This window comes from Siniperca chuatsi, linkage group LG16 (assembly GCF_020085105.1).
Source record: "Siniperca chuatsi isolate FFG_IHB_CAS linkage group LG16, ASM2008510v1, whole genome shotgun sequence".
Classification (NCBI taxonomy): Eukaryota; Metazoa; Chordata; class Actinopteri; order Centrarchiformes; family Sinipercidae; genus Siniperca; species Siniperca chuatsi.
In genome coordinates, this window is record NC_058057.1 from 9,229,633 (window position 1) to 9,301,721 (window position 72,089).

The 72,089-nt window shown below is 41.1% G+C and overlaps 1 protein-coding gene and 1 long non-coding RNA gene across 3 annotated transcripts; one reads left to right on the top strand and one right to left on the bottom strand.

Moving 5' to 3' along the window:
* Positions 1-1,460: 1,460 nt before the first annotated feature.
* LOC122862907 lies at positions 1,461-3,011 on the bottom strand. Of its 2 annotated transcripts, none has more exons than XM_044168778.1 (4): positions 2,940-3,011; positions 2,805-2,860; positions 2,448-2,726; positions 1,461-2,262 (listed from the first exon to the last, which is right to left on the bottom strand). In XM_044168778.1, exons 1-4 carry the CDS (start codon positions 2,963-2,965, stop codon positions 1,718-1,720), a joined length of 906 nt encoding a protein of 301 aa, XP_044024713.1. In that variant the 5' UTR covers positions 2,966-3,011; the 3' UTR covers positions 1,461-1,717. The 2 variants fall into 2 exon arrangements, with proteins under 2 accessions (XP_044024713.1, XP_044024714.1); XM_044168779.1 differs by having other exon boundaries at positions 2,448-2,600; positions 2,940-2,994.
* Positions 3,012-22,472: 19,461 nt separating this feature from the next.
* LOC122863531 lies at positions 22,473-34,477 on the top strand. Its single transcript, XR_006375029.1, has 3 exons — positions 22,473-23,720; positions 24,132-24,179; positions 34,069-34,477. It is a non-coding gene; the product is annotated as an uncharacterized LOC122863531 (long non-coding RNA).
* The last annotated feature ends 37,612 nt before the right edge of the window (positions 34,478-72,089 follow it).

Sequence of the window (72,089 nt, forward strand, 5' to 3'; positions counted from 1 at the left end):
TATTTATAGAGCACTTATCAAAACAAAGTACAAAGTGCTTCACAACAAGATAAATAAAATACCACAGTGAATGACGAGATATAAAGAAATAAAATACATAAAATACACAAAAGCAATAAAATAAACAGTCAAATAAACAGCCAATTGAGGTAAAATCAGGATATGCTTTCAGATAAAAATGTGTTTTGAGACGAGACTTAAACGAAGACACTGACTCACACAACCTAATTTCTTCGGGCAAGTTCTTCCAGAGCCTCGGTCCCCCTTAGTTTTCATCCTGGACTCAGGAACAGACAGGAGACCCCTCCCCGAAGATCTCAAACTACGTGAAGGTTCATAAGGGATTACAAGGTCTAAAATATAGTCTGGGGCCAGGCCATGAAGAGCCTTAAAAGTAATCAACAAGATCTTAAAATCAATCCTAAAACCAACAGATAGCCAATGTGAAGAGGCTAAAACAGGTGTTATGTGGTCGTACTTCTTGGTCCTGGTTAACAGCCTAGCAGCTGAGTTTTGTACAGTCTGTCAAAGTTTTTTGATTAAGATAAGTGAACAGGCTGTTACAATAATCAAGGTGTTAGGAGATAAAAGCATGTACAACAGTTTCTGCATCACTAAGATTTAAAAAGTATGGTAAACAGGCAGACATCCCTTAATAGCACCCACCTCTCGACCCATCAAACTGATCAGAAGATGGATAAGTGGCATATGTCTAATACTGGAGCTGAGGTAGATGAGTCAAAAACCTTAAGTGCAATGCTCCCACATCTTGATTCAATAATCAGACACCATTATAGATCAGCAATGCATCATGGGATCAGAGAACCTTGTCAGAACCAAGTTGTAGAATTGAGATCACAACCATTATTCAAAACACCTATTGGAATTTTATGTAGTTTACATGTTTAAGGTTTTGAGTTAGTTAAACTCAAGACCTCATGCTGGAGATATTGATTTGTCATAGCAGCCTAAGCACAGGTATCATTCCTTTTTTGCACCAGAATGTACACTACCAGAGTAATGGAGCTGGCACACCTGATGGAATGTAGCCATGTATTACAATATACTTTAAGTCAGTGTATCTGCTATTTTGAATTGATTAGGTGGCACTGCAACAGGTACTTTTGTTTCATGCTTAGGTAGGGTGTAACATTTGCAACAATCCAGGGTCAGTTCTTGACACTAGGCAGTTACAATGCAGTGCACAAACCAACTTTGGAGGCAGGACTTTTAGTTTCTGTACACTAAAGAGCACCCCATTTCAGTCACCTGCAAATGTTCAAGCACAACTTGATGACTCATGCTGAAGCCTTTGCAGCTGCCTGTATCAAAATAGTGGTTACACTGTCAGTTTGACCAATATTCACTTTAGCATCAAGTATTGTATTTAATATTTTGTAAGTTGCCATCAGCTTGTGGGTGCCTCTTTGCCAACTACCTTGTACAAACACCAAACCAGATAGCATTTAAAGTGATCTTTATTGACATCAGAACACAAGGTCTGCAGGGATTCATTTAGTAGCCAACATGAATGATAGGAAACATTAAGAGCAAGTTCATCTCAGGCTGTGACAAAATTCTGGTTGCTTTCAAGCAGAAGACAGTATCTTGCTCAGGCTGCATCCACCTGCCCTGATGTTTATACTGACGTGGCTGCATGTAACCTTATAGACCAACTCCTTCGTATGGCTGGTTTTGTCCATTTCCTTCACCATAGCTAATTCTGCCAATACTGTGCAGGGTAGCTGGGCTGCTTGACGCTCTGAGGGACTTGAGAGTCAGCAGGGAGGGTCAAGACCTGCTGAGTACTGGGGTAGGCAGGATAGTAGTCTCTTTTGTAGTGAGTGTCTTGCCAGTGGTCCCGCCCCTGCTCAAAGCTACTGCTGAAGTGAGAAACTGTGCCTGGAGGATATTGACCAGTCAGGAACATGTAGTCATAAGGATATTCAACCCAAATTGCGCCGAGGCCTGACGGCTGAAGTTGGCTTGTGGAGGCATATCCAGCAGCCACTTGGACACCAGGAGGTGGTGGCTGGAAGCCTAGCTCTTCCGTCTCAGACTCGTAGTTGCCATGCTCATAGTTCTTTTCCAGATGGGACATTTCACCTGCCTGGTACTCTGGACGAAACAGGCCAAGTGGACTCACATTGCTATAGTCAGGTGGTTGAGGGGCAGAATTACTGGGGGCAAACTGGCCAGTACTAGGTCTTGCGGGAGGGCCCTCACCAGAAAGGCTGGGAGGTGCAACTGCCCAGGCGATGTCTAGGGAGCAGAAGTTACAGGGATTTTAAGCATCAAGATATTACAATTTCAGAGCCAAGGGCTCTTCACCAAAAGTATTAGTATAAAGTGGCCATTGCACTACCCACGGGAGTGCACATTACAAGGCCCTCAAAACTCAAGCAAATCTGGTTTTTAATAATTACAGTCACATTAGCACTAGTTACCTTGTGTAGAGGAGGGCCGGAGAGAACTTCGGCCTGCAGAAGAGCTGCTAACGTATCCTGACTGTACAGGTGCGGCAAAAGAGTTAGAGCTGTAAGAAGCTGCTGCTTCTCTCTGAACACTGGGTTGAGGGTAACTAGGTTCTGTACGTGGAGCTGCAACAATTTTAGAGTCAGAACCAGAAACTGCAGGGGCAAATCCACCAGAAGGCGGCACGCCTTTCCAGTTATGGCCAGCAGAAGCAGAGTTTGCACCATAACTGGAGGAGCTAGGATCAAAGCCTAGATATTAAGACAGATATTAGGACAAGTTTTTAAAATCATCATTAAACAACTTAAATGTTAACAGTGATACTTTACCTTGCTTTACTGGGTAGCTGTAATTCACACCCACCAGCATAACAAGGAGCAAGGCCCTATTGAAGAACACACAAAGCATAACTATGGCTACTTAACAGAAATTAGTCACAACATTACAAACAAATTGTTGCTTACCCTGACATAACACAAACAGCCATCATGTTGAACGAGCAGCTCTACAATCACAATGACCCTGTGAAAGGTTTATAAATGTTGCAAGTGACCTGCCCAGACCAATCAGAACGTAATGAATTAACGATACACAGCTGCTAGCAAATGAATCCTGATTAAGGTGGCTCCACCATGCTGAAACTTCAACAGCGAGTGTATCAAAGTTGGTCCAGTTGTCTCATTTTTTGCACATTGCTATCATAGGTGCGTTACATTACACAGTTTTGTACTTAGTACAGCATTTTATTTTCAGCATAACTAAGTTCTCCTTAGTTTATGTTTTTGTTTCGTTGTATTCATGTTATTCTGGTGATTTTTGTTTCTCTTTTCCACGAAGCAATCTCATTTCATATGCCTAAGCAAGATCCAAATGTACCTTTTGTCAGATAGTGTGACCTGCCCATACTGTTATGCAGTTGCTAGGGCAGATCATTTTAGTACATCTTTAATTTAATTGTTTAGCAGTTCTTCAAGTTTTAGTCTATTTAATAGAAAAATGAAATCACACCAAAGTATTTACAGGTTAAAACACAAGGAAAGATGTAATGTGCTGGCACAGCCAAGAAGCCAAGAGGCTTCCTATTTACTGCCCTAGAAGAGTAAACATTAGATCCCGGAAACAGTTTAAGTACAAACAAACATGATGAAATCATCTGTACAAACCTAAAACTACAGTACAGCAGTTTGTTGGTCTCATAATCATATTAAGAAGAAAACTTTGACCCAACCCGTGACCTGAAGAACATATCCTGAAGAAACTAATAAACTGCATATGAGGAAACTATATGAGAAATCTAAATGCGTTTGATAGTGGCACATCCCTTCATTAAGATCTTACTCCTCTATACCCAGCTTGAGACTGTGCCAAATGTGCCGTGGTTCTGCATTGTGACAATTTCCGGCACTTCAGATGTGTATTTCCTGGCTTTCTAATCAGAATGCTATTTTGTATCTCAAAAGGGGCTCCATTCAGCCCAACATTAACAGCCCTCGTCTGTGATAATGTGGATGCTTCGGGCCATAGGCCACCAGCTGCATCCACTTGTCAGTCTTTGGTACAGATGCCCTGTCTGTCTGCTGTGGCGAATGAAACTCATGGACTAAATTGGCACTTATTGTGCAGAATGATTTTATGTACGCATTTTAATGTGCCTCATCCAATTCCTTAACATGGTTTAATTATATCTGCTGACAGCCATCTCAAATTTTAAAATTATTTAAATGGAAAGCTCCTGTCCCTCTTGTAATTTATGTCGTTGAGTGGCCAGTGGAGATCAAATGGAAAGGCTATAGATCTTTGTACCTGAATATACTTTCAGCCAATTTATCCTAATCTGCTTGATTTTTTGTGCATCATAGTAGTTTCTCATACAAATCAAATGAAGAGAACTCAATTATGATGGATCAATAATTCAGCATTCTCAATTATGCTTTAATTGTAAGAAGCAATATCATCCAATCTTATTGTGTGGATAGGTGTTGTTGCTCTGCAGAGCTTTAGATGATTGTTTATATGAGATTAGAGCTGCGTATCAAGGAAAAGATCAGGCAATGTCACAGAGCCTTGGATAGCCAGGAAGAGACACATGCGTAGACACACTCCCGCACACACTCAGATACACTCCTGAATACACACACTCTTAATGACACAAACACATAACATAAAGCCAAATGCTGCCACTAAAATTTGCATGGTGCTCAGTAATGCATTAGTGAACATCACTTGGCAATCTGTTCATACGGGCTTAATTGGATTTTAATACCGCCTCTGATCTTGTTTTCTAATTAACGGCGGTGGCTGGCAACCAAGCAGAACCATGCACCCAGCAACACCTTTGATCCCGGCCATATGGAGTTCCTCCAAGCACGGCGGGGATGTAAAAATCCCTCACCTAGACGTGGGCGAACAACAGGCCCCCGAATCAAAATGGATGGGGTGAGGAGAATGAAGGAGGGTGGAGGATGGGGGTGTGTGGCAAGGGGTGGCGGTGGGGGGGAGGCAGTGGCATGTGTCATCCACACATCCCGGCGGCATTGTTATTGATTAATTTCTCTCACGATCAGTTGTGATCACAGATACATAAAACATGAGAGAGGGGACTGAATGCCTGTACACCTTATCATCCTTGCTGCCATTCGACACCCCTTCCTTGCAACGTGGAAATGTCAATAGCTTTTCTAATCTGTTTACTTCTCCCCTTGTGGCCACTGCGTTATGCTTTTGATGAAGGGCTGCCAAAAAAGTGTCCTTTTCTACCCTTACTTTTCCTGTTTTGGCAGACAGAGTATGGGTATTAAACTTTAATCTGCATAGTCACTCTGGCTCTCTTGCTGTTATTTAGTTATTTAATAGGATATCACTTGAAGACCCAGTGCAGTTTTTTAAATTCAGATTATTTAATAGATATTAAGACAGCTTTAGGGCTCATTTCTGAATACTCAGCCAGTTTTTGGAGGCTTGACGTGGCATCAGCATATCCACCAAAGCCACCCTGCAGCCTCAGCAACACAGCAACACAGGTTTTATGTTAGGCAACATATCATAAGTGGAAGCATCCAATTAGTCAATCTTCATGGTGCAATGAATGCTAGAGAAATTATTTCTGAAAAACACAAACATTGCAATATTGAATATGTTCAAATGTCATATCAAATTAAATATCTTTTTAGCTTTAACCTTCCTCCTACTGTAGATATGCATCTAGCTCATCTGCATGAATCAGTCAGATGAGGTTGTGTAAAAAGGAAAGTATAGGTCTTATCAATACCCCATTATTTCATTAAATGAATAGCTCGACATTTTGGAAAATAAGCATATTCTTTTTCATGCCGAGAGTTAGATAAGAAGATTGATACCGCTCTAATATGTGCATGATAAATATGAAGCTACCGCCTGCATCCAATTAGCTTAGCTCAGCACAAAGACTGGAAATAGGGGGAAACTGCTAGCCTGGCTCTGTCCGAAGGCAGCTAAATTTGCCTACCTGCACCTCTAAAGCTCACTAATAACACAATATATCTTGTTTGTTTAATCCGTATGAAAACCAAAGTGTAAAAACAAACGTTGTGGTTTTACTGGGGGTTATGTGGATGACTATTTTTTTTGGCCGGGAGCATTGACTTCCTGGAGTCTCTGCTGGTTGCCTGGCAACCTCATGGTGATGACAAGACTTCTGCGGAGTAAACAAATGAGATATGACGTGTTAATTAGTGAGCTTTAGAGGTGCTGGTAGGCAGATTTTGTTACCTTTGGACAGAGCCAGGCTAGCTGTTTCCCTCTGTTTCCAGTCTTTATGCTAAGCTAAGCTAACCAGCTGTTGGCAGTAGTTGCATATTTATCGTAGAGACACGAGAGTGGTATCAATCTTCTCATCTAACTCTCGTCAAGAAAGCGAAAGAAACTATTTATTTGAGACCCAGTCTGTGTGTTCTTTGGTTGGTCTGTTTCTGTGTATCACCTTTTGCACACTGGTTGAGAGAGCTACATTATGCACACGAGGCTGTGGAAATTCCAAGCACGAGGTAAAAATAGCGTGCAGTATATCTGTGGAGGATGTTGGTCATGTCAAGTCAAGGAAGCTGGACTTGCTCTGTAGTCTTAAAGACATTTCACAAGTCATCCTAGAGGCTTTAACAGTTCTACTGACTGTTGGGGAAGGTCACCAGTATTTAACGTCTATGGGTGGTTATAACCTTGACTTAAAGTGAGAGTAATGATAATACATAAGACAATATGGCAATCATCCATGCATGGTGATTTTGTTTAGTTCAGCAAGCTGTCATTTCACTGCTGTCTGACAGAAAGCAGCTCATTAACTATGCATATCAATTAAAAACCTGAGCAAATGTGACGAATTTCATATCTACAACAGTATGATTGACAACCAGGAGGATGGTGTTATTAAAGGATGTCAAATTTCCCCAATACTAACTGATACAGTGTTTTGGGTATATTTACATTAACACGCCCTGTACGAAACAATATCATTAGACTAGGGAATGTGATTCTTATAGTAATGTATCATTAAGTGTTGATCATGGCAGTAGCTCTGATTAAAGAGTGTTTAAGTCCCAGTGGTGGAAAAAGTACTCAGATCTATTACTTAAGTAAAAGTAGCAATATTACATTGTAGAATTACCGTTACAAGTAACAATCATGTATTAAAGTTAAAGTACAAAAGTACAAGTTAAAAAATATATACTTAAAGTACCAAGAGTAAAAGTACTCATTATGCAGAATGGCCCATTTCAGATAATATGTATTATATTATTGGATTATAATTATTGATGCATTAATATTGATGCATCACTTTAATGTTGCAGCTGGTAAAGGTGGGGCACATTTTAATTTCTTTATATACTGTTGGATAGCTTGTGAAATTCCCCCGGGGATCAATAAAGTCTTATCTTAACCTATAACAATACATAATAATTTTTTGTTGTTGATTATATTTTGTATTATTAATCGGAATCTGCAAAGTAACTAGTAACTAAAGTTATCAAATAAATGTAGTGCAGTAAAAAGTACAAAATTTGCTTCTGAAATAAAGTGGAGTAGAAGTATAATGTAGCAGAAAATGGAAAGTAAAGTACCTCAAAATTGTACCTAAGTAGAGTACTTGAGTAAATGTTCTTAGTTACTTTCCACCACTGTTGAGTCCACATTGACGCTCTCATGCTGCTGCAATGAAGAGGGGAGGCTTGACAATTCTCGCCTGTGATTGCATCTGAATAATGATGCCTTTTTTACATGCTGGTTGTTTGTCCTTCAGCAGGGCAATTATTTCAACAATGTGTATATACTCTTTTGAAGAGGATTGTGACTTATTGTGCCCTCGCTAATCACCAGAAATGCATCAAGACTAAAGTGGGGTGACTAATGAAGATGGGTGACAAGGCCTGAAGGCCTTCTCTTTATTTTATATGGAACTCTTTCTTTTGTATGAAAAGAGAAATCCTTGCCCTCCTTAAATTATGAAATTGTCCTTCGACCTTAGCATGTGACAAAGTTCCTCATCTTTCTGTGAAAGACACATTCAAGCCCATAAGTGCTATATTTGATTTTGGAGTCCTTTCTTTTAAAACTTAATGGATGACAGAAATGGAAAGTGGCCTTAGCTGATGTTTGAAACAATCACATGCTAATGACTAAATACATTTCTGCCATGCTAACGCTGTTGTATGCTTGCCATGTCTACATACAAAAGTCAATAGAAAATTACAATTACAAGCATGGTACCCTCTGAAAAGATTCAGCATCAGCCTAGTTTTTGGACAATGCTACCAGTCTCCAGTGAATCACATTTTAGCATCATATACATTACTGTGTCTTAACACCTTTCGTAGTACCAATATAGCTCAAATTGGTAAGTACACCAATGTACAATGATCTTTTCAGCTGTCACAATGCTGATTCTGCATTTCAAATCTTCCTCTGACATAAAAGAAAGCAGATCATTACATTATTGTCTGAAAAAGTATACCTCACTCATGCTGTCTTACAATGTGTTACAGTATGTTAGTCCATTGACACGTCAGATGGCCCCTGGCACAAAAGCTGTTCCACCAGTTTGTCTGACATGACACACAGGTCTGTTATTCAAACTGTTAGCACAGACAATAGGTGACCGTACATAACAACTCCTGCTATGACATTATTTTAACAGCAGCTAAAGAAGTTATTTTTAATTGCAAAAAGTTTTTGGAAGTGTTTAAGAATTTAAGAAGGGAAAGTGCTGATTCACTTTACCAAAAGCACACCATTTAATTAAAATGTATATTTTGGCTAAAGCCTTGAATAGCACAACCCCAAAGAGTTGTCTTAGTTAGGTGATGACTGTTTTCTCAAGATTACAGTTCCATGATATTTTATTCAAGTTTGGAAAGGGATTGACAATGAGTTTTGGACACAGCAGAGTTGTCATCTCAAGGGGATCAAGGTTTTAGCCATAAAATGCCTGGGCTGCACTTTACAATAAATGGAAACAGTTGCACCTTTAAGCTGACTTGGCCCCTCAACAGCAAAGCTCAGTTTGTAAATCAAGATGATAATTTGACCATAACATGATAATTGTGGGATACTGAGATGAAACAAGAGAAGATTTAAATTGATCCTGGGCTTAATCACAAAGAGAGAGACACAGGGAAAGAAAGATGAAAACACCCACATGGGATCATCTTTAAATTTCTGCAGAAGGTAAATGTAGTGTACATGTTGTGTGTACAGTATGTACGCATACAGCAAATATGTGTTTGGCTGGGAGTCTAACTTGCGGTCTAATTATGGGTTCCACAGAATAGACCAAAAAAATATTTCTTACATGTACATGTGTATGCATCATACACATTGCAACGTCCACAGTGGTGTACACGCCCAGTGTACTTAGCCCAGGGTGATTCTGGCAGAGATACAGAAACCAAAAGACAAGTCATATCAGCAATGCAAACCGTCCCTCGGTTCAAACACTGGAATGAGCCACCTTGCTAAATCGGCGTTACGAAACGAAGGGTATAAACATGCATTTGCATATAAGTTTGATTTATAGTGTGTGCATTTTATTAGCTGTGTGAGTCAAGCTAGAATTTCATGTTGTGTCCCTATCTGTCCTCCCATAAGTAGACTCTCTGTCAAGAAAAAAAATATAAATTTGAAGTTTCAGTCACTGATACATAGAGATATAGAAATATCTCTATAATAATAAACAAGTGAGCACTCAAAACTATAAGATTAGCAGTCTTTTGGGAGCACTGCATGTTTATGCTAAAGTGTAAAGGACAGGAATACAGGTTTTCTCTCATACCAGAGAAAGGAATTTCAAAAGAATATGGTCAAGTCAGAACCTTTTTGTTACATGACAATTCACTCCTTTTCTGCCTGCTGTCAAAGAGGAGATTAAGTTGTCAAAATGTGGGTCTTGGTCCAGACTGGTCTTTTGAATGGATATTCACTAGTCTGATCTCCGCCACTGCTAATAGACTGAGCTCAAAGGGGAGTAGGGAGAACAGAGGAGGGAGAGGGGTAAGAAGGCTTTAGGATCACTTTACCTGGATTCGGCAGTGTGGCGCTGGTGGATTAGTGCCCCGGGCCTCATGGCACGCTAGTCTGCAAACACCCCCATAACTCTGTTCTACAGGTACAAACACATGCACACACACGCTCATTCACAACACAGTGGCCAGTAAACACACAAACACGATTTCAAGGTGCATTTTGCATAAGAACATGTGGGTTGCCCTTACATCCAAACACATCGATGCTTTTAAATGCAATCGTGTACCTGCAAACACGGCAACACGCATCTACAGTATATGTTACACACAACCAAATGCCCGGTGACCTCTACAGTCTCACATCTCAGGTCTATGCAGCCATAGCCCAGATGAACTAGCACCAGATGAAACAACAACTGTTAACAACCACTCTTAATTTCAGTGAACTTCCGCACTGATTTCTGGCTTCTGTACAGTTGAGATGCCTCACACAAACTTTCTTCGACATCCTAGAAGCTTTCAGAAGTCTGTTCCTTGTCTGATACCACTCTGTAAGGTCACTCACTCATCCAGAACGGCAAAACCATAACCCATAAAGGAGAAAATACAGGTTGTTCTTGGCAGGGAGGAAAGAAACCCACCGAAGCTTCATCCCTCTCTGCCGCCTCTGCCTGCTCTCCCCCCAGTCACTACCTGATGACTTCTCCATCCGTTTTAATTGGTAATTATTTTGCAGGGTTTAATGCCTTTATTCAGACTGTCAGTGTGGAGTCAGGAGAGGAGGATTAGGTGCCCCAGGGGGACGAGACACTGGCACGGCCAGGACAGCTCATTTTTACACAGGCAGGGGAGGAGGACAGCTCATCTTTGATCCGGTTGGGGCTTCGCAGGCCAGAGGGGTGACAGCTGCACTTTCTTTAGCCCACATTTGAATTTGAATTCTATCTTAGGATGCAGCGCGCCACGGACTTGGCAGGGCAGTGGGGTAATCTGCTCGGCACAAACGCCCGGGCCTTTTCTTCCTGTGTGCCCTCGCAGAGATTGGAGTAATTAAAGTTAAATGGAATGCATTAAAAACTCACTTGTGCCGAGGCTGTGGCGGCCGTGCCAACAGTGAATGGGCTGGGGCTGTCCTTTTACGCTACTCTAATCCTGCGGAATATATGTGTGCCCCGTGACTTTGATGCTACGCTACCAAAGCATTGGAAACGGCTACCAGTGGAGCTACAACTGACTGCTGGCTTTCACCTCAGAAGAACATCTTGGAGAGCAAATTCAGCTGGATTCTGACATTGGCAGGAGGTTTGATGGAATCAGCTCGGGAAGGCTATTAGCACTTTCCAGACTCACATGTCACTCTCAAATTGCCACGCTTTGATGTACGGTCTATTTAAATACCACACACTGCCTTTCTCCTGACCTGTGGTAATATTTAGAGTAAATCTTGACTAGCTGTCCATAACAATAACTAACACATAAAGAACTTGTAGTGTCAATTGTTCTACAAAAGGTTGGCCCATACATGAAGAACTTTCCATGCCAACAAATGCTGGCTCTCAACCAATGCAACTTTGCAAAAGAGATGGGCAATCCCAGTTTGTCAGCCATCTTGACGTGGACAGTAATTGCAGCAAAAGACAAACTTGCACTTATAGCCATAGGCTGGGAACCAGACCTGCTCTTCGAAATGGATGTCAAGAGACTTGAGGCATCAGACACTAAGGTAATTGTTGCTGTCTTTCATTTTAGAGGAATGTGGACAGAGACAAAGGGGGGCAGGCTACAAAACTATCATCATAATCTCTCCCTGGCTTTGTGTGTGATCCTCAAGCCCTTCTAATGAGAGGAGATAGGACGGGAGGAACATAAGTGTGTGGGAGGAGTGAAAAAAAGGTGTTTTGTGAAACATAAAGTACGGGACAGAGCAAGTGGTAAAAAGGAGAGACTAAGATGGAGATGATGGATAGAGAAAAAAATCTTGCACACTCACTGATTTTACCTTTGTGGTTTACTATCTAGAATATCTAGGCTAATTAACAAACACACAAATCAGTAAATCAATCAGACAGTCAGTGGCCAGTCTTCCAATCTGTAGACCTCACAAACAACTCCTTATCCAGAAAAAGTGAAAAGAATGGCTTGAGCCAGCAAACAGTTTCACAGGTTTCACAGTTAATGCCTACAGCCAAAAGCATGCACAAATTTGTCTGATAACGCTACACGTTACACCAAATATTTCCCTTTAGGGCCATGAGGGACCAGGTGCATAAACATGTTGGCCACCCAGTTTGACACTACTGACATTTTAAATTACATCATTACTTTTTCATGCCAGACAATACATATATGTACCCTTTTCCTTACCACAACTTCCCATTATGGCCTGCTTTGTTATATCAGAATTTTGCTTGCTCCTTCTATGCTATTCTTTGTGTTTGCTGTGACAAAAACTAAAATCCCAAGCATACTGGTCAAGGTATCATCATTGCCTGTATGATACATTTTGGATCTGAGCATGTTATCTATCCAGTCCAGTGTCCCTAGGAATTATGTCAGTATTGGTTGATATACATCCAGTGCTAGCGCGGCAAGTAGTATGTCCTGTTGGATGGGTTTGTATCATGTCTAGGTCTCATGTAGAAGATCTGAGTTTGCAGCCCGCCACAGACTTGCAATTGCTTATTTATTAACTGTAAATGTGATCTTTCCCTTCTTTTTTCTGTTTTGCCGCTTTATTGGATAGTTACATTAAAGAGAGACAAGAAAGGCAGGGGAGAGAGAGAGGGGATGACATGCAGCAAAGGGCCCGAGCCGGACTTGAACGCAGGTCGCTGCGGTAAGGACTCAGCCTTGATATGTGGTTTGTGCTCTATCAGGTGAGTTGCAGGGGTGCCCCCCGATCTTTCCATAATCTTATCCAAGAGTTTTTGTTGCTTAACTGGAACCACCCCTTAAAGGAATAGATTTGCTTCCTAAGAGTTGGATAAGAAATAAGAAGCTACAGCCAGCTGGTGTAGGCAAGTTTAGCTTAGCATAAAAACTGGATTAAGGGGGAAACAGTTTACTAACATGTTATATCTTGTTTGTTTAATCTTTAAAAATTCATAAATTTAAAAGCAACGTTGCAAATTTACAGGTAACTATATGTGCTGGATCATTTCTTAGCTGGGTGCAGTGACTGTCTGGCAACCTCACTATGACAACAAGACTCTAGGAAGTCCCTGGCCTTGCTAAGATGTTAAGCTAAGCTAACTACCTGCTGGCTTTACCTTTATATTTAGTGTACAGACATGAAATTGGTATCAAGTTTCTAACTCTCGGCGAGAACACGAATAAGTGTATTTCTCAAAATGTTGAAGTATTCCTTTAACCAAAGTTTATTTGCCATAACTACCATCTTCCCATAACCTTATCCATACTGTAGTTGAAAATTTAACATAATCTGCAGAACTGTTTTGCAGAACTGTCTTGTCTGACGATGGGGTTGCAGTTTTCATTAGGTCTTCTTTTAGTTTGGTGTATAATGGAAAATTCTCTCAAGATTTAAAATATGTTCTTGTATATATTCATATTCCTTCAAATATTTTCAAAGAACATGAAGCAAGACATTCTGCAATATACATATTTTACATGATGAGTCTGTCTTCTTGTTGTCTGGAATATTTTGTGTCAAGCACCTAAATTGGATTTTGAAGACAGCTGATCTGACGGAGTCTTCAAGCAGATTAGATGAAAGACCAGTAAAGAATGGGGAGACAGACAGGGTGAACCCACGAACCAGACAGAGAGGTAGACTTGCAGACAGACCGAGAGAGATTCACAGACCAACTAGACAGACAACTATCCCTGTCATGCACTGTCCTAGCTTATTGGACAAATCTCATGCATCTGGACATTTCACTTGCAGGTCATGATTCAAGTATATCTGGAATGCATACATCCTCTCTTTAACTGCAAAATCAGGGGAAAGTGGCATGATTACAATCATACCACTATTGTCTGTAATAAACAGGCAAGCTGGTGCTTCTGTGGAGGAGGGATTCAAGTGCTTGTTCACTTAAAAGTGAAAAGGCTCCCTGAATAACTAATTAAAAAGCATCTGAATACCACTATAAGACCTTGGTTTATACTTTTGCGGATTTGATTAGTGGTGATTTGTCTATTCGCTGACAGACGCTTGATGTTGGCGAGATAAAGGAAAAAAAGCCAAAGCTTTTGGCTGGGAAGCCCTATTATTCATGGGCAGCAGTTGAGTGTGTATTTCCATTAGATGTGTGAAGGCCTCTAAGGTCTAAGAATGCACTTTAATAGATACCTGTCAAATGTAATTAACTATGTTTTTCCTATATCATACGCTTTCCCATCGCCTCCAGCCAGAGGCTCCACAGTGTGTTTGTGTGTGTGTATACAAGTACACATGCACATGTGTGTCTGTGTGTGAGAGAGACAAGAGTCTGTCTCAGCGTCTTTTGCCACCCAGCGATTGGAGACAGTTTTAATTGCAGCATGACAACCACAAGAAAGGACCAGAAGCCCCATAAAAGCCAAAGCAAGCTGGCAGCCGTCCCACAGTGGAAAGCTAGCCATGCCGTAATTACAGGTAAAAAGACCTCTAGCACTGTAGCTCAGCACCGTGTTTATTTGACACCAATCATGCAACTATGCAGGTATCCCAACAAAAACATGCTCTGTCCCGACAGGACTGAGGTGCCTCTGAGAAAGACTTGGACATCACCGGTAATCAAGGAATGTCTTGTGGCTTGGAGACTGAACCCTTGTCAGAACATGAAAGTGAGCAGAGAGACCTTGATTTTAAAGAGCTCAGATGAATTCACCAGTGCATGCTACATTGTTCCCAGGCAGAGAGGAGCCTCGCATGGCATCAATAATTCATTTTACAAGACTCACTTTTGCCTCCAGTGAGCAGGTCGATTTAAACGTTTTGATATCCACATCCAAGGGTGCAACGGGACGCATTAAAGACACATTAGCAAAGTTAGTGACACCTCCTGCTGCAGACTGAATACATTCTTTTCTCAGCTAAATTAGAGATGATCACCTGTGCTCATTCTAGCAGTAGGTTTGAGATACCCAGACTTCTGAGTATTTGGTTTTGTATGAGTAGAGGAGTGTTTAATGACTGTATGCTTGATAGCACACACATTTAGCCTGGCCTATGGGAGGAGCAAGGTTGTCTCTCCAAATGACAATGGGGGCATCTGGGTGATGAACACTGCATGTGTCTAAAGAAATGTGTTGAAGTGAACTGGGGACCTCCCCTTTAGCGTACACTGAAAAAGATTTGAAATCTGCTAAGCTCATTCAAATCAGACTTCATATCCAATTTATAGGCAGTCACATTGGTAATCACTCCAATACACTGCCAGTGTAAATCAAAAACATTTTAGTGACAGCATTGGTTTCTATTTGGAAATCCAGACCCTAGCACATAAATCTCACCTCTGTAAGTACTTTACGAGAGCACAATGTGTGTTTTATGTGTTCTTTATGAGTGTGGAAAGGCCACATCTTGAATGACACTCACTGCCAGACCCATAGGGGGGATAAAAAAAATACAAAAACGTTTTACAGGCTCATTTTCTATAACATATGCTCAGATTCTACTAAGAAGGAGTCCGTGTAAAGATACAGGGCAACATGTTTCCTCTGCTGTTCGTCTCTTTTTAAGTTATTCATTCATGGACTGTGTTATTTACTTGTATCCTGGTTGTGGTGATTTACTAGTTAGGTAATGACTGTCAAGGCAATTGGCTGCTAAAGTGGTGAACCGGGGCTCAAGTGAAGGGCAGTGTTTATCATGGTATTGACTTTCTGACGAGGGTGCCACAGACTCTTTTGTCACTGAGGCTGGGCCACTCAAAGAGCTGGCCGAGGGAGGTCATATGACCCACAAGCTCATACCATCCCCGTTGTTTTATTCTTTAATCAGGTTCTTTGTTTTCTACCTTTTTAACCTTTTTTTAGGTCAGTTTTTGAGGTGAAATTTGAGGTTTTTGAGGTGAAATTTTTCAGTGATTAAGACGTATACTTTGAATATAAATAAGGTGCCAGGGTGTGTAAAAAAGTTTGTTTATCAAGAAAATTTGCGCCCCGGACCCCCCATAGAGGTCCGGGCTTAGCCCTGAATGTCTCTAATCCACAAAACGCCCCTGGTAGTAATTTACCTGCCAAAACATGGGTCAATCAATTAGGCAAGGTAGTTGATACTGCATGGAGAACATTTTTACTGCAAATATTATCTACTACAGATTAGGGATGTTGGGTCTATGTTGGTTGGCTGTTATGAGTATTACACCAAGATTGTGGATTATGTTTTAAGAAATATCACAGGACTCTTTTTGTGTTGAGATCATAATATTGAACTCAACATTAAGAAGCTCTGAGAAACATATTTGATTGCAGGGGAGAATAAATCAACTGGAAGACAGTTTGGGTGAAAAATTTTAACTCATCCAAATTCACGTCAAAATCCACCATAGGATTCATTAGATGCCACTTCTGACAAGATGCAGTTAATTCCAAATACAATTTTTGATCTGTGTTCCCAGGGGACTCTTAACACTTACAAACATATGGTGTCCATCTGTCTATACATTTTCCAAAGATGTAATTGATCTACCGTAAAATTTAATAGGAAAATATATTCTTTTGCAACCAACTGTACAGTTACTTCATGATGATGATTACATGCAGTTAAATTCAGCGCTACAGAAGTTGTTGGCTAGCTTGACAGCACTGAAGATGTGAATTGTTCAGCGATGGATACCAGCACATAAGCTTCACAGTAGAAAGGAGCTATAGTGCATGCAGGATGTTGTGGTTATGGAGCTTTTTACTGCCAGAAAATTCACAAAGTAAAAGCTTATAGAGAATAGAAACAGGGGAAGAAACAGCACTGCACCGGCGATCATGAGACTGCTTACCAGATGATCTTCACTCACTGTATTTAAACTGAAGGTACAACGACCTTTACAATTTTTTTCACGTTCTGCTATACTATATGTTACACGATGTTATGTTTTGTCATTTAAATATGTTCCCCCCACCACCGACAGCAGCAGCAGTAGGTGGGTGTTTTCGGGTTTGATATACGATTGGTCAAAGATAAAAGAGTGGGCTGAGTTTGATCAATAGGGAAACTGATTGACTGGCCACCAGCACTCTTGTCTGTGTCACTTAGCGCTGATGAACTCTACCTTGAGCTTCAAAGGAGAGGCGGAGGAAATCTGGAAGAGACCACACACAATTGTGAGAGTGAGGGTGGCCTCTGATCTGTTGACAGAGAAGATGAACTACGGGGATTTCATACCTGGAGTGATATTATGTCATCTGAGTCAAGTCATTGTGAAATGGGACATGACTGTATCATAAATTACAGTATTTGTAATAATAACACTAATAACAATAATAATAATTTATTTAACTAATTATAATACATTTCTCTGGCACAATTATGTTATAATATGTCATAGAGGCTGTCAGTGGTGAAATTGTTATCTCTTACTCTTTTATAATGTGTTTCCCCGTGTTTAATGGTTAAGGTTTGATACATGACTTAGAGACTGACACCAACGAAACAGTCAGAAACATGTATAAAGTGCACTGCTTGTATCTGTTTTTTTTAAAAAAAGGAATAGTTAGAAATTTTGGGAAATAGGCATATTTACATTCTTGCAGATTACAGATGAGATGATTGGTAGTACTTTCATGTTTGTAGCCTACGGTAAATATGAAGCTCCAGCCAGCACAAAATAATGTATAGCTCATACAAAAAAACCCCTCTCAATCATCACTTATGACGCACTATGTCTTAGTTTCTTCTTATTTTGCTGTGTTCGGGACATTTCTGGGTGTCAACCTTTGGGCAGTGGTGTGTAGCCCCCAGCCAATAACAGGCTGTGAGGTCGGGACCTATAAAAATGTAGCGACCAGGTTACGTCGCTGTCTCAGTCTCTCTCATCTGCTCTCTGTCTGTGTCATGGATGTATCTCCGGCGCTGTCACAGCGCTAAAACGAAGTGTGCACATAGGTCTGGCTATGCGAGACTATGGATGTCCGTGTGTCTGTTTGACTAAGGGCAGGGCTGAGCTACACACACACAGGTAGAGCAGAGGCGGACAGGATGAAGTGTTGCATCAGACACAAAATCTGGCAATGTGGCTGTGTGGTTGTGCAGAGTTGTGGCAGTGTTTATTTGTGCTTTATAACGTAACCGCCGTGAAACAACTTTTTATTTCTCTGATTCACTGCTTTGTTATTGCTCTTCATTCTCTCGCTCACTGAGCCGGGGAGCAGGGGGCAATTTTGAACCGTGTGTTTACAAATAGCAAACGCCAAAGCCTACTTATTCTGCCTTTAATCTGTACAAAAATTAAAGCATTAAAACAACTATTTCTTAGCCAGCAGACAAACAAGATATGACGTGTAAACTAGTGAGCTTTAGAGGTGCTGGTAGGCAGATTTTATTGTCTTTGGACAGAGCCAGGCCAGCCTATACTGTACCCTTTGTTTCCAGTCCTTATGCTAAGATAAGCTAACCATCTCCTGGCTGTAGCTTAATATTGAACGGACAGTGTCGAAAATGTCAAACTATCCCTGTAAGTTAAAAGAGTAACAGTACACAGAGTACCAAGCACACAATGACACACTGTCTCAATGAGCCACGTCGGTAGGCTACAGTATCAGAGTGTGTGCATAAATAGACACACAAAGACACACCTACATATGTACAGTATGTGCACATGACCTCAGAGACACACAACGAGTTACCTAAATGCTCCTACTTTACTTGTGCTACAAGATACCCAACTCTCTCCCTCTCTTTTTCAGCGCACATGCACGCACACACACTTTTGCTCCCTCTCATGACTATAAATTTGCATATCTAGAAAGTATTTCCTGGTAAGTAGAGCAATGGCAGCTCTCAGGAGAGACACAGACACAGATAGAAATTTGTATTAAAAAGAAGAAACATCTAAGCAAAAAAAGAACAAAACCACGGTACACCAGTACTTTAATGATCCATCATGTTCAAAGGAAACTTATTCACAATCCTGCTGCAATAAACAAGGGAATGAAACACTGGAGTAAAGTGCTTTTCATTTGGTGCTTGCATGCGGCAGATGTTTGCTCTTCACTCCTCCTCTTCTGTAGTTTTTCACCATATTTTCTCAAACAGGTCATATAGCCACTGCACGTTATACCGTTAAAGATCTGTTAAACTGATGATGTTGAGGATCACAGTACACAACAGTGGGTTAAAGGTCAGATTCCCCTTGTATCTTCTCTCTACCATAGGAATGTGGGTGTGTCTTCTCCAATGAAATGTCTCCCTGCACAGGCCAATACACGTACGTAGGTTCAGAGTTCAAAGGTTGTGAGTCCCAGGAGGTGTCAACCTCATTACCCAACCCAGAGAGCTTTCTTAGTATTTATGTAACCTCTGACCTCACGCTACTGGGGAGGCTCCCTCTCACTGTGGTTCAAGCCTTCCTTCAGTCTCCGGTTTACGTCCATCTTCCAGGGGTTTCAGGGTCCAAGTTCACTGTCAGCGCAGCCCAGACATGTTGAGGCCATCCAATACTCCGTCAAAACACTGTGTGAATCTGCCTTTTCTGTATATGCTGTGCAGTCATGTGTGCTTTGGTTGAAATGGTGACAAGTATTTTAAGTGTTTTACTTAAATGAAATTTATTTTGCTAAACATTTTTATTTAATATGATATCTTGCTATTTTTGATCATGTGGGAGCCATCAGGTACATTATTTTTTTCTCTTGTTCTACTATTTATTACCGAGTTTTGTAGATGCAACCATTTTAGTTGAAAAATAAATTAATAAAAACTTTATCACAAAAGATAAAGGTCATTTTTTGCAATTAACTTTAACCAACAATATGAGGTTCAAAGTGAATGCTTGTCCTTGGAAACAACAGTTTAGAAAACAGTCTCACCACAAGGTCCATTTAGTACCTGTTCTGGAACTTTCGATCATATCACATGATCTTCATCAGCAGAGCAGATAGAGTTCAGTGGAACTGTAATGTCCAAAATTGAATTGACTTTAAGGACTTCTTGTCCACTTTAAGGAATTTTTGTCCGTGGTTAAAAGCTAAGATTCAAAGGTCATTCTTTTGTTTTTCATTTTGTAACTTTTAAATATTTTTCATGTTTATTCTCAAAGGCTGTTTCCACGGTCAAGAATGAACTTTGAACCTGAACTTTTAAGCCAACTTGAATGAGAAGTCCTTAAAGTGCTCAGAAAAAAATGGCAGTTTGAACATCTACAATTCCACTATTGGGCAAACCTTGTGGTGAAATTGTTTTCTCAACAGTCAATCAACAACGTGTCAAATGTGGAAGCTGTTGTGTTTGAGCTCACCTTAATATGCCTATATCCTAACAAACATTGCCTCAAGTGACTCCAATGGCACAGATGTCACCGTGTTTATAAGGGCAGCCAAACTGGATCGGCTTCGACTGATCTGCGGAACAGAGAGTCCCAGTCCAGGATCCTTCCTTTCCTCTCCACCCCTCTTTCTCTATAATGCCTGATTGTTTAAGTGATAAGTGACGGTGATGGATGAGCCGGGCTTTGTGTAATTATTGTCCTGGTTATCATTGTCACTGCTGATAGCATACATCACCATGTCCCAGCCCATTTTGCATGCGATAAATAACAGTAGCCAGAAAAAATACATTCAAATCATTTGTGAACAGACCCTTGGAATGTAAACACACAAGCAGGCTAATGGAGGGTCCTGGTCGGTACGAGCACTGATGGTGTGAAATCATGACTATTGTGAGATGGCGTGATTGTACTGTTTTTACTGTGTAGCTGCTGTAACCAATGCCAAATGAGCAGTGCAATGGACTACACACACAAACACACACACACACACACTACTTCTCTACCAGCTTGGAGGCCCCAACATACTTGGCCTTTTTCCTCACTCTCTGCATGTCCTAGCTTATCCAAACAAAGCTTCTTTTAAAGACCAGTCATTCAGTAATTTTATATACTTGGTCAGAGGTGATGAACTGATTCTAATGCTTTATCATGCATCTATGATACTTGACAGCCCTTAGGTGATGTAATCTTTGAGGATGTTTTATGGATTATGGCAATTAGCGCTCATATAAAGGCTATTATTAAAGTTAATTTGCCTTTTACAGATGACTGTGTGCATTGTAATGTCCTTTCAAGGAACATTTACACAGTACCTGTGTGAAGATAGAATCTAATGCAAGATAAGGAATGGCTTGAGGAAGTCAGTGTTTAATCTACAGGCTATCTGTGATGAGTAGTCATGTTTCTCACACACACCGACGTGATGAGATACAATCTGCCATTTGCTACATTTGCCTGAATTGAGTGTTATTTCTAATAATAATAGCAGATGTTCCTGTTATCTTTGATCCATAACAATAAAATGAACCTTGAAATAGTCTTTTTCCATTCCCTTTTTGCTGCGCTGCCTCTGCTTCTGTCTCATTCTCTCAGACTGGAGCGAACATGACCTCTGACCCCGGGCTCTGTGGCTGACTGAGCATTATGAGATGCTAATTGGCCATGTAACAATATATCAAACTGTGATCTACTGCCATGTAAAATGTGGAAAGCACACGCAGACTAATTAGCGTTGCCAATTTTTACTCTGGAAATCGCAACTTCTATTTGGCAATTATTTCAAAATTGCATTATTATTGGGTACTTTATCAATTTGTGAAAGTTCTGTTGTCCTGGAACAAATATGTATATATGCAGTATTACATTACATTATAAAACATTTCACAATCCACAAAATGTTAGCTTAGATGTCAACAGTTGACTGAGTGTTTTCAGCAGATTTAAGGTACATTTAAGGAAACATTTAAGGTACTGTCTATATTTGCAGTATTTCTTAAAGAAAAACTATTTCTATTTTTTTATTCTACAACACACTTTGTATTGTAGCGTACTTAGCAGCAATCTTTACAGTCGTCTCGTCACTTCATTTCATTTCTGTGTAGCCCATGAAGGAATTCGTCCTCTCTTTGCCAGTTTGAAATGTCACCCGATCCCATCAATTTCAATCTGCTCTACAGACAAACTCTCCCTCACACCTTAATGGACTTTTTAAGGAGATTAGATGTCTGACAATGAACTGAAAGGCTAAAAGACCAGAGAGAAGTCACCTGGGGTCATGTAAGAGAATAGTGACTTAACAGCAAAAAGTGACACCTAACACCTGTAAGGCCTTTCTGCTTGTTCTGAGTGCAATGTCATGCAAGTGCAGCGTAGAACAAGTAGTTGCACATTAAACTGGTTTATCTATTCATAATTAATTCATCAAACATTATTGGGTGTATTGTCGCTGTTGTGTAAAAAACATTTATCTCCATAATAAGGAAATACATGCATGTTTTTTAAGTTGGATACAGTAACAAACTGACAAGGATTTTTGAAACCGTTTTTAGGGCTTGAGGTGTATTGCTGTGTAAGATGATACAGTGGCTTGGTTGGTGAGAATGCATGGTTGTGTTCTTATGTTAAGATTTTATATAAAGATCAGGTTTCAGTGTAGGAATCACATAGTTTTGTTCGCAGAGGAGACAAGGAGCAATTTAAGGGCCCTAAAGGCAGATCAATCAAAGCTGGTCTGTGGAAGTTGAACTGTTAGAAAGGCCAGAAAGGTCAGGGAGCACTGAGAGTTCACCGTTGGCTGCCTGAAGCTGTCTTTCCGTCATCTTGAATAGGTCATTGTCACAGGGAGCTAGAGTCGTGTATCACAACTTAATTGGCAGTCTTGGTCCAAAAATCAAAGCCAGTTATTTGGATGATTCAGAAATTAAACATACTGTAGAATATCTTGAAGTTTATTGAGTGAAAATCAGGTGTGTACAGCTGCGCACAGTACAATGGATGACCTGAAATGACTGCAGCTTGGATACATGAGCCACTAAGTACCCCATAAAGCACCTTCACGCCTCTCCTTCTCTCTCTTTCCTTCTCTCTCTGTCTCACTTTCTACCCCCCCTCTCCATCTGTCTCTTTCTATAGCCCTGTCTTACTCTCTCACTCCCCCCTTTCTTTTTTTTTTCTTCATAGACAGATGATATGCTGTCCTCCTTCCAACACCCTCACAGTAGCATATTTCTCTCCCTGGAGCAAGTAACTCTGTCTTCTGCCTGTGTCCACACTCCTGCCCCCTCCCAACAACACAACCCAGGACAAGCATGGCCTGCAGCTTCGATGGCCCTCCGTGGAACAAAAACACACGCTGCCTCTCAAAAGCCTCCTTTATCCGCGGCGAACAAAAAGACGGCTTCACCTCCGCACTGTTCCCACCATTAGGCCCTGGCCTGGGCCCTTTTTTCTTGTCCCCTCCTCTCTCCCTCCTGCTCACACCCCCACTGGGTCCTTTCAGTATGGGGCAGTGGGGGTGTGAGGTACGCCCTTTATGTTCACATGTGTCCATGCTGGTTTACTCTGTCAGACTTGCCCCTTTCACAATAGACGTGCAAAAAGATTGACCAGCAGCTTTTCACGCAGCCACCCCCATTCAGCTATGAATGAGCATGGGTGGAAAAACACACCTGCACCTTTATGTGTGTGAGTTCACAGTTAATGCTAGAGGGGTATGTCTGTTCTGGGTGACTTGGAAGTTTGGAATTAAGCCTGAAATCGACTCTGAATCAGGCTGAAACGGGATAATCTGCCTGGATATGTGTTTGACTGGGCTGAACTTGACCAGGTAAGCTGGGTCAGACTTGTAGAAAATATTTTTTTCACCCCTACATGTCACAATATTTTGATATCACGAGCAAATTATATGTTCTCTTGTTGTGCATATGGGAGCACCACTCAATCAATGAGATCCAACGATGCGGTGGCAAATTTGCATTGCGTGAATACAAAGTGGGTCATTTGGAAGTTGGCATGTTCACCCTGTCATAAAACCAAATGCGTTTACATATTCAGTAAATGCCCCTCTTTAATGTAATGTTCACCCTTACATTCATTCCTCCTTTCAAAAAAAACAAACGAGATGCTTGGGCCATTTGACTCTGACTGGGTCCATGAAGAAATCATTATCCTCATGACCCGAAGCTATTAATTCCATCTCTCACTCCTCCCTCTGTCTCTCATTTCTCTCATTTTCTAGACAAATTCATTTACATGAAAGACCACTCACACTGGCACGGGCCTGCAGGTAAATGACAATCTAACCAACGATTTCATGCAATATTACCATCTCTCAGCTGCGCACGCAGTCCATGGGGCTGTGGTAAGTGTATCATTAATAAATCTGCCCCTTTCCCATGACTGAAGGGATCAACATGTTTTAATTATCCTGCCGTGATTTGAACTCGATCAGCGTAGCGTTCAGTTACACAAACATTCCACCAGCGAGCGAGATAAACACTCTGCCTCCGCACTCTGCATACAGAAAGTGGTGCAGGGACAAGGGAAGACACGGTCAGACTCTTTTTCTTTTCTGTTTGTCTGTCTTTCTGTCTGGGTATTGCCATAGTAGAGCTGTATGGTTTGTTTAGTGGAGCAGAGAGACAGACAGTGTATGCTGACAAGTCTGGACATGGTTGTGTCTGATCAGTCACAGCAGTGCAGACATAAAAAGACAAGGGGGGAAAAATCTGTATATCTTAATGTGGTTTAACTATTGAAACAAAATACGAACAGAGTTAAATGCTTCGTTTTTGTTGAATGAACTGGCTCCCAACCTAGCGGTCGGGACACTTCCAAAGGGTCCCTAGACATCAAAAGGTGATTAAAGAGATATACAAGATATATATCTTGTATATCTCTTTAATCTCTTTAAATATATATATACAGGCATATATATACATTTCTGTTACACGTAATTGTGTTTATTTTTTCTTACGTTCTTGTGAAATACTGGATACCTTCACAACATAAATCTTCCAAAAATTCTTCAAACAAAACAATTTGAGAAGGAAAACTCACTATGTGGTTGAAGTGCTCGCATCTCATGTCCGCAATAAGGCCATAAGCTGTGATGAGAGGTCACAAGCCAAAAAGGATAGGAGCCACTGATCCAGAACTAGAATAGTTAGTTATACTAGTATTATCTTACTTGATGAGTTACATGAATGAACTTGCCAGACAGTCTCAAAAATCAAGGAAATGCCTTTTGTTTTAAACAAGTATTCAAAATTGCTGTTTTGTTTGGTGCCTTCTCCACCTTCATGTGTAGTTTACAATGGGAGAGAGGCACAAATACTTGGACTGGGACCTCAGCCTTTCACAGGAACAGGCTCAGGCAGTAAGTCAGTCAGCCACAGCCTGTGTGTGTGTGTGTGTGTGTGTGTGTGTGTGTCTGTGTGTCTTCCCATCTCCTCATCAGGAAAAACTGCAGCCTTTTTGCTGCGTTTGGTATCTAGGTGCTGTAGTGCAATGGGCAGCTTATGTAGTTCACACAAACACACAAAAAACAGACAAGTACACACACCCGCACACACTTACACTGGAAACACACATACACTCACGCAAGAAGGAACCTGTTATCAAAAGCTCGTCCCACTGGCTGGCTGCCAAAAGAAACGTGCTGAGGCGAACACTAATCCACTTTAAATTACAACAGTACTGAAAGCCTGTGACCACAGCCAAATATTGATATGGGGTCATTAGTCAATTGTGGCGGGGACTCTTGCCGAGTGATCAGAGGGGAGGGACCGGGGCAGAGGTGGCCGAGCAGGAGGTGTCAGAAGTGGTGCGAGAGGAGGAGGTCACCGTGGTGGGATTATGGTATTAGCAGGCGGAGGGTGAAACTACACGCCAAAGTTAGTCGAGATAGAGCTGTAGCCGTAATGCAAGTAGTCATGTGACCGCATTCTCCCACTTTTCTCTCTTTTTCTCTTCATTCTCTGCCTTAAAACCCAGCCACCTCCTCTCTCTTGTGGGACTGTGTGTGTGTGTGTGTGTGTGTGTGTGTGAATGAGAGACAGAACATTTGACTGTAGTGTATTTTCAATGCATACCAGCCCATGTACTTGTTCGGCCCAAAAAGCATCACCACCCCCCCTAGTGGCACATCAGGTTTTAGTCTTTTATTACTGTGCTCTTTCCAAAATGTGTTACAACTCATTAAAATAAAATATATCTAAGAAAATGAAATTCTGCTTGTCTTCAGAACACTGTCACTCCAATTATAGCCAATTACAATTATGTATTATTAAATTCTGTGTGATTGAAACATCCTTTTTTAATTTTTACCTGGTTTTATTTGTTAAGGCTCTCAGTTTTCCTCTTCAATTGTAATTAGTATGAAGATGGATAGAAAATCTAGAGGAATCTAATCATTCAATTAGGACCATAGTGTTTCAGGCTAAGTGAAACTACATCAATGCCTTGACACAGATGATACCATTAATTTCTTCTGGGTTAGTAATTTGATAAGGCATCAAATTGGAGAGATTGCATTGCAAAGGGCATCATCACAGCCAAGCCAATTTAGACACTGCGTGGGGCAAACACTGCAGATAGAAGATTAAAGAATGAATGCTTAAAAAGATGAGTTGTGTTTGTCTTAAATCATGAATAGATGTTTAAATGTGTATTATGTATGGTTATATCTTGTCGTAATCTATGTATGTTGAAGCAAGCAGGGGCCAGAAAAGTTTGCATGTGTGACACCGTAATATCAAGAGCTTTTAATGTCCAATAGCTTTTCACAACATGCTTACACATAAACAACGAAACAATTGCAGCTCTGAATGGTGCAAATAAGAAAAAGAGAGAGAAAAAACCCCAGTAACAGACCACCAGTAAAGTAGAGACCACCTATAAATGCTTTCCATCGGTGGGTTCACAGAAGCACTTCAGCTGTAATACTTTAATTGCTCAGGGACTCAAAGTCTAATAAGGTTTCTAAATCGAGCTGCTTTATTTGTTTTCCTTTGACTCGCGGCTAGAGCAAAAAATGCAGCCACTCTAATTGCAGTGCCGTCATTAAGAGCTGTGGGTATTAAAAGTTTCTTCCTCCAAAAACGAGCATGTTTCAATGTTTTGCTTTTTTTGCCTCTCCAGAACTGAATTATGGGGCCCTTTCCATCAAGGCCAGGTTCACACAGGAAGTAATTGAGTTTAATAGAAGAAATAAAAAATACTCTTAGCCTGAACAAATGTTGAAATACAGAAGGATAGAGTTAATTCGTTTTTACTAGTTGTGTGTGATGTTTCATGACAATTATCTGGTCGCTATTAAACCAACCTCAGCACTGTGCTCCTAATAGAGGGTGAGTGTTTGCTCGTGACAAAGAAGGGGTCTTTAATTCTGTCATTCATTTGATTCATTTATTGTTAACTGGCTGATTTTGTTAAATTGTTATTTAAAAGCAGTCAAATCTCCTCACCTAAAAACAAGACACCTTTCTCCAAAACTAAAGAAACAAGCTACCTTAAAAACACAGCATTGTCTCTAACCTATTAACTGTCTCCAGTGATACCGGAATTTGAGATACCTGCGAATCTCACAATCTTGGGGACAGACCTGTAAAAATATGTATTCTCAGATCTGTATTTTTATTCATATTTTAATCAAACTCATCTCCTTCTTTGAGCTGCTTACTTTTAATTGAATTTGTATTACAGTAATTATCAAGTGAGAAGGAAATGAAGTATCTGTCAGCTCGATGTGTCACAGGTACACTTTCACATTGACATGGGAAGGGTGGAGGGGGGTCTTGTGCTTCCCCTGATGAGGCATACAATGGCAATAACAACTCAATTAACACTTTCTATATATACAACTGTGCATGCATGTAGACACACGCGTGCACACACAAACACACACACACACAAGCAGCGAGGAGAGGAGTGAAAAGGCTGTTTTCCAACCCTTTCTATTGATCCTGTGACTTTGACAGCTACACCTGTTGTAGGACCTGTGAAATGAGACAAGAACTTAAGACTTGAGTTGTTTGATGCCAATTAGTTAACTGTTTTGTCATCCCCTATTACATCCATGCACCAAAGTTTAGGTGGAGAGAAAAGGAATGAAAGTTTAATCTGAGGGAAGAGAGGAGGGAAATCTTTCTGTGCATTGATTTCTCTTCGCACCAAGGTCAGAAAGAAGTTACATTATTTAAGGCAGGATCAAATGATGTAGTTGGATTAAGTCAGATTATATGATTAATTAACAATGAATGAAAAACACCATGTATAATCTCAATAAGCATTCTCAACTGAACACTGTCGAAACTAAAAATATTTCACGCTTGAGTCTTACATTTTCTGCATTACTGTACATGTATAACCTGTACAAATCTGCTCTGTCTGGCTGCTATTTCATTTCTAAATTTCCGACATGGCTTCACAGCTGGTCAGCCTTCCTTTATGTTACACCTGATCTACTTTTACTGGGGCCAGTCAGCGAAATCCACCTGAAGTTATTTCAAATACTTTGTCCTTCCACTCCCCACATGCCTTTCTTCTTTTCTCTCTCTCTTTCTCTCCTGTTCTCTCTCCCTACCTCTTTCTCTGTCTAAACTTGCTTTCCTTGATGAGTCCTAGCAGGGAATCACAGGCTCGGAAAAAAAGGTAGGGGCCTGACAGAGATTGATGTCTGAGCGCTCCCCCTGATTCGCTGATTAAACCCATCAATCAATATGCAGAGGAGGTGTCCAATGCAAATGGATCCAATCAGGCGGAACGGAGTGGTATTGTCTGTGTGTTGTGGCGAGTGGTAAAGTTAGAGGTGGAGGACAGACACCTAAGCCCGCTTTGTCTCTGTAGGACAGGGACTGGAAATGGATGCAGGTTCAAAAGGAGAAACAGGACGATGTAAAGATTGAGACTGGATGATTGTTGTTAATAGTATTCCAGTTGAGAAACAATGATGCTGTGATCATGGCAGACGTTCATTCAAAAGAATTACATTGTGAAGCGCATGATCACTGTTCTCTGATATCACAAACACACGCGTACTCCCTCTCCTCTTGTGTAAACAGGAGAAAAATGGGCTCATCCGCCTACAGCTGCTAATTTCACAGCACACACAAACACACACCAACTCACTCACAACGTGCACAGGCTCGTGTGCATATATCATCTGGGCAGCATTCTCCTTGCGCCGTCCCCATCAGCTCACACACACTATCATATTTTCCATGTCTCCATCTTCATCCAATCTTACTGTAATGGTACAGCGGGGACTGCGGCTGGATCTCCCCTCTGGGCCCGGCTGCTCCCTGAAGTATCTGCCTTGCTCTCACTTCAACCCTCATTTGAATACAAGTAGCATCCTTGGTCATTACAGTGGAAGTGTGTGTCCTGCTCGCTTGTCATTGAGATTGGTGTGTGTGTGTGTGTGTGAGTGTATGTGTGTGTGTGAGTCTAGGTTGTGAAAGTGACACAACCGAGATGGATACCATTGTACCCAGGGGTCACGTTGGCCTCTGAGAGCTGCTCGGCATGCGGTTGTTTCGGCTTGTCGAAAAACATAGCTGCTGTCGCAGTCACCCCAACCAGCTTTTATTTCTGTCCAGTTCAAGTTCATTATTCATGATTGTTCCATCACTGTTCCATCTCTATCATTCGGCAGGCTCACCCTCCTCATTCAAACCCCACGAAAGAGAAGACATTTGTTTCAGTAAATGACACAAATGCCTCTAACTCTGCTTATAGACTTATTCCTCCCCTTTTTTGGTTAAGGGGTGGGGGTGAGGCAGTGGCACATGTGAGGGAATGATACCATGACACGTTCTTCCCTCCCTTTTCCTCCTCCTTCATCTCCTCCTTCTTTCTCTCCCCCGTCCACCACTCTATCCATCCCCCTCCTCCTCCCTCTTCCCCAGCTCCAGTAGGAGACAACGAGCCCCCAAAATGGCTGCCTTGGTGCCAGGGGGACCACAGGCTGCTCTCCCATCTCCCATAATCACCGGGGCGATGCTCGGATGCCTCCACCATTTGCATAATGCCATCCTGACACTTTCACTTCCGCCATCCATCACCGGCGGCGTGAGTCCCGCGGCCTGCTCCGTCGCTCCGTCTCCCCCTGATTGCGTCCTGTGTTTATCTGCCCAAGCACAAAAGATTGATTCCCCGCTGTCTCTCGGCCTTATGTTCAGCAGATAGGGATTTTCGCCGAATGATGAAGCACCCAGTCAGCTAATGATAAACAGAAAACACATATTCAAAAGGACGGTCTCCCCCCTCTCTCCAGCTTTAGTGTGGCTGCCGCTCGCCTTGCCTTCTCCTCTGCCATGTGTGGGGAAGGGAGGGATGTCAGGTTAAGGAAGTGAACACACTCTGCAGGGAGTTCAATTTGAAACGCAATTGTTTTCCTGTCAGTCCTTTTACATTTTTTCTGTTGATTTGCTCCAGGGGTAAAGGAAAATGAAGGACCGGGAGGAAAGGGAGATAGCAATTAAAATAAAACTGTCGTCTTGATGGCTGCTCTTGTTCTTCTACACACCACAGTGCAGGCGGATCTGACAGACCGTGCTTTAAGAACATATCCTGGCTGAAAGATAAAAGCATACATGAGTGCAGCCCAGTAGCTTTTAAGAGGGTAGAATTGGTACAAGAGGGCTCGTATACTGCTGCTGAAATAGGTACAAACCAAACCCAATGAGTGCATTATTCATTTAATTACTAAGCATCAAACATGATGCTGCATTTAACCTCTGAAAGATGCTTTAACATCCATTGAAGGCATGTTGTAACAGCAGCATATTACATTATTACATCCATTAAATCAACATATAACAAGTTTTGACATCATGCTTTATGTTAATGAAGTGGGCTGGAGTCACATTTCTGTAAATGTACTGCACAGTTTACAATATGATAAGCATTCCTCACTATGCAGGCGATGCTACTGTGTGCTGCTACAGAATGCCAATGCAAAGCATTTCAGCAAGTGCACCAAGTCTGCAAAGTTTCACTCCACGATAACAAAATACTATTAGCTGCTGTCACGTACAGGAGAAGAGAGATTATTTTATTTATTGAAATGAGATTGAAATGATAAATCTCTCTCCCCATGATAAAACACTGGGACTCATAAGCCAAGTGTGGGGGATAGGGATTAGAAAAAGATGGAGGCGAGAGAGAGAGAAAGAGAGAGAGAGAGGGAGATTGAAGGAGAGAGAGGGAGGAGTGAGAGGGGAAGAAATTCATAATGCATAATAAAACAAAAGGTGTCGTGGGAAACATCACTGATATTAAAATCAGAGGCAGACAGATCTATATGAAAAATGCAGATTTGAAAATGTAAATAACCATGGCCCTAGGGGGGAGGGGGAGTGATTCAAAGATAGGATGACAACATGAAGAGAAAGGCATTTATATGGGAGCTTTGATGTTTCTCACATCCAAATTTATGCTACTGACGACCAAAATAATGCCACTGAAGGGGATTTTACACAGTGCACTGCTGGCCCTGTTTCATACCATGATGATATAAAACACATTATGCTTCACATTATCTCAGTGTGAGAATGCCTGGTAATGAGATGATTCACATTCAAGAGGGATACTTAAGATTGCATTCCAACATTTCCAAACAACAACATGTTATCTTCACATTAAAGCCCTTTTCCGAAACAAAGGCGTTTGATCCATGCTCAAATGTGTGTTCCTTCATTGGGAAATCCACACAGTGTGCCTAACCTTAGCCTTTGAGGATGACCCTCTCACTTTAATCCAAATGCATCCCAGATTGCTTTGATTTTCTGCTGGAGTCGAGCTGTCAATCAAAATCAGGAGGAGAATGGACCCCCACGTTTGGATGAACTATCCCTTTAATAAAGCTGACTGTCCTCGTCACTCAAGGGGCAAGAGTGGATCTTGCGGAAACGTGCTCCTGTTTCTGCCAAAATGATATTGCAGTTAAGTGAAATATGAAGGTGCTATAGTGTTAGGCTTGTCATTTGTGAACATATAATTTTTGTTGTGCATCCTGTTCTGATCCAGTGGCTTCACAAATTTAGATCCTCTTTGGTGCTTCTTCCCCCTATGACATTGTTTCATTTGACAGAAGGTTTGTGGGAGTGTGAGAAAACTATACTAGGACACCGTGTAGACTATTGCACATCTTTTATGTGCAGGAACGCCACCCCCCGGGTTTGTGAGGAAAAGAGTAGGAGTCGCCGGCTAGTTCCTCATGTAAATCCACCGTACAAGTTTAGCCTTGTCGAGGTGCTTTACAATACTCGGCTCCCGAACATTGCCATTAGGGAGCTCTCTCACAGCCATTATTTTGAATATATCATTATTCTGGCAGCACTATCACATCCAGCTCATCACCATTTTTCTCCTTTTTCTTTGTTTGGAATAGATAAAAGCTTCATGAGAAGAGAGCATCAAGTCACTTAAAACACTGACGCCTCAATATCCAGATTCATTGGCTCTTGAGGTTTTGCATATGTTGTTGAATGCCAATCAACATCTTACTCGGTTTTGAATGTAAGATCTTGCTTATCACAATACTGCCATTTGCCCAAAACGTAATGTTACCCTTTTACATTTTTGGTATATAGTGCTGTAAAAACGTATGTATCATGATTAATTCTGGTTTATCACAAGTTAGTCATTAGTATCGGTTATGATAAGATTGTACTCACAAAGTACAATGTCAATCACACATATTTCAAACAAACCTCCAAATTAGCGCATTTGGAAGATATGTCTTTCTAATAACCAATCCTTTATCAAAGGTTTAAATTAACGGCTTTATTGAAGGTTAATAAATTATTTATAAAGCTTTTTGTATCAGTTATAAGCCATTGATAAAACCAGTGTTTGGGATGTTTGTGAAAAATCCCTTTGATTGATTGGACTATATTACCACTTACCTGCTGAAAAAGGTCTGCAGAGGATCTGGACCAAAATCCATTTATTAACAACTTATTAGGCATTTATTAATGGTTAACCAACATTTATAACTGCAAAACACTGGACAAAGAGATTTTTCACAACCCGCAATTAGTTTTAGGCTTGATCTGTAAAGCATCAGCAAATTATTTATTCATCATTAATAAAGCCATTAGTTACAACTCATAAACTCTTTATAAAGAGTGGCTTTTTGGAAAGTGGTACCATTTGCAAGAGAAAATGTAAATAAAAAGCACATTATTGGGTGCGCTCACTTTCGGTTTTGATCTGGATAAAATGCTTGTTTGTTTACAACCTGATCATCTGACCACTTGTGTTTCTTTCCATGTCAGACTTAATTTTAGCAATGCCGTCATGTTTCCTGAACAGTTTCTATGGTGACTACAAGTCATCATAGAAACAATAGCCAAAGCTACAAAAATAAGACCCAAGTTGTAGTAAACGGGAATTATCCTTTAAATAAGAAACATAGGAAGTACTAAAGTGATTAACAGTTGAACTGTCTGCCAAGTTAGCTAACGTGGACGGCTTAGCACTTCCACATGTAGCTCTGCTGAGGTCAGTCTTCCTGAGCCCTTTAAGAGCACATAAGGCCTTCACCCCCGCCCGCTCCACAGCTGCTTTTAGTCAGGGCCTGAGGTCCCTCCATCCTCTCCCTCCCCTTCCCCATCCCCTTCCATCGCTTCATCCCTCCTGCCCCTCAGCTTTCTGTTCTCTTGCCAGGACTGTAATCAAGCCTTCAGCTTGTGGCCAGGGCCTACCCCCCTCCCAGCCCGAAAAGCCACCAACAGACTAAACTATGAGAGAAATGAAGGGCAGAGACAGAAGGAGGCGAGCGGCATGTGAGAGATAGTCATTAAAACTGTGCCCTGTATGCTGAGAGAACACCAACATAATGTTTTAAATACAGGGATTGCTGCAGTTTGTTTGGGAAAACATTATTGCAGAAAGTTCTGGCACCGTTAAAGATGGCAGTGCAGGAACAGTACACGAGTGAGCACTAATCAAAAACATGTGCATCTCAAATTCCACTCATAGCATTGTCTGATTAAGGCCTTTGGCAGGATGTTTGTTGGTGGCAAAGGGGTGAGAGTTGCGATTATGAATATTGTGTACGTCTAATAGAAGAATTAGGCTTTCTCGCTTTAGGGGCCACCTTTTAGAACCATTCTCAGGGGCTGACTGTACCTGTTTTTGTGCTTTCTCCCTCTCATCTTCCATAGCTGGAGGGGATGGTGTACCTGCCTACATGATTGCAACAGCAGCCCATTATTCTGGACAGCCTTTTGGTTTGCTCAAGGATGTGATGTTGTGCTGCCTTTCAAGGCCTGGTCCATGTACAATCCGTCAAGGCCACTGAAAAACAATGCTGAGGATCATTACACAGATATGTGGGGCCATAATCCACTTTTTTGCATCCAGACAATTCCAGCACCATGGAGACACATGGGTAATATGATGATGATGATGATGATGATGATGATGATGATGATGATGATGATGATGATGATACAGTTGATGTGGGCTTTGAATTTGATTAAAAAGAAAGTTCATTCCCCATAAAAAAGATTTGTGGAAAAGTAAATGCTAGTATGGGCAAATTACTTGAAATAAAGTTCAATCCCTACTTCAGAAGATCCCTCTTCAATATTTTTAGCATCTAAATATTTGTTTGCCTTCTTAAACCGAATTTAAATAAAATAGGTTCACTTTATTTTCTAAAGACATTTGTAAAGGAAAATCCATGGCAGGAAATCCGCCCAAATCCTTGGAAAATCCAATAATATTTGCATAGCGCTTAAAACATGCAAAGTCCCTGCGTACGAATTAAGCTGGAAAGGAAAGCCCTGCTGGTTATGCATTAAAATGGATTGGAAGCAGGGTTTGACTCCTACAGGTAAAAGCCCTGGAGTGACGACTGATTCTGCACTTTGAGGAGACAAAAACCAGAGATGTCCCTTCAATGCTGTCCGACTCCTCACTGTGCTGCAGGATAATCTGCAGCGCTGCACATTGCTCAGTGACCCTCTCCTGCTTTCACACCTACCTCTTGAATCAAAGAGATGAGCACAAAGAAATCACACAATAGCCCATGAGAACATAAAGTTGAAGAGAGGAGAACGTGGAAGGTTTTTTTATTTAAGCTGAAGTTCTTCCAAGGCCAGTGCTGATTACAGGACACGTCCTGACACAGTATGCCTGTGTGCTGTCAACTCAGAGAAAACAATCGTGGAATTTATAGCACATTAAGAATTCAACAGGCAATCTATTCAAGCAATTAATGGCGTATGAAAATAAGCTCTGTTGGCGTTGAAAGCACTCCAACATGAATGTAGGCCACGACTGTTGTGTGCTTTTGTTTTCCGCTGATTCGCCCTTGAGGATCACAGTTTCAGAGCTCACACTCTTCACAAAGCTTCCCTGCAAGTTGTTGTGCCCCCCTTTCGTATTCTTGTGTTAAAACGTACAGCATATCTACAATTACAGTTCTTCCTCTGTTTGCCCACAAAGCACAGTCAAGGTGATTCTGATTATACTAAACAATGTTTGACATTGACAAGATATTCAGAACATGCTGTCTTTTGTCATCTCAGAATTGAAAAATTACACTACTTTGAGTAAGCTGTCATCTGACAGTTGAAACAGGCCCGTGCGGGAAACGTAAATACAGCATCCAGATATTCTTGTAGGAAAACAAACAGTATAAAATACTGGACATCCTGTTCCCCTTAATTTCCTTGTTAGCTTTAGTATGTTTATCATTCTTATCTAATTAACTGGTTTGGCAGAAATGCTGATTCTGTAGCTGACTGATGAGTTATAACCACAAAAATCCACACACACACACACACACACACGGAGACACACAAACAAGCTTTAGGCGTTTGACCATGCAGGTACTGTAAAAGTGACCTCTAGCCTCACCATATTTACTTTTCACTGTACTATTATCACTCACAACACATTCCTGCCATATTTGTGCCCCTGTGGAGGTGTTTTAACTGTCCTTGTACATCTTGTACCAAACAAGGACTTTTGAAATTAAAAAACAGTGTATGCACAATATGGCAATTTCAGGGGTTCACATTTATTTTTAGAGCAAGCACATTTTAGTCTGGGCAAAACTGAAAAAATTCTTCCAAAATCCATTGGATAAACTGAAACATTCATGTTGGTCAAACTTCCCCAAAGGTTGTCATTTTAGGGATATCTGAGGATTTCTTCACCTAAAAATGAAGTGATGAAGCTACCTGAGCTAGAAATACAAATTATTGAATAAATCTGTCCTTTGGGGGTTTTAAAGCCACAGTGAAGGCCACTAAACAGTGGAGAGCTGTACAGTAAACTGAGATCTGACACTGTGCCCTGACCCATGAGAGGGATTATGGTGAGGCTTTGACAGCTCATGAGTTCCACAACAAACACTTAGGGCTGGAATCTGGCCTAAGGTCCTGAGGGATTGTGTATGTCTGTGTTTTGGAGACTTTTTTGCCTGAGGTGTTTCTCGTGAGTGTCAGAGTAAAAGAAAACAGCTATGAGTGACATGGATTTTGGAAGAGTTGTTATGAGTGCAGCTCCTTTAATACAGGTCATCAGACGACTTCCAGGCGAAGGTTAATGTTGCATACACAGCTTGTAGGCTACCTCTTCTTATACATTTGCAGAGCATACCATACGCAAAGAATGGAGAAGGTAATGTAAAGCTTAAATCACCTCACTGTATGAGTGGCCCATTAAAGACAGCATGTCTTACATTCATGAAGCCAATTTTTTTTTTTACACGCGATAATACCAAAGATTCACACATGAATGACATAAAGTGATCGTTTCAGCACTTCACACATGCACAACATTAGTTTCACATGTTGTAACCTCATAAAATGATTCTCAAGGAGAAGCTGGTACAGATTAACACAGTATACATTATAGACCACTGATGCCTCCCTGACATGTGACCAAAATTAATCAGATTTAGATTCAAGTGATCAAACTGTAATTAATCATGTGAAGAGGGAAATGATCCTTGACGCAGCTCCAGCTGCGAGATGCCTCTGTTTGGTCCCGCGTGCCCCTCTTACAGGGGGTCCACCGGGGCTACATTAAGAGGCTTTGTGCCAATGTCACCTAAATTACAGTCACTTAACACAACAGATGTACTGAATGTCGAGCAAATGATGTGCTCGAGTTGGGGTGGCACATTCACATGCATGGAATAAATTTTACCCAATGTATCAAACGTGTTTTTGTTGCATCCTCTCCCCCTCTCAGTGAATTTGCATTTCGCTATATGCATAGCATGCTCCACTAACCCACACTGTCTTGTATCTCAATCTCCAAACAACCCCATCCATGCGTTTTTTATTTGCCGGCCTTTACGGTCTCCAATGCGGCTTCTGCATCGGTAAATTAAGCGTATTTATTTCAGTGCATCAGTTTGAGGAGATTTTCTCTGCTCTTATAGACTCAGCAGTGGATATGCCAGACAAGCTTAGTTCAGAAGATTATTTTTCTCTTTGTGTGTCAGACTCCTCAGCAGAGGCACAGGCAGATACAGGTATTCAGATGGGAGCCAACGCGGACCGGGCCATTGTGCTTTCCCCACACGCAGGAACAGAGCATTCTGGCATTGCAGGTGTAGAGGGGGACAATAACCCAGGGTTGCAGGCACAAATTACATTCATCAAGTTTATCAATAGCAAGTCAGGATTTAAGCCAACGAGCTCGCCCTACCAACACCTCCTCCCCCTCCTCCATAAGTCTGGCTTTCAATGTAAGTTAATTCTGCATACACAGAGAGAAATGATCTGCTCACAATTATGCCTCCTTGGACAGATATTTTATGAAACCAACACCGCTACTGCCGCTACTCTGGCAACAATACCTAAACATCAGTAAAGATCTCATTTCTTTGAATAAATACTAAAAGCAATGCATTGATACTATAGCCCCTCATTTTATATGATAGAGAGAGAAGGAGAGAGAGAGAGAGAGAGATTATAGGCAGTTTAAAAGATGACACCCTTCAACAGTCTGTAATTGTACTTTTGCTGGGAGAAAGAATAAAGAAAGAGGAGACATATTCTGAAAAATCATAAGCCATTATGCTCCAGAAAGGGTTTGTGGGGCGGGGCTTATATCCACATAAAGCACTGCTGAGAACCTCCAGCAAATTACCCCGCAGGCCTGCGAGGAGGGGGAAATATCACTAATTGCCCTCCATTCTGTCAGGTCAATTGACTCTAATTGGAAAAATAATAAAAAGCATATTACCCCGGGAGCAGCAAGCTCTGAAAACGACAGGGTCCTTTTTGGAAAGTGAGCGAAGGGGGGGAAAAAGCTCAAATTCCTCAGTGCAAATATGGCATCTGAAATCTATCTTTGCCACTGCCATTCCTCCCTCAAAAACAATTACAGCGTGCCTTCCTCCTGCCACTCGGCGGCTATAATTACAGGAAAAAGGGCATGGGTTACATACCAAGCGAGTATAATAAAATGACATGCGATTAACCATTAATATGCATAATCCGGCTCTTTTTACACCTTTATGTGTGATGGTATTGAGAGTGTCTGCGGACATGTGTGTGTGTCTGTGATGGGGGGGGTCTTCTGGTCAGCTGCTGTTGAACTGTCTCCCAGCAGAGCTCGGCAATTTGGAGTCAAATGAGCGTAGTGGGGAGGCCAGGCCACCTACAACAGTTAGAAAATACAGTAGGAGAACAAGGAGGTATTGAATATGAGCAATGCCCCAGGTGTTGGCAGACAAGAGGGAATAGAGCTAATCTACTATCTACATTACTAAATTATTGGAGATGAATGGCTCTGCTAATATAATCTCCCACCCTGGGGGGATGATCCTAAGATTAAGGGTCTGACTCAGTATTCATTGCTGTATTCAACCCTTTGAGTCGCTCGAAAGTTGTAATTTTGTTTAAGCCCAGTGCTTACCACAAACCAGACGAAAGTTCTCCAACTTGCCCATCCTCACTTGGCAAAAATATAAACAGTCAGTTTATAAAGTTTTTTTTCTCGTCCAAAACTGACTAATTGATAAGTTAGATCACAGTGGTCAAACACATATCAGTTTGTCTTAGAACTTAAGGATGCATTTGGCAGCTTTCCTGTATTTGTCCAAACATATTACTGGGAATCATATTCTAGATAAATAATTTATACTACTGAGGAGTTCCATGTGTGCTGTGTTTGATTTTAATGGGTGAGTAAGTCATCAGAAGTCAAATCTCTTCTTCCTTTCTATTGTCCTGCAATTGTGGATCAGGAGCTGACCTAAGCTGAACTGAAATGTAATCTTATTGTCAGTAATTGACCTGAGAGAAGAATACGATCCATCCAAACTTCTCTGAGTAACAATGTTTTCAGATTCATTCGGATTCAGTGCAATTGCAGGTCTTGGAATCCTTGTGATTAATTCACTGGCATGTAAGGCTTCCGGATGACAAAGACATTTTCCTGTGAGACCCACTGGCACATCCCCCGCCAGCGACGTCTTGCCCCTAGAGACAAACTTAAGATAAAACAATGACAGGAGCCCAGCAGCACACAAACCAGCGCCAAACAGCACACCCACCTGCTTATGATCAATGAAACCTCACCGTATACTATCTCGGCATACCATGCCAGCCACTGATGAAAGGCCTCATCGTTAGTGACCGTCTTTGATCGGCTCATCGCCTGTTTTGAAATGTAAATTGACGGGAAAAGGAAAGGGCTCCGTGAAGGAGTGGCATGCAGAGGAGAAAAGGGGACCCCACCCTCTGGGGAGATTAGCGCCACCCCAGTCAGACATGTGTCAAGTGGGCCTTGATGAATCCTGGGAAAATGAAAAAAAAAAAGTATGAAAAACAGACAGAGACAGAGGAAAGAAAGCCCTTTCTCTTCCCTTCTTGCCTCCTTCTGCACATCCCTGCCTCTCAGATCATCATCTCCCGCCCTTATTCTGTCAACGCCCTTCTTGATGGTTACTGTCAGAGGTGCGCATCTCTTTTGTAGTGTGGTGTTTTGCTGCTGCCACAATGGAGATGCCTCCTTCCTCTGCATATGCACAAGTAGGCAAGGGTAGGGTGGGAGGGTGAGGAGTGGGTATTGGATGGGGGGGCAAGGCACGGATGCCTGTGGTATCTGTTGAACCTGACACACCTTTGGGAATAAGAAACCAAAGGACAGAGGGAACGCTTCTCAAGAAATAGTGGGAGCATGATATCCAAGTAGAGGGATTTGGTTGTTGTTGTTGGTGGGGGCTGTTGCAGGGGCAAGGCACATGTCTGTGACATTGTGGATGATAAAGCAGGGATGACAGCTAACCAATGTGCTGAAAAACCTTAAAGAAAAATGAAAAGGGGAAAGATACAGAGATGATTGGCTGTTTAAAGGTGCAATCCTAATCCATATTTGGTCAGCAGAGTGAAGGAAAGACAAGACAAGTCATGGAAGGATGGGATTGTGTGTGTGTGTGTGCGCGCACATCCATTGGTCATCCACACTTGTGAAAAGGAATGTTTCTCTTGTCACATAAGGGCCGAGGTGTCACCTTCCCGGTTCACTCCAGTGTCTGTCTGCCTCTGCCTGAAAAGGCCATTGCATCATTTGAAGCGACGATGAAATAGAATAGCTAAATAATGCCCCAGCAGGAGGCCGCTCGCAGAGACGACACAATGCGCAGGGCCTGCAAACTAATGGCCATCTGTCTTATAATGAGCTCCGGCGATCCAGGCCCGCTGATTACCCCCCTCGCCCGACCACCGTCCCTACTGTGGGGCATTACGGGCACTATGGAGTATGGGGGAAGGTGGAAGGGGAGTAAAAGTGCAGAGGCGGAAGATGAGGGTGGGACTGTCCCTCTCTCTAACAGCTCACACCCCCCAAGCCCTCCATCACCACTACTGAGCACCGAAACCCTCCCAGTTAACGAACCAAGAGCCGTCTAATTAGAGCTCAAAAATTCATGAAGGTCCTCATTAATATTGAATATCTGTTGTGGGCCACGACTTCAAAATAACCACTTGCATATGCAGATGGAAGGTGAGAGAGAGGGAGGGTGGGAAGGAGTGAAAGAGGGAAGGAGTGCATTGTGCACCGCCAAAGTAAAGGTAGTGAGGTAAAGGTGGAGGAAGGATCTAAGAGGGTAGGGAGTGGGAAGTACATGAAAAGAAGGGATTGGGAGACAGATGAGGAGAGGAGATGGAGGGAGAGTAGACAAGAGGAAAGGGGAGGAGAGGGATAGGGATGAGAAAAAGTGAGGGACCCCAGAGAGATGTACCTGTGGAGAAGAGTTGTAATGTTGGAGGACTCTCCTGGGAGAATATGCATGGTCTTTAATGAGGAGGGTGGAGCGCAATGGCGAAGAATAACAAAAAAAAAGAAAGAAAAAAACATTCTGCTCTTAATCCCTCGCTGAGAAGAAAAACTCTTTCAAGCAGGTACACAGAGGTATCACTTTTCAAGTCCCTCACTCCTTCTGTTTTACCCTGGAAAAGGGTACACAGATAAAAAGACACTGTCATTTGAAGATTGTCTGCTACCAACAACCATCATTTGCCTTTGAGATAATTCTGGGTTTTCCACTTTGGATTTAGAGGCATATGGGTAATGCAGAGGATAGGGGGATACACTACATTAACTATATGTCAGCCACTCTGGAAGACATCAAGAAAGTAATTTCATAGTGAGGAAGAAAAAAAGCTGACATGAATAAACAATTTCTTCTCACACTACTTTACTCGTGGTTGAGTTTTGTCTTTTGTATCACTGCAACAATATTTCTGAGGAACTGAGTAGAGGGGTGTACATGCCTGTCCTCAGGCCTCAGTAAAGGCACCAGGTTTTGTGACAATAAGCCCCATTTATACTTGTCATTTCCAGTATCCAGATAAAGTCCAAATGCAATTTAAAACACTTTTGTTTATACTTAGCCACATATGCATCTCCGTTAGTCACATCACAAATCTGATTGCAATCCGTCTTGGGTTTCCCAGGCTATATACAAATCAGGAACAGCCTGCTACAGTCCAAAGGGTGGTGGTGATGCACCTGAAGCTGTCTAGTAACTGCCATAAAAATAAGAATAACTTGGCTACAACAATAACAGTTTAGCTAGGTAGCAAATAACACATGACAAAGTTGGTTGCACATGGGAGTTTAGGATGAATTCAGGTCTGTTAGTATCTACTTGCTCTTGTGAAGTTACAGGAAGCAGCAGATTATCTTAGGTTAGCACAGAGACTGGAAACAGGGGGATTTTAGCTCTGTTCAAAGGTAACAAAATCTGCATACCAGCACTTCCAAAGCTCATTTATTAACATGTTATATCTTGTTTAATCAGTGCATAAAACAAAGTGTAAAAATGTATGGGGGCATATGCCACAGAAACTTCCTGGAGTATTGTTGTTACCGTGAGGTTGCCAGGCAGGTATCACTCTTCTCATTTAACGCTCAGCAAAAAGAAAATAATTGTAATTGCCAAAATGTCAAATTGTTCCTTCAAGGGAAACAAGGTGTGTGAGGCTTGTTAGCTAAGCTTTAAGCTCTGTACCTGTGTACCTATATGCATGCATGCAAACATAAATGTGCATGCACACATAAGTGAATGCATGTTTGCACACATGAATATGTGTGAGGGCAACTCTGATTGTGTCAGCTCAGGCATCTGTTTGCCCATGTGTGCTCAGCGCTTTACTTGTGTCCATGTGTGTATGTGTTTGTGAGCGAAGTGACTGTGGTTGGGGCCAACCTGAACACTCTTCCTTAATGTGTCTGGGAGGTCCAGGGGAGTCGAGGGCTTTGGAGGGCGTGGATGTGTCTGCACTGAGAGATTTATAGGCTTCAGCCAGGATCACTCTCTGTCTCTGATGCCAAGTTAGGCAGTAGCATAATTAAAACCTCAGAGGAATCCTTTTGAAGTCAACAATGGGCTCTTAGGCAAACCTTAATGCAAACACACATGCTGTACACACACACACACACACACACACACAGTAAGTCATGCACACACTTGCGCTCTGTCTTTGCTCTCACACTTACAGATATACACATACGACCACACACATATACTGTATGTCCGTGTATCTTCACACACTCTGGAAAGATGCAGGGTAGATTAGATTAGAGCTCTATTTGTTGTCGAGGAGGAAATTCATTTCCACAGCCAGCCAGTTGCAGGTACATTCATACAAGACAGTTATTACTCTGGCACATGATTTGACACAGACCAACACACCATCACAGAGAGAATGCACTGATAACAAGAAGACATTTCACATAGATGCAGAAAAAAAAAACAGTCCAGGGTGCTATTAAAGGTGGTGACAGCATATTGGCCCAAATTATGTGAGACTTACCTAATATGTGAGCATATAGAAAGAAATGTCATTTCCCTAAGTGCTTTCCCTCAGTGTATACTAACTTCATCTTTCTCTACGCACACACATACACACACACACATACTGTACAGGACAATTACTCATATTAAACACCAACAGATGCCATCTTGATTAAATTTGACCGTACAAACACAAATGGAGGCGAGCGGGTCTGCGTCAAGGGCTCCCAGAGCATATGCCGAGCGGGTCGTCAGGAGCCCGGGAAAGAGGGAAGGATCTGAGACCGCCTGCTGTTGTTGCCTTGCTGACAACACACCGTGGAAAATACCCTCCGAGCCCCCGAGACGGCGCAGGCCGCGACCCACCATCCAGCCCTGCGAGGAGACTGAAAGATGTAAACGGGGAAGGAGAGACTACAGTAGATGTTAGTAATTTGCAGTGCGTATAGATCCTGACCTTGTTAAGTGAACAATAGTATTGCTGTGGAGACATAATGATGTACATTGGACAATCTGGGCTTTTTCTCTAATGAGCTATTTCATGTGTATAGTTTTTCCACAAGTCTTGGCTTCACATCAAAGTGATAAATGATATAGCTTATGTATCTCAAGGTTGCAATGTCAAGTTAGATTCATGCCCTGGACCCATACCAGCGAAGATCAAAAGTATTGGGCCTTGTAATATGATCACAGTGGGAGTTCACAATGTGAGTTAACTCAATCTTCGGGGGGGGGTGAAAATAAATGTGTGATCCTTATCTGCCATTGCCCATAACCCATGCAGGCATGGTGGTGGTATGCATCGATAAACTCATAAACAAACTGTAATTACTAGCCCATTAGAGTCAGACCCTCACAAACACAGGCTCATAATCCGTACACAGGAGGGATGGAGGCTTGTCGCTCATTTTCATATAACCCACTGAGCTAAAAAAGTAGAGCAAAATACTTAATGATTTGTGACTGGGGGACAAACAAACCGTTTTGATATAAGAAGCTTACACACTCTCAAAAGACATGTAGTGATGTTGACACTTGTGCTCATCATTGTGCACACTCCTCTTGTTTGAATTTGAGCAAAGCTTAATTTATAGGGGAGGTGATCAGGAAATTGAAGGCAAATTGGTGTTTTATTTGAGGTGGATAAACATGTTTTCTTCTGCTGGGAGTAATCAGGAAAATAATCATTTCAGCCTCGACAACAAATTTACTTGAGTAAGTTTCTAGATGATAGCCTTGTTGTTTGAACTGGACCCTGTAGATTTTAGTTTGTTTTCCCTATACGTCTAGACAGAAAGTCTCTTAACAGTCCAGGCCATGCTCACTCAGAGACAAACCCAAGTCCAGAGGGACCGAAGGCAGGAACCCTGAGTTCATTCATTATACAAGGCAAGTCTCTCTCCGGCTCTAGATGTCACTCTACAACCCTAACCAGGCCTGTCGCGTTTTGAATGATACTGTGGCTTTTCTGTGACATTTCGGACATTAATATTGCAGGGATTTCTTATATCTCCTCTCCACACCCTTATGGAATCTTATGGACTCCTTCAAAGGCGCTGGTTGGGTCTTTTAACGTGGGCTTTATGGGGCTTCTCTTGCCTCCTAGTTGGACAGCAGGGATATGTTATGATCCACTGAGACTCTGAGTGTGTATGTGTCTGTATGTGTGTGCTTACAGCTCTTTTACCTAAATATGCCTCATTCCTAACCTTCAGTGGACACGCTATGACTGAGTGATCAAGCAGAACAAGACCGCATCCACCTTAGCTCCTTTCTGTGGTGACATTTCGCCAAACCCCAGACAATCCAGGCCGCCCTGATCCTCCTCAGCCCATGTTTATTCAAGAAATAGGTGGGCCAACCAAGCCTGGAGACAGTTTGAGTCTTCCAAGGGACAATATTGTTAATAGCAAGGGTAGAGATGTGTGCATCACTGTGCATAGCAAAACAGGGAAAAGATATATATAAATATATACTAATCTCTGTGGGTTTATTATAATACCTAGCAAAATTGCAGATGTGCAATTTTGAAATTTTTGCTTTTGACATTAAAGAGCACCTATTCTATTTTAGTGTTCCTCAAAGGAACTAATAATTGACTATTCATTATAATTTCATAAAATGCTTTTTTTTATACAATCACTCTCTATAGCAAACATGAATATGGCTAGAATCATCTCACTATATCATGCCTCAAGTATTAATCCTTCATTGTATTCTATTCTATTTTTCAAGCTAATGTATTACACTTTCTCTAGTTTCAGCTCCTTTAATTTGAGGATTTCCTATTTTTTGCTGTTTTCTGTCATTATGATGGAAACATCTTTGGTCAAATTGTTTGTCAGACAAAATAAATATTTGATTAGTCAGTTAATCGAATATTTTTGTAGAACATATTCTATGGTATTCTGTTCTAGTAAAAATGTCAATCTTCAATACAAAAATTCTTTGTACACTTCTTACTTCCTCTCAATGACATGAAAAGAGTTCTTGTGAAGGCTGCAGAAAGGAAGGGCATAACATTTTAAAACTGCACACGTCCACTAACTTCCTGAGCGTTATTAGACTAAAAAAAGAACACTAGCGTTCTCTTATGCCAGCAGGAATAAAATGCCTTTAGGTCACATGTGGTAAATAATAACTGGTGATGCTGGAGCGGGTACAGAGGTAGTAATTAATTATAGTACCTGGTGATATGTTCAAGTGCAAGTTATTAGCCTCTGTTGCGCTAACAGGTTGCTAATGCGGTTGATGTTTGACCGGCGCTGAGGTCTCTAATATGTCTGCCGGGACAGGAGGTTCTAATTAATCCTGAGCTGACGGCCAAGCCAGGACATCCCCTGGGAGGCATCAGGGAAAGCAAGGAGTATCAGCACACTTATCCACAGATTAGACGCAACACCCTCACTGGGATGCTGGGCGATAGGGTTACAATTGTTCTTCTCTCACCTGGCTAAGTGAAAAGACGATGCTTTGGTAATGTTTTTCAGTAAAACTTGTGTTTTAAGAACAAAAAATGATCAGTTTTTATATGTTATTACTCATCTGTCAGTCAAATGAGAAAAGTGTCACTGGAGTGAGCCATTAATGAAAAAAAAAAGAATATTCATGTCCTGTCTGACTCACTCAAAGTTTCCTCTGCTGAAAAGGTTGTCTGACGGAGGATGAATCTCATGCATGTTTGTCAATATAATTTGCTCTCCCCTTCACCCCAGAGGAACATGCCAGTCCCTTAAGGTTTCCGACTCAAATGCCAACATCTGTCTGGCAACGGAGCCAGAATGAGACAGACTAGGACACCTTCATCAGAGGTATTCTCTGGTTGACAGTGGAATTTCGGAGATGAAATAATGGGCAAGCTGAAAGAGGATGCAAATCCCCCACTGCACACACCCCTGTGTTAAACAATCCATCTTGATTAATATTTCATGTAAAAATCTATTAATCAGGAAAAAGTTGAAACTTTTCTGCTTTCCCAGAGGAAGCCAAATCCCCCTTTTTTTTTTTTTTTTTGCCTTTTCTGATACTTGTATGTGTGATGTCATTTTCTGGGCGACCATCTTGGAAAAATGGAGACAAAACATCTTGTAATAATGGGCCAAAAAGAACCAGCTTCTCTTTTCTGACTGGAGCTCATGAAAGTCTGAGCAAAGCGAGGCCAAATATGCTGAAAAGTCCAAAAGCATTGAGATCCACAAACAGTTTGGCATGGCTGCTCACACTTATCCCCATTCACAAACCTTCTTTTATGTACGTTTTACTTTGCACCATCCACCCCTCCTCCCTCCTCCCCAAGCCCACTCAACTGATAGATAGATAGAGTGGGTGAGAGTAGCACATCACAGTACCACACTGCTCTCTACCTCACCACTTTCATTATATTGTCATTTTGAATTTATAGCAGCGATGGACTGGCAAGGATGACTGACACATTCCTGCGAGCAGAGCAGCTACAGCCTGGCTCTCCAGCGTGTCCTGGCAAGCCCCGCCTAATGCTGTGCCAGACAGGAGAGGGCTGGCCAAGTGTCTGGCCAAGGGGCTGCACTAATACTGCATAAATAGGGGGGGAATCCCCAGCCCCCATGTTGGCTGAAAACAATACATCTATGTTGAAATGGATACCTAGGAAGACGTGCTCATCCTATGATTATATGTAATTGAGTAGAAAAGTCACATAAAAAGCCTGAAATGCAGATATGGTAAGGTGAGTACATTTTAATATCAGCACTGTATCTATTACCAAATGTCAATTTCAAGTCAAGTGATATAATTGAATAAAACAGATGCTCTCTTGCCAGAAATATGAGGCACTATAACTAATGTGTCAGTGAAAACCTAAAATGAGCAAGAGTGACAGAAAAGATATCACTATAAAATGCGGTTTTAGCAGCAAATTAGATCGTGGAGCAACGGATTTCACCATAATTTGCATTTTGCATGTAAGCAGCGTCGAGCCAAAAATACTTGCCGCAACACCACAGCAGCGGTCTCAGAGGGCTTAACAGCACCAGCAGACAAGAGCAAAAAAGGGAAGAAAGATAGAAAGACAATGAAAATGAAGAAGAAGAAGAAAAAGAAGAAAAAGAAAAAGAAGAAAGGGCATGCTAATAAAAAATAAGAGTCCCAATGCAGCAGGGCGATGGCCAGAGCAGGATCTCGTGGGACATTACATTTCACAAGACCCTGGGATCCACATCAACCAGTTAGCAGCGGTTTTACAGCTATGACTCTGTGGTGAAAACCACTTTGTTGCCTAGGATGTAAATTACGTGTTCGTACAGAATCATGGGCACTGACACTGAAAGGATCCAAAACACTGATCCTCTGTGTTTTTACTCAACAGACAGCAAATTTGTATTACAAAGCCTATAGAAAGGTAGAGGGACGTCTCATAACTAGAAAAGTCTGGGTATTATTAGGGTTTGTGTCGCTTGGTAGGGTAGAGCTGGGATAAGAAACAGTCAACATGAAGAGAATGCAGCCATGCTCCTTACTGTACTACTTTTTTGACTAAAAACATAGGTTTCGACTGTGTCGTTCTTTTAATTTCCTCAGGACTGCAACTCTTTAATAGACAAAGACGGTTAATCTGGTCTCCTGCAGTTCACATAAAAATGTGAAGTTCTGAACAGCCAAGTTTTAGCTGATTTTTCAAACAGATAGAAGGCAATTTGTTAGTTTGACAATTAAGACCACAAGGTCAGGACATTAAATTTGTTTCAATGATATTCTTAAACACTGTAGTCTAATTTGTTAATTTGGAAAAGAAAAACAGAAATAAACGACTAAAGGAGACCTTAGAGGAACTAAATTAACTGCTTCTCCTGGAAAATGATTTTACCTCATCTTACTCTGCCCCTCAGATGTTCTATGACATCCAAGATTGTATTGGTCTAAACATAGCCTACCTGAAATCAATGATCAGTATCCAACAGTGTAAAAAAGACAAACAAGCACACTGCAACACACACTTGCATCCGTTTCCCACACCCTTTGCTGGGAACATTGTGAAATCCTTTACTAATTTGTATCAGGGCAATGTTAGAGAAGGACTGGTTGCACCTCATTCAGTCCACATTATCTTTGGCACACACACACACACACACACACACACACACACACACACACACACACACACACACACTACAGTAAGTGCCAGCCCTCACCTATAACCACTCCTGGGTTTCTTTCATATTAAACTATCAGGCATTTGTTCCTATTTACAGTAGGTACACATATAAGCGCTCTGAGGAAAATATGCTTTCAAGGACCTGTTGACTTCTCACACTGCAAGAATTACTTCTTCACTGAAATACAGCTGAAAAACGTCAACAATTCAATTAAAGAATAAAAACTGTCCTTTGATTTTGGTGTGAAAAGACTTTCTTCCAATGTAAAAGACCTCTGAGGGCTGAATGAATTATGAACACTCTTTTTCTTTCTCTGCATAATTTCAGTATTAAAGAGTATGAGTGTTTAAGGCCACAGCTGAACTGACAGAGGACTGGTCGCTTAAACTAACTCTGCCCATAAACATCCTGACGCCAGTTAATTGTTGGGTTGGAGATCAGGCCCCACCCCTTCCTCCCCCTCAGCCTTGCTTTCTTTCTCTCACTCTCTCTCAGTCTTTCGCCCCATTCTTTAACAATGAATGTAATTTTTTATAGAAAAAGTGAGATAGCATGGGTGAGGCATACAGAGAGAGACTGAAAGAAGAAGAAAGAGAGTGAGAGAGAGATTGCAGGCAGCGGTGGTGTGAGAAGGGGCGTATGGCACCCATTATCTTGTTTATTAAAAGCAAGTTTCTTTTCTTTGCTCCCTCCTCCCCGTGCAGCTGACCGCAGATATTTCCAAGGGCCTCACTCTGCTGTTCTGTGCCTACTTCACAGGCTGCTGGAAGGGTCAGAGAAGTTGAAACCAGAGGGTGTCAATCGATTGTTTCGCTTCGTGGACCATTGGAGGCATCTCAAAGGCGAAAAAAAAGGCAAAATGTGTATCAGCTGTGCGTGCTCGTATGCATGTGCACAGCTGAGCGTAATTTATGTGTGCATGCGCATTTATTGATAAAGTAGATAAAATAAACTATAAAGAAGGGAAAGTCAAATTTGTCAGCTGTTGTGCACATTCCGTGTAAACAGGAGGGAAGCTGCAAAGCCTGCAGCACAGTATGTTGCAGTGAAGGGGAAGTCTATTTCTTTCTTTTAGAAGCTACAGTGTCAATTATGTTCCACCTTAGCAATGAAATAAGGTTTTCTAGTTAATGGTCTAGATGTTGTCATAATAAACTGTGATTGACAATTTGCTAAGCCCCCTCCTTAGTTACTGTTGCTACACCTATCAAGCTTGTTATTCTTGCACATCAAATAATGCAGCTTATAATGATAACGGGGTCGGATTCACCACTCGAAATTCATGGTCATTTTTGAAACAATGGATCCTTCATTTCAGACAGAGGTAGACAAAAGCAGGCTCTTCATTTCTAGCCATCCACTTCCTATCTATTATCATCAGATTTCAAGCTAGCTAATTATGCTAACGTTAGCTACATAAGATGGTTTTAAAACACCTTGACTGTTTAATGTTCCAGTCTCATTTTAAAATGAGAATGCTGCAAAAGGGTAAATAGGCACTTGATAGCAACATACATGACATGCATATTTGATTAAGTTGATGTAGGCCTACCTGCATGATTCTTGCAATATCTGGGTTGTATCCACACGGTTGAATGCACTTATTGTAAGTCGCTTTGGATAAAAGCGTCAGCTAAATAAATGTAGAGCTGTTAGAACAGATAAACACTCTGTTTCTGACACTTTTGCTCTTGTAAATTTGATTTGAGGCTAAAAACCTTCAAACTCTTTAGATGCCAAGTATCACTCTTACTTACCCATGCACACCCTGCTTAGTTACAGTTGCTAAGCCATGATTGGAAATTAGATGTTCGACGGAGAGGTTCAGCGAACGATCAGTTAATAAATTTGTCTGTCCATTCTCAAACTTATTTTAGGGATGCAAAGCTGGATTACCAACTGGGCAAAGTGGGCAACTGCCCCCGGGGCCCAAGACTTCTGGGGGCCCCAAAAGCTGCAGCCTTACTCTGTGTCAACTGGTTTGTTCTCGTTTATTGAAATTTTAGGAGTACAACTATAGTACGGTATTAATTGACATGATAAGGGTCTTAAAGCTAGGCTAGGTAATATTTGTTGAAATTATCTTTACATCCTGACAGCGATCAATAAATCACATGCTCTGAAAGACAAAAGAAAAAAATCTGGTATCTGTGGCTGTCGCAGGCCTGTAATAAGCCCAGCCAATATTTTCATGTGAATGAAATGATTGGCTGGCCTATCTGCCTCTCTACCTACCTGCCTACCTGTACGCACTCTGCCTATGTGTATTGTACATTTCTATCAGTTTTGTATTACTGCTTAGTCTTGAAACTTTGACGAATTACATAATCTTTGTTTTTATTATTTTTACATTTTTTAAGTGTGACTTGATATTTATAGAGGGGAGGTATCTTCATAAGCCATTTTTTGGCTTCCAACCTCTCCTGCACACATGTTCAAACTTTTTTTTAAATATATGTGCAAATAAACTAAACTAAGACTTTTCTAATCTCAGTTGTACGTGTGCGTGAAATAAATAGGGACCCCAGGAGCAAATTTTTGTCCTAGGGCCCCCTAGCAGGTTAATCCAGCCACGTACAGACACAATCATAACATATCTTCAACCACTGCTGTGAAGGGAAGCACAAAATATTAAATACACTAGAGTCACTAAAAGTCTTTTCCTCTGGTAACATTGAAGAAATTCTAGATGCTGGTGACGTTTCAGAGCATTGAAAGTAATTAACATAATACGTAATAACAGGATCATCCATTCAAATCTGCTAAGAAAACACCCAGGAACTCAGAGGTCCAACCAAATTGCAAATCAGTCTGTGTTAAAATATTATGTATTTCTCATCCTTGCAGTACAACTTGTTTTGCAGGCTTCACCGTTGCAGTATAGACTCCTTGTGCCCAGTGTGTCTCATTCATTTAGAGGTGAACTCACATGTTATCCAAATGTTAGCTTGCGTAATGAGTAACACCCCACATGCTGTCTGTGGTCGTACTTTGTATTTTTTCCATACTGTATCATGATGCCCACATGTTACCCAGCAGACACTGAATGGTACTGCTGTATATGAAATGAGGCAATTTTACTGCTGGTAAAACTGGCTGTAAAACATCTGAAGCATTTCTGTATCTCTTCTATCTTCTATTTCAACAAATGCAATTCAGACTTTAAGTATTAACAGCGAGAATCCACTCTGAAACTAAATTCATGTGTTTTTCATTGGCAGTGATCGGTTCATAATATGAATTGTGCACATGAATGAGTTAATCCCATAGCTACAAATAAGGCAAGAGGCACTTATGACGCCACTTATATATTCTGTGTAGATGAAGTGTCGACACTGGGTAGACAGTTCTCAGGGTGACTTTCTTGTGTTGTGGGTATTTCTGCTGAAAAACTGTTAACACAACACAGATTTAAAACGTATTTGTGAGAGATTTTTTTTAAACAAATATATTTTTGCCAGTAATATTTTCATTGCAGTTGTAGCGGCTCCAGATCATTTCTGTCATAAACATCACAAATTAACATTCTGGTATGTGTGGTTTACAGTTTTGGGAGAGACTTGCTCATGTTTGCATACACAGACTGAAGTGTCATCAGGAGATCATTAGAATAAGTACTGTACTGTAACTTCAGTTTTTAAAGCACAGTTTTACCCTTAACCCTAATGTTCTGGGCCTGCTTTAATGGCTCAAATTCATACTAAATATTGTTTTATCACCTTGACACTTCATGACTGTTGCTAATTTTATGATAATTACCATATAATGACAGTATTTTACTACAAAAAATGATGTATTACCTCTGCTTGCTGAAAAACATGCAAACGTGGATTTTCATGTGCTCTATATTTGTGACTGGTGTTGACAGTACATTTTACCCCTCCTCTACCCCTCCAAAATCCCAAATAAGATTATTTGGATTTCTCTTACTGGAGTGACTTTTATAACAGTTTATTCATAAGTAGTCTAACTGGGAGTCTGAGCAACCATAGGTAATGTCTGTATGTAGGATAGCATACATTACAGTACATTTCTTTGTCTGTAAATCATTTTTGGCAATCAAGAGGAATATATGTTCATGCATAGCCAGGATGATATGTAAAACATGAAATGTTTCCTTATTTTGTGTAAAAACAATGCTTAATGGTAATTTCTTTATTTTGTCTCCTTCATAAAATGTGCAAGACCAGTTTGTGGCAAAACGAAGGGTTACCCCTTAAGTACTTCAGAAGAAAAGTGGGGTCTGTGGGAACCCAAACAATGAGAATGTAAAGCCAATGTCACCAAATCACAAGGGCTAAATTGTCTATATACTGTAACATATGAGAAGGGCAAGTACAAAGACACACAAATTCACAGGTACACAAACACGCTGGTGTCCTGTGTGTGCTCAGGTCACTGTGCACTATCATTATCTGACACACATCTACAGCAGGAAAACAACCGTTATTCAATTTGCACCAAGCAAATCTCTAAGGCTGTTCAATTCATCAGGGCCAATTACTGATACAAAGTGTTGGAGGTTATCTCCGCTCGGCACATACTGCACTCATTCAGACATAGACCATCAGCTCTGTTATGAATCAGGGTGCTGCCTGCTGCACAACGGCCTCATAGTGCAGCAAAAAACTGGGTGGTCCAACTATTTGACGCTGCCCAGCACAGTCCAGGACCCCGCTTCACTGTAAGTCCAGTGATTTTTCTTAAGGACACTGATTTTAGATCAGTTTACCTCAAATGAAAGCCATACTCATTCTGGAGTGGGAAACTAATACTGATAAGAGATCAGCACCAGGAAAAACAAAGCTAAGTTGCCGGCAGCAACAGCAGGGCGCAGCTCTGCCGGGTCTGGTCTGTTGGGTTCTGTTTGCATGTCCTGCTTTGTGATCCCTTCTAATTGGCCATCATTACACCCCACATTACCCTATCAGGGCATGGCTAGAGGGGGAAACAGACCATGGTGGTGGATGGTACGCTTTGGTAAGTCTGAATTACACAACACTGGGGCCATGACTAATATTGGCGCAGTCGATAACTGCTAATGTAAGCAATGGAACAGATGCCCACGGTGGAATAACAACAAATATAGTCCAGTTAACCTTCTCGCAAGGCTGCCTTTGACCAGTCAGAGAGGCACAGGCTCGGTCAAGCGCACATGATGGCTCTCATTCAGCGGTGATTGTGTTTCACTCTGTTGTGTTAAGTGTTTATCAGTTTGAGCTGTTTGTTTTTGTTGGGTTTTTTTTGCTCTCATTTTGTGTGTGTGGCTGCGCATGCATATTTCTGTGTATGTGTGAGGTGTCCCCTGTTCTGTGTGGTCAATTTTAGAGTGATTTAATTACGGCCAGTGTTTATGAAACCCTCCATCACTACATTAAAAGTGGGAAAGCAATCCTTTAAGGTAATAATCGGCCCTCAGCCGAACAAACAAAAGTATGTTTATACAAGTAAATGCATGAACATGGAATCACTTGAGACCATCCAGAAAGTAAGATAAAGACGAAACAGCAAAGATTACTTCCATACTTTTTTGTGACTCATGAGTTTAATTGTTTGTTTTTGTTTGGAGAGTCTGCTTATGTTAATTACGCTCTCCTCTGTTTGAGAAAAATAAGAGTCAAAAATATTTTTCAGCACAAGCACAAACAGTTTGACAGAATGCAAACATGAGAAGTCTCCCCCCACCCCCCCCACAAATCCACACCTTTCAGCCCCGCCGCTCACACACTGAAGGAAATTAAACATCTGTCTTTTCTCTCCCTCGCTCCTGCAAAACTTGGCATCTCTGAGTAATTTTTTCTTTCTTCTTCTCCTTTTTTTTCTGGTCAGGTCTGGGATTCCCTTGCCGCAGCCGAATTCAATTTACTGCAGGTTTTTTTTTTTGTGGGAGCCCAGTTTGTCTCATACAGGAGACGGGGATAGCAGCGCTGGAACTGAGGGCCCGGTCCAAACCGCTACAGGACGAGCCTCGGTCATCTTTAGACCCGATAGATGAGACTGTAGCCTTGACCCATGTGCTGAGCTGCCGGGTCGCTTGATTGAAGTGCACCACACTTGAGAACATCAGCGCCTTACATCTATTGAAATAATAAGCTGACCCAGAGAGCTGCTCGCCTTTGAGCTGCAGCCAAGCCATCTGAATCCACTCTACCCAAATGAGGGCTTATTTTTCAAAGCGTCTCTCTCATGTGCTCAGGCCGACACTGCACCCGTGTTTCTGTGTGTGCTATATGTGTGCGAGTTAGTGCGTGAAAAGGGCGGCAGAGGCCGTATTGGAAAGGAGCAGATCACGTCTGTGGCTAAACAGTTTGTTTGGTGAGTCACATGTTCCTGGAGAGTTGTGTTTTCACAGTTTGGCGAAGTCACAGTTTTTTTTTTCCAGTTGTTTTCCCCAAGTTTTGTTTGGTGTTTGTTCTTAACCTTTAATTCATGAGGACACAACATTTCTCCAGTGTCTTTTCTGTTATGTCATGTAGGGAAAGTCCAACTGAAACAGAAGGAGACATAATGCGTTGGGACAGTTTAAAAGTACTCAAAAAGTTCATATGTCAATTCCTGGATTATGTGGAAATTATTACATTTGCACCCACAAGGACGGAAACCCTGTTGAACCAGGGATATAGAGGGTAAATGCCCCAAAATGTTCAAGTGTATCATGTCGTAGTGACCCTTTTGAAAGTCAATGCAATGATGAAGAAGCAGACACCTACAACACTGTGACACTCTATGGAGTAACCACATAATTTTCCTGAGGCATTGGAGAAAGTTAAACTATCTATCTTGTATCTATACAACCTACACTGGGAAATAATGTCCATGACTGTATATAAATATACACTATCATTAAGATAATGCTCTGTATTGATTTTTGGTAGTTTATGGTACTTATGAGTGATGCTTTTTCTTTTTTTTTTGTCTTTTTCTTTTTTTTTGGTGGGTGTGTATTTTAGTTCTGCTCTTATTTTGCTTTCTTATGCATGTGCCATCCAGGACGGGGGTAGGGAGAGGATTAGAAAAAGTCAGTCGACAAAGCAGGCAAGACTTTAAGCAAAGAAGAGCTCTTTCCAGGCAGTTAATGACTGCTATAATGCACATGAACCGATGTATGTTATGTAAGAATACTTTATGTTCAGTATTATGTATGCAGGGGCTGAGGATTTGGACACACAGAACGCTCTGATATGTTTGATCTGCCCTCCAGTATTGACAAAATATGAATTTGATCACAAAACAACTTGGGATTTTGATAAAACATTAAAAGTGATAAATATGAAACTATATAAGTGTACATTAGATATGGAGAATGGTATTAAAAGGCAAAAAAGTAATTTTTCATAACTCAGAGTGTCTCAACCCTGGACAGAAGATGCCATAGAGCCACTTCATACTGTATTTAAATTGTGTGCGAAGTCTTTTTGATTCCTCTGAAGAGTCAGTTTATTAGACAAAGTCAGAAAATTAATCAGCAAGTCATTCAAGAAAAAAAAAGCCCAAATTTCCTTGCTTTGAGCTTGCAAAATGTGAATATTTGCTCGCTCCCTAAGACTTCTATGATATTAAACTGAACCTTTGGGCTTTGAATTAGTGCTTGGACAAAACAAGACATCTGAATATGTGAACTTGGGCTTTAGGGAAATTGTTATATGTTTTCTGACATTTTATGGACCAAGTTGATAAACTGATTAATCAAGAAAATAATCGTTGCAGCCATTTTAATGGGAGCAGAGCACGATGTTGAAAGTCCTGTGGAAGATAGAATTCACAGTAACAGTTTTTGTGGACTCAGCACTTGTGTATGTTTCACACTGATAAATACAATTATTTCTATAAAAAGAGGTTCCGCTACAATCTTGAAAAATGAAGAGAAAAGTTAGTTGTACTAAAATTCATAATAACTTGGGGCACCCCAGTAGCCTTATGGTTAAGGTGTATACCACATAACTGGTTTGACTCCCGGCGGGGACCCTTGTTGCATGCCATACCCCTCTCTCTCCCTATGTTTCCTGTCTATCTCTACACTGACTGTCAAATAAAGGAAAAATGCCTATCTTTAAAAAAAAAATAAAAATCTAAAGAACTTGACAATTCTTTGAGAGTTTGGGGACCTAAAATCAACGTCACTGTTAAAGATTTCCATGGTAAATGTATGGAAGCAGAGGGATTTGATCTATCTAACATACTGGAGAGGTTCTCAACATGTTTTCCATTTTTTGTATTTTTATATGGCCCAGTGAGGTGTCTCAGGCTCAGGCTTCACTAATAACACTCGCTAACCGGTGTGTCCCAGCATTTCATTCCCTCTGTCCCCGTTTTTTTTCTTTCCACTTTGACAAGTCTTTACAACATCTGACATGTGTTTGAATTCAAAAGGCCAAGTGGAGACTCTTTTTCCATGCTCATCTATCCATTTGCGTTTTTTCATCCTTTCTGCATCTCATTCCTGATTAGAACTGTCAGTGGGCCATCGTCACTCTGCAGCCCATAATCTGCCCCACCCACATAGGCTGCAGTACAGTAGCCAGTCAGAAGAATACATGAATGGGAATTAATCTGGAGTGGACATGTGGCTGCAGGAAGAAAGAGTTCTATGCATGGCAGAAAGGAGAAATATGTCAGTCAACGGTCACCTCTAACACCTCATGAGAAGAGAAAAGAGAAAGAAGAAGAGTGCAAGAAGAGGAGAAAGAACAGGGAGAGGAGAGAAAGACGTCACCAAGCAATCTGCTCCCTCAGCACAGCATCTCAGATGTGGTCTGGCACCTAGTTCACAAAGCCAACCAGATCCACACATTGCCTTCATATATCTCTGGAAAGGGGTGAGTGGTGGTGGTGGGGGTGTGATGGGGAATAAGGGGGGAGAGAGAAAGTGGGAGCGGGTGACAGGGAGGAGGGATGGGGGAGGGGGTGTTGAAGAAGAAAGGGAAGAGCAAGTCTTTTGTGTTTACTCACACCGAGTTGCTGCCAGAAACTTTAGACCACATAAGCGATTCACTTTTGTCATCTTTGCTGACCCAGTCCCATGTAAAAGATTGATGAGGGAGATGATGAACTAAAATAAACCAATCTCACAGTCACTCACACAGACAGGCAGCCAAGGAGGCAGGCAAGCAGACAGGCAGGCCCTCTTCAGTGAGCAAAACCAGGCCCAGATTCTCTCTGGCCAAGTCTCGTCTTTTCTGAAACAGAGAACGTCTGGCCGGTCAGAAGCAGCCTGCTGCCCTCTTTTGTCAATATTATGGCTGCACTAAATGGATATCATTTTTTATCACAGTCATATAAGACTTAATGTGAAATGAAAACTCATAGGCCTACATATTTGTGATCCCCAGTGAATATGTGAATCATATAATTATGTTGGAGAAATCTTTTTTTTTTTCAAATGATTTAAGCACCAAACCTCACTCAACTTTTTAGCAATTTTACCCTGTGATTTTTACATGATCATTTAAATTGTTAAAATGTGGGTTTGGGAATAATTTTAACTCCTTCTTTTAATAATGATAATCTCTTCTTTTTACCGGAATAATAAGGTAATGTTAAAAAGGTATATGACAGAAAATATGACGTAACTGCACTGCTTTTCTTTTTACCAGTGTTACTCCATCGCTTCAACAGTATACAGAACTTCAGCTTTTATGAATCCATAAAATGATGTCTTGTTTTAACGAGAAAAGAAATTCATTGCTACCGTAATTGGTAAGTGCCCAAATCATTAAGCCCTAATGCAGGGCATTTCCTTTGGAGGTAGTATCCATTTAAGAGACAAGTGTCTAATTGGTGAGTTGTTGAAAAGCACCACTACCTCCCCAGAGATCGTTTCTGAAATCATATAGAGGATAATTCCCTTTCAATTAAAAGCTACAATATTCCAGGTCTGATTTAATTGAATGCGTTTATTCAAATCACAGGGGGTAGGGGTGGTGGCACCGTGATTCCATTAAGGGCTATGTAATATTACGAGGCCAGTGTGAAAATATCACTCTGTCTCAGGAAAATAGAGCAATATCAGAAATAGATTGCTCGAAAAACAGAACACTCCAAAGTAGACGGCGGTCGGCACGGGTGCAGATTGAATAAACAATGTTCAGTGCAGAAAGCATAATGCTGAATAAAGATGACCTGCTGCTGCCGCCGCTGCTGCTGTATTTGAATGTTATTGGAATTAATTTGTCAGCCGATACTGAACATTGACTATTTGTCAGGAGACTGAATAGATCTCCTGCAGTTTTCAAAGTAATGCATGTGTGGAATATAGCGAGGGGAAATGTTTCTGTGTGCGTATGGAGCTGCAAGCTGGGATAAATCATGGTTTAGGGCAACATGGGTGGCGCCCAGTCCTTGGTAGTGGAATCAGGGTGTTCAGTGTGTCACCCAAAAGAAATTCAGTTTCATTTGAATTACACTGACTCAATATATGAGAAAGACTAAGACTGAAAGAGATGTGATAGTCAAATCACGAGTGTAGCTTCTTTAAAGTAGAAGGTGAAGTGTTATCTCACTCTCTTCATCTCTCAGTTTGCTTGTCGACTCTCCTGCTCCCTCTCTTCTCCCCCCTCCCTCGCTCCCTTCCTCCCTCTCCCTCCCTGGCAGGTGTCACACCCACACTGTGGCCTCTGGGCTGCAGTAGCAGTGCAGCGCAGCGAGATAAGGGCTGTACAGAGACAAGCGCACATCCTGTATGAGGTTAGGGCCCCACCAGCACAGCGCTCCGCTGCAATGTAAGTTTGTGTGTGTGTGTGTGTGTGTGTGTTTGTGTGACCGCAGCTCCTTCCCGTCTCCACGCCAATGAGGACAGAGCCTGCGGTTGCCAGCTGCAGGTGTGTGTGTGTGCGACGACAAAGAGAGACCTGAGAAACCTGAGACCTGAGAAACTCCGAAACTTCTGATCTCATGGTCGTTTTGATAAGTCTGTAAACAAGGTCAGTAAGGGTAAGGCGGCCCTGCCGTTATGACGGCGGTCTACAGATGTTGTGAAGTCACTGTACTCACGCTTTCAACTCCCCTCAGCGAGGCTTGTCTGCGGTTTGTGATTACATTGTTCAATACAAAGGTTTCTGTCTCTATTTCATTGTCAAATATCCTCACTGATCTTTTCCATGCTGTTTGGCACTTAGGGGGGAGGAGGACTGTGAAAGTTGTTGGTGGCCCGGCATTGAAATTCAAATCAGAGTTGCAAACCCATTTGTCAAAGACAATGTGTGTATAAGCTGAATTTTGACAGCAAAAACCAAGTTTATTCACACTTTCTTCACACATCTGGGACTGCAATGCCCTCTCATGGCTGCACAAGTATACACCCAGTGAGTGGTTTAAATGGGGAGGAAAAGTGAAAGAAAGCCTCCCACAATGCGAGCAAGATATTGAGTCGAATGAGAGTGGACGTGCTCAAGGAGAAATATCACATGTTGTCAATATGGAACAGATTTTGAGCTTCCTGCTCTGTACTTAAAATTACTCTGCCTTCATCCAAGCCTCGCTGTGAGGAAGGGGCGTCTAATGTGTGCATCATCACTGCTGTTGACGTGTGTATATAAAAAAAACCTGTGTTTACCATCTTTGTGGGAACTTATGAATTTATGTATGTGCACATGTGATAACAAATATTCCAATATTCTTAAAGCTGTAATATTGCTTGAAACTACTGAAGTTTATACATGCTTGGCATGCTCACATTCATGCACACATGTGTGTGTGTGTGTGTGTGAGGCAATATGCACACACACGCACCAGATATCATCTACAGGCCATCTCACAGGCCATCCCATCAAAGGAGCGACTATTTCTTTCGCTCCCTGCCTGGCTTTTTCTCTCTAAATCTGACACCGCTCTCATAATAAGCAGCCTTGCATATCAGCTCCTTGGAAAGAGATGCAACTGCTCATCTGAAGGGAAGAAGGCAGGGGGGGAGGAGGGGGGGGGTTAGAAATCGCGAAGACTTCTGTCACTTCATGAAAAATAGCATCCCCTTTGGACGGAACTTCACAGGCCACAATCAAGCGGTGCCAAGACGCTGCAATCGTGGCAAATCAAGTCAGCATCTATTAATAATATTTCTGGGGCTGCTGCGGTGAGTGCTCGGCGTGTCCTCCCGCTGTCACAGCCCCGTGATGGAGCGCTGCCTTTATCTCAGCCCTGGCACGCTTCTGTCACCGTGATAAACAATTCACACACATATGTGAATAAGGATCCTCCCAGTAGGCCCCTACACACCCTGCCTTTTCCCCTCATATTCTAGATGGGGGGAATGTAATCTTCGGCTTGGTCTTTCTCTCTTTTTCCCTCTTTCTCACTCTATCACTCTCTTTCTCTCTCCATCTATCTCTTTTTTCCCTCTTTTCTTTCCACCCCCTCCCCACCCTCCACCCCTCCGTTCCCTCCTTTCTCTTCCTTTTCAATCTGTCTTTCAAAGATATGTAAATGACCCCGAGATGGGACCACAGTGCGTAGGTGGTGTAGCGTGAATGTCAAAGCCTGGGCCTGTGAACCCTGCACACACACGTGCACGCATGCAGACATGCACAGACACACACACCTGCACTGTAAAGATGTCTGCTTTGCATGCTTATTCACAATCATATGTCAGAGTTCTCCATGTGTATCCCATGCACACTCATTTGCACACACACATACATAGAAAGACAGATACAAAGGGACCTTGTCATCCGCTGTCACGTTAGAGTCCAGCTTTATCACAGCCAGAGAGAAAATGTATCGATTATATTTTTTTGAGCTGAGTGAGTGAAAAAGTGATAATTAATGAATGAACCTATGTGTTTTGTTTCACCGCCAACCAGCTGTGCTGACTGTCATATTGTGCTCCACCTCTATTATTCTAATTATTGAAAGATTATTCCTTCTTCAGATATGTTTTATTGGTGAAAAAAGGACATACAATATCATATAATTAGAGTGACATTAATAGTTTATTTACAAGAGACTATACAACATCACCTGTAATTCCCCTCCAACCTCCTGATACCACACACACACACACACAACACGCACACTATCACATTACCCAAAGCCAGTTTGGTAAAAAAAAAACCCCAACAACAATCAAATAAAATTGTTGGACAAAAACAAAACAAACAATATAAACTGAAAAAGTCTCTCCTTTAGCAAACTCTGTCATGTTGCAGAGTATTGATCAACTCATTATGCCACTGTTTAACTATAGGGACCTGTTTCTTCCAGTGCATAAGAATGTTTTTTGGCTGTAAGTAAGCCGCAAGAGAGGAGCTGTCAATTCTGTGATGCCAAAATTTTTAATTACAGCAATATGGGGTCGCGTTGCATGTGTTTATCAAGTGCTCTGAAGATCCCAGACCAGTAGTTTACTAATTTAGCAAAGATTTTTTTCCTTTGTCTTCATATTAGTGATTTCATGTCATCCTTAGTTTGTAATTTAATTCAAATATAATTGCAATTTTGTGCAAAATCATAAAAGGTGTAAACACAACACAAATTTAAGGAGATTTGGCAAAAACAATGATGTAACGTGGAAAATCTCCATTTTTTTTTGTTTTCCATCAGTAGCAGCTAAATGTGCAAAGTAAATGTCAGAAAAATGAAGCAAGTTTTAGCTGCTTTGCTGAATCTTATTTAAGCTGAGACCATCTCTGATGAATAACTAGTAGTGGAATTTAACTAAGTGCATTTACTTAAGTAGTGTACTTACACTACACAATTGTGAAGTACTTATACTTTATTTAAGTATTTCCATTGTATGCTACTTTACACCACATTTACAATGCTACAGCTATACTTACTTGTTACTTTGTCGATTAAGATTTTAGACACAAAATATATGACAAGTATAACTGTTACTCATTAAACTACCCTACAGTATATAAAGTAGTTCAAATTAGCTCCACCTCCACATGCTACAACATTAAAATGCTACTTAGACATTACATAATGCAACCGTAATAATGAAGTAATATGATATATAATAATAAAGCACTCACAGGGGCCATTATTTTGTCTTTACTTTTAATACTTTACTTTAAGTACATTTTGCTAATAAGATTTGCTAATACGGGACTTTTGTTTGTAATGGAGTATTTTTCCATTGCAGCATTGCTACTTTTACTTTAAAAGATCTGAATACTTTTTCCACCACTGTGAATAAGTAATGAAAATATATATCTACTGTATATCTGTAGATAGATAGATAGATAGATAGATAGATAGATAGATAGATAGATAGATAGATAGATAGATAGATAGATAGATAGATAGATAGATAGATAGATAGATAGATAGATCAACTTAGTTTCTAAATACAGTTTTCTTCTTCTGTGGTGTGCAGCACAGTTCACACCTGGTCTGTTTGGTGTCTAATTGTCAGTGGCTGCTCCCTGCCAGGCCCGGTCCCCCCATGTCCGTGATGTAATTGCGTATTTCCAGTGCAGTGAAACATCCAAAGAGGCCTAAATGAGATTTCACTCAGCAGGATGGAGCCTGCGGTGGGGTGCTGATGATGAATGTATTGTAAGATTGATTAGCGCCAGTAAGAAGTGTGGCGGATATGGCCACCAGAGGTGTGTGTGTGTGTGTGTGTGTGTGTGTGTGTGTGTGTGTGTGTGTGTGTGTATGAGTGTGATAGAAAGACAAGAGGTTGGTGATGAAAGTGAATGGGTGTGTGATGGAGTGTAATGTGCATGTATGTGTGAGTGTGTGTGTTTGTGTGTGTTTGGATGGACTGCAGAGAGTGTCACCCAGGTGAGAAATGACACATGGTGGAGAGCTGAGAGGTGGAAAAAAAAAACATGTGAAGAAAGAAAGAAAAAAACCAAATAAGATCTCAATTGTCTCATGAATTCAATAGATTACAACCAAACATCAAAGTAGAATCCACCACAAAACAATCCTAACAAAGAACTTCATTTAGTATTCATTCTTAAGTAAAATATATTTCAATGGCTTGAGATACTTCAACAGTTTGCCAACTTTCAGTAATTGGGTATCGCCTGTCATGCTCTATATACTGTTGGAGTGATGTGTCTTATTCAGCTTTGTTTCAAGACATAGAGCTTTGTTTCTAAACAAATACTATGTATGAAGAAGTGAGGATTAGTTGCAAGAACATGTTCACTTTGTCAAAACTGATCAGTTTCTTTAAAGAAAAAGTAAGATTTCAGCACTGAATATAGAACTAAATGACTTATAAGATGAATATGTTTGCAGTGTATTGCAGTAGCACCAAACACACCAACATACAGATTAAACGACTCAGTATGCAGGAACAAATTCATACTCTTCAACTATCAAAAATACTTTCAAAATAATCTGTCACTTTTCTTTGATTGTCACAAAAGTTACCAATGACATCCTAAAATTACTTTTTGTTAAAAGTAACTTTTTATAGTACTTTACCACGTGTTTGCTTGTTCCAAGTGTGTTGTGTTAAAATTCATTAAAAAAACTCACTCGTTGTCTCTATGGTCCTGTTATTGTACTGTATGTGAATGTTATAAACTATTTTTTATGGGACTCTGTGTTAGCTACTCTACACTACCATTTTGCCCAGGTCTTTCTTGTAAATCAGATAATGTATCTAAAGAGACTTCCTAGTTAAATAAAAAAAAAAAACAACTTCAGGTTTTTAATGCACAGCTTGTGGTCTACAGAACATGTCGTGGTATTTTAACGTTTTACAGTAAACTAGTTTTAACAGTTATAAGTGACAAATTAAAGCAATCAAATGATAAAAAGTAACTGTGAAAATGTAGTCTTCATGTCAAGTACATATCAGTGTTTAATGACAAACAAGAGTAGGTTGAGTTGAGAGGTTTTTTTGGGTGGGGGGGTTTCTCATTCATTAGCTGTAACATCAGTAGTGTCAGCGGTAGCAATAATATTAGCAGCAGAAGCATCAATGGTAATTGCAATACTGGTAATAGCAGCAGAAGTTGTGGAGACACTGCAGCACAAGCAATAGTAGCAATTTTGATTTTAATAGTAATAGCAGTAGAATATTGATTTCACATGAAAAATGCTGAAAACTACAAGTAAGAAGGTAAAATACAAATCCAACTGAAATGAATGGAATCAAAGATGTCAGTGGCATCAGTAACATACAGTATATTGTAATTGACATCTTGTGCATCAAAGCCAAACAATTCCCTTCACATTCTGCCAGATTTAACACAAAAATGCATGTTGTACATACAAAATTTATTACATATTCATTTACTTGCTTGATCATCATATGGCACTAACAATTCAGTACAGAGGGAATAAAGGCTGTGCACTGGATTCAAACCCTCAGTGGTTTGAGATTGCAGGTGTAGGAGACATCTGCTCCTATACTGATATTAACAGATCTACTTCCAGATCAGCAAATCTCAAGCCATTGCAAGCTCCAAATAATGTCTGTAGATATTTCTTTCATACTCTTTAGAGGTCAAACTCAGTAGAAAATTTGTAAATTCTGCAGAGCCTTTGTTGTCTCTACAAACCTGATAAACATGGTTTTGTTTTTCTGAAAGCAAACAATCCCTCAGATTCCATTTAAGCCTGGCTGTGTCATGGTAGGACACATGCCTTTAGGCTTTGGCATGGGATCACTATACCTCCTTCATAAGAGGGAAATGTCTGTGCAACCCTTCCTACTGGAACTTAGCCACCACTCATCAAGCCAAAACTGCCGCACGGACAATTCCCCCCACTCTGTTTTTAATGGTGGTACACAGAGGCAATAATCATAAAAAGCCAGGGTCTCTCTCTGAATGGTAACTGACATTCGTCTCCTACAGTAACTGCAGCCCAACACTGGGCAATTTCCCCTCAACATGCAAAACTGTGGGGACAAAATGTGGGACCTGCCATTCTCCATGCATATTAAAGACACTTGTCATCAAGACGTCACCCAGGAGCTATGAGAACAAGAGGTACAGTTCCTCCGAGACAGACTCACTCACCATCAAAACCATGAAATTAGACCCGGGAAAATATCCTTGTGATGGGAAAAATGCTACACTTTAGTGCATTTTGCATATAAAAAAAACTGAAACGGATGCATGTAAATTGCCCGTGCCACAAAGACAAATTGGTAATTCAGGTTTGGAATGAAAATGACACTAAAGTGCAAAACGGAAATGGTGCAGCGTGAAAAGAATAAGGGTTGTTAAAATGTCACATTTGAGATTCTGTGCCTTTAGGAATCGAGATGTATTGTTAGAGGAAATGTGATAAACACGAGCCAAATGTACGGGGAGCAAATGGAGCTCCATGTATACCACGTTGTCTTAGTCAACGTGCTCAGAGCAACGCCCACAGAACCGACACAAACTGATGAATGCACAATTTGTGGTTATATACTTCCTCGCACCTTTCTCTTAGGAGCTCATACATTTTCTCTATAATGACAAAAAATGGAACATGTACCCACACAATGACATTCAAAGTATAATTCTGAGTAAATGAAAACCAGATGTTGGTTTGTTCAAAGCTTTGACAGATCGGAAAAACACATGCTCATGTACTTACATTGAGAGGAGGCACACAGCACTTTTCAAATGGTCCAAATACACAGCCAAAATAAATATTTTTCATTTTGGACATCATGTTAAATCCACATCCAACTCTGTTCATAATGTTTCAACCACTCAAAACACTTTTCTTATAATTGACACCAGTGCCAGTGATCAAAACAATAGACTTTACTTGTTTATTTGTTACCTGTATTCAGTGTGTATACGGCAAGGAAGGGAGATCGCTTCCCCCACATGGGTGCTGGTGACACAAGCCCCCCTCACTTTGTCCCTGGGCTCCTTGGGGCCCAAGATCAGTGCCCTCCAGGATGACAAATGGCCTTAATGAAATTGGACAACTCAGCATACATGCATAAGAGGATGTTAAATATTGATAGTGAAGATCAACGTAGCGGTGCATATTCCACTCTTTAATATTTTAAGTGTCAGACAGGCCTATTGTCTATCTATTGGGGGGGTAAATCATTGTCTGTGTCCCTCAGTTCTCTTTGAGACACATATGATGGCCGGGGCAGCGTTCACTCAGCTACGGATGAGAGCACACAGGTCTGTGCTTTGCATATATGCTCAACAAAAGCAAGATGTGGCGGGACATCTTTTCATAAATTTTCATTCTGATCAAGTGGGTTTATTCATATGAAAACCACACATGTAAGCAAGTAAATGAAAACCATATATTTATTTACAGTTTAAGCAGTAACAATCAAAGGCCCATCCTGATAGAGTTCCATTTAAAGGTCCAGTGTGTAAGATTTAGTGGCATCTAGCGGTGAAATTGCGTAAATCGCAAACGGCCTTATCTAGAGCCAGTGTTTGGTTTGTCCGTTCTGAGCTACTGTAGAAACATGGCTGTACAACATGGCGACCTCCGTGGAAGGGGACCCGCTCCCTATGTAGATAAAAACGGCTTATTATTACCTAAGGTAATGAAAACACAACGATTCTTATTTTCAGGTGATTATACACATACATATAAATATTATATTCCATTTCTGCCAATATCTCCTCCTAAATGTTACACAGTGGACCTTTAAGGAGCAAAAACAGTACTCTCAAATCTGGCTTTACTGATGATAAAAATGAACATGATTTTGATCTCCAGCTAAAAGGATGAGTCTTAAGATTTTGTACTAATCCATGCCCTTGCATTCTCCTTTCTTTCCTCTAATGCATTAATCATTTTACATTTTCTCAAGTTATGAAAGAACTTAGAATATCAAACACTGCCTGCATGCCAACACTTGTGTATACAGTGTACTTATCACAGTGGCGGTGCTGCACCTTGAGGGCGTGTCGTTGCGCAGCACAGTAGCAAAGGCAAAGATCACATGAATAACCATTATTCAAATCGATTCAAATTAGCGGGGCACTCAAAGTAATCGGCTAATTTCCTACAAAAAATCAATTCCACTCCCATTTGGACACAATTGAATGCGACTGAAGAGGGCAATTATTAAACACACAGATCAGATCCATAATTGGCAGGGGGGGGATACATTGTCATGAGGGCTACTGCACTTCCACTGAGCCAAGAGCCACAGCAGACACTTAGCGTAAGCTAGGTTGCGTAGTGAGGGCAGACAGAGCTGGCAGCAGATAGGCTGAGGAACTGCCAGGAGTTTAGGAGGGAGGGGTGAAGGGTGGAGGTGGTGGGGTAGGAGGGCAACTCGGGACTTGCCTAGTGAGGCCTGTTCCCCTGCAACCTCCCCCTTAGCTCGCCCCCCCATCTTCTTCTATATCCCCTGGAGGCTTTCTTCACTACTGGTCCCTGACACACCGGAGGGATGACCCTGGGAATCTCATTATGCATACAACCAAAGTGTGCCCCCAAACCGCCACCACCAGAACCACCGCTGCCGCCACCCTCAAACCTACTGCCAGCCGCCCCCCACTAATGCATTTGCATACAGAAGACAGACCAAATAAGGTAATAAATCAGCGGCCTATATTCAAATGGTTTGCAGGGAGATTGAAACCCCTGCATACACTACCTAGAGTAAATTCACCCACATGCTGCGGAGCCAGATACCCATTCCCATCAGCGGACACAGGCACTGCATCCACCGGACACCTAGATATAAATATATATCCTGCTTCATTGCATTGCCGAGGGACGAACTACCTCAATATATCAATATACATATGCTTATATCTCATATGCCTTAGGCAAACTAACTGCCTTGGTTATAAGGCTGGGCTTTCATGGCACCCGAAGGTCACAGCTCATACTGAGAGGGGGACAATTTGAATATTGCACTTATTGTAGGTCTTTGGACACCACCTCTGCCAATTCACTTTGCCTCATCAATAATGAAATTGCCATGAACATGGAAATCAAAGTAATTTCCTTAAGGTGGGATTATAGAGAGTTTCAATTTTCTTACACCAGGCCAACATGTAATCGAACCTTGCTTTTGTGCTTGCAACAAAGTGGTACTTTCCTTTAAACCGATGTGATTCACATAAGACATGAAGGAAGTGTGTAAGAGCATTGCACATGCTTGATATGGCTGATTATAAAAGTCTGAGAATAAATAAATAGGAATGTCTGGCTGTTGTGCATGCTTGAATAGGACACAGTGAGATGGAATAATAAAATCAAATCCTAAACAGAGTAAGATGTATTTGTGTGTGTTTGTGTGTGTTTGTGAGTGTGTGTGTGTGCATGTACTGACTGGGACAATAAAGCAGGCCCACTATGATTGCATTATGATCTGGTGGAAAATGAATTCCGCTTAACAAGATGCACCCCCACACCCCCCACACCCCCAACACACACACACACACACACACACACACACACACACAGCCAGCACCACCTACACACACTTACTTCCATTTCATTATTTTCAGTAAAAATGGGGAGAAAAAAAGATGCATTTTAAGATACATGCAAATAGCTATCCATCAATCAATTTGTTGGTCCCAAAACTACCATCAAAGGGGCAGAGGCTGTGAAGTATGCAATTCCCCATCAACAAATGGAGGATTGAAACTGAATCCTTCAAGCTTAATTAATGGGAAGTCTGCCACTATTACTTGGTTTGTTTAACGCGCCTCACACAGAGGGCAAGTTGTCCTTTTTTGAATCACTGCACCAAATTCCTCTTGTTCAACATCACTGAACTGCTTTTCATGCAAAAAAACAATCCATCTCATTTTTAATCCTTTCCTCTCATGGGCCGACATGTCATTATTTTGATCCCCACGTACAATGGCTTCACACATTCATATTGCATCACTCTGAGAGTGTGTGGCAGTAATTATCACGAGGCAGAGATTTCTATTTGTAGAATAACTACCTACAGTTAGGCAGAGGCACTGAGGCAGTAATTTCTGTTTCATCCCAAAGTTCAACCCCACACCAAATACCTCTCTATTCCAGATAGCCAATTATATCTCGGTAAACAGTGACTGGGAATCCTATTTTTACTGAAGCATCATCGCAAATCTATAATAAAAGCTAATAAGAAAAAACACAGAAGTTTGTTCAAAAATGTCAAGCTTGAACGTTCTGTAGGGAACCAAAATGGAAATGAGTCAATGTAAATAATGGTTTAATAAAATCCCCTCCAGTGTAAATCCAATGTGAAATTCACCAAAATATGGGAAACTTTTCACCCTCTTCAGCTAATAACTGGTGACAGGAAGAGGGCTTAAACAAAAGATCAGTCAAGCGTTCATTTGAATATTCAAATCCTTTTTAATAAAACTCAGCTTGATTCATTTCCCATAGATTTGCCAAAAACACTCATTTTGCAATGGAGGGAACATCATTTGAATTTTTGCAGAAAAAAGAGACGGAGAATGAGACAGTAGTATTCACCTGCTTAAGGTCATTGTCCCAAAGTGTGAACTTTACCGTTTAAATAGTGAAAACTTGGCTTCTACACTCACAAAAATGAAACTAAGTGCTCAAGAAAATATCTACATTATATCAAAGCATCATTTAACTTCAGAATTGTTGTCACTGGGCTGTGTCAGGTTTGATGTTTTTCATACACTGATGAAAAAACATGTCTGATGTTTTTAAAGCCATTTTACATGACAGGGTTTAAAGGTAAAGGTTGTCAAAGTTTTGGCTATCATTCCTGTCAGTACTAATAACATTGTAATTAATAGCTGTTGTTAATTGCTGAGACCTGAGAATGCAATGACATCGCTAAGAGGAAGTCTGACTAGGCAATAAATACGAACAGTCAGACAGGTTTTAAATAAACCCCCAGATAAGCCCGACTTGTTTTGAAAAGAAAACAAAGGTGAACGGTAAATGAACTGTACTTGTATAGCGCCTATCTAGTCTAGCCGACCACTCAAAGTGCTTCCCACACATTCATACACTGATGGCAGATGGTAACTGCTCATCAGTTCAAGAAAACTAACTAATCCTTCACACACACACACACACCGAAGGCACAGCCCATGGGAGCAATTTGGGGTTCAGCATCTCGCTGGGGGATGGAGGAAGCCGGGATCGAACCGCCAACCTTCCGATTGGTGCCAATCCACATCCACCCCAATAATAACCCAAACTATTATGTCACTTTCATAAAGTTGGGGGGGGGGGTTCCTTCCAAAAAGCTCCAAAAACTCCAGATCCTACATTTCCCATGAAGCAACCCAACAGCATCTTCCAGGCTTCCTTGGGCTTCTGCATTTTTATGCTAATAGAGCATGTGCATTAGAGTCCATCTTTGGTTGAGCCAGCTGACTTTCTCCTGACTCCTCGCACAACTGAAAAGCATAAAACAATTTACTGAAAAGGCTCTTTAAGAATTTTTCTTTGGACTTAATGGTTCAAATTCTGACTATACAAAGAGTCATTTTTGTAATGCACAAAAAATTCTTAATTGTTTTACAGCTGTTCCGTTTGAAATAATTGTGTATGGAACAAAAGTCTTTTTGGGCCATTGGTAACCTGCAATTCCAACTGTGGCCACTACGCCAAAATTGGTGCATGGTGTGAATAAGGACATAAGGGCTGAGATGAAAAAACATTTTTTAAACTGTCTTCAATTTTAGGCAATGTAATAGGGGGATCGGTGTGAGGTCAGAGTAATTATGGTGGGTGGGGGGAAAAATTTGATCCAGGACTTTATTCCACAGAAAATGGGACAAGTAAGGATTTTTTGCTATTCTCTCTACAGATCAGTAAATCAGTAAATATAATGTGTGCTGGGTTCATCTACTATAGGAATTGTCCCAGCAAGTAAGTGTAGCAGGTCAGTATAAAGGCAGTATTAGGTTTTGTTTTATATCAGAAATATTGAATCTGATGCACCAAAATATATCTTATTTTGGGGAGAAAAGGAAAGAAAAAAAAAAATGGATGAATGTTTTTTTTTTTTTTAATCAAGACCCAATCAATTCAAATGTAGACTATTTAATGACCATTAAGGCTTAATATTTATAACATTTAATACATTTTAAAGAACAGACAATGCTTCAGCAACATGTCATGTTTCACAAAGTTTTATAAGCTATAAGTCTCATGAAGGACAACAGTAGAAATGGCAAGCAAGTTAAGTCTTTTTTTTAATCGTTTTAGATCTTGCTGAGGAGTTTATTTTAATTTTTAGCTACCAACGCTAGTCAGCTAACGCTAGCTTCCTAATGTTAGTCTGGCAGTCATGGGGAAAAGGGTTATGGACTTTCTTTTTTAGCTTACCTTACTTTTTTGAACAATGCACATTTGTTTCTTCTATATTTACATTACATTATATGTTTTTTGGTGCAAATAAACCTTTCTCAAAGCGTTCCCATTTGTTAGCTAAAATTTCTTG

Coding starts and splice junctions, on each gene's coding strand:
- LOC122862907 (XM_044168778.1), bottom strand. CDS start 2,965: ATGATGGCTGTTTGTGTTATGTCAGG. Junction 2,727..2,804: donor CAGCTACCCAGTAAAGCAAG/GTAAAGTATCAC, acceptor CTTAATATCTAG/GCTTTGATCCTAGCTCCTCC. Junction 2,263..2,447: donor CCGGCCCTCCTCTACACAAG/GTAACTAGTGCT, acceptor TCTGCTCCCTAG/ACATCGCCTGGGCAGTTGCA.